The sequence below is a fragment of the Papio anubis genome, chromosome 8 (genome assembly GCF_008728515.1).
Source record: "Papio anubis isolate 15944 chromosome 8, Panubis1.0, whole genome shotgun sequence".
NCBI classification, from domain to species: domain Eukaryota; kingdom Metazoa; phylum Chordata; class Mammalia; order Primates; family Cercopithecidae; genus Papio; species Papio anubis.
This window is the reverse complement of record NC_044983.1, coordinates 81,218,025-81,290,113: the sequence shown is the minus strand read 5'-3', so window position 1 is coordinate 81,290,113 and position 72,089 is coordinate 81,218,025. Positions and strand designations below refer to the sequence as shown.

At 37.7% G+C, this 72,089-nt stretch overlaps 1 pseudogene across 1 annotated transcript; it reads left to right on the top strand.

Annotated features, from left to right (window-relative positions):
• The first annotated feature begins 11,833 nt into the window (after positions 1–11,833).
• LOC116276307 lies at positions 11,834–33,875 on the top strand (annotated as a pseudogene). Its single transcript, XR_004185715.1, has 2 exons — positions 11,834–11,930; positions 32,572–33,875. The product of XR_004185715.1 is annotated as a mitotic checkpoint protein BUB3 pseudogene (transcript).
• The last annotated feature ends 38,214 nt before the right edge of the window (positions 33,876–72,089 follow it).

Sequence of the window (72,089 nt, the reverse complement as noted above, 5' to 3'; positions counted from 1 at the left end):
TACATTTTGCCTAGATTTATTGGTCAGACAGTTTTATATTCATCTCTGATAGATGTTTTAAAGTGTCAAGGTTTGACACAAAGCTTGTAAAACTATGTTAGCCTACAAACAGAATGATCTTGTTTAACATTGTTGATATAATCAAAACAGCTGCATCTTTTGAGGTATTGGGAAAATATTCATTTATTTAACTTTAAGATTTTTATTTAGGTGAACACCTAATAATCATAGGTTATGAAAATGTTTAACAGGAAAACAACTTCAAACAATTACTAGCTTTGTCTAATATCTCAGTTTTCATAAGTAATCTAGGTAAACTGTTTAAAATACAGTAGTTAAATTGAAATGGGATCAACATATATAAATAAACTTTTTATGTAATTTAAAGTCTTAATGTTATGTTAAATAAAGTGATAGATACTCATTAAATATCTAAGTCATTTTTAAATAAGATAAAATACTTGATATGTGAGAGATGGTTTATAACTTTTTGCCACCTAAGTTTTCACTAGAAACTAAGGTTACTAAGAGTTTAACATTTTAATCAATATATAATTCTATATATAAAGTATATCAAAAGATGTGTTTTAATGAGAAAGGCATAAAAATATATTCTTCATTCAGAAAAAAAGATCAATTTTGTCTAAATTCAGAGTTTATTATAGGTTGTCTCAAAAAGTAAATTTAGGGAGGTAATAGAAACAAGATAGAAAGGAACCAGTAAGTAGGAGAGGAAAATGTAAAGACATTTGTAAGTATGGAAATGTATTTTTTGGTAAGAAAGCTTAAAAATACAATAATTTTGTATGAGATAGAAAATTGTGTAGTAAATTTTTGTTCTGGAGTAAAATGACTGGTTATTTAAGAAAAGGAAGTATAGGGCAAAGCAGAAATTCTAAATATGTTACCAAAGGCCTATGCAGGTTGTAAAAGGTCTGTAAAGAATGAATTTATAAAAGAAATTTTTGTGATACAGTTGGCTATTATTACAACGAAATTATTTATAAGCCTTTTTAAAGATTGAGCTTTAATATTAAAAATACATTAATACAAAACTAAAAAATGTAGTCCACTAGGTTAGAACAAGGTTTATTTTGTTTTTTAAAAAAACGTATTTTAAAGATGAGGTCTCACTATGCTGCCGAGGCTGAAGTTGAACTATTGGGGTCAAGCAATCCTCCTGTCTCAGCCTCTCAAGTAGCTGGGACTACATGTGCATACTACTATGCCTGGTTTGTTTCTTTTCTTTCCTTTTTTTTTTTTTTTTTTTTAAATGAAGTATTGATCTGTTCTTAGTAAACAGCTTAAACAGTATTGTTTCTTTTCTCTCCTTTTTTTAATGAAGTATCTATCTGTTCTCAGTAAACATTGCAAGAGGTTTTGATTTTTATTCTGAAATCAATTTCTTTAAATTTTTTATAATCTCCTGAATTGCAGCTTCTTCCTGTTTTACGGGTTCTAGTTCTGTCACGTTGCTTCCTGAGATCCATTTAATTTCTCTAATTTCAGGTTTAAAATGCTCCCTTTTCATTTAGAATGGTAATTTCATTTCTTAAGGTAGAGTTTTCTTATTGAGGCTTCTCAGATTTCTAGCTCAGAAATTCAACTTCTGCTGTGCATAATTTGCAGGTCATACGTTATTGCTTTTTGCTCTTCCTGTTTCTCCCCTTGACAAGGTCTGGAATGGTAAGTCTCTCCTTTCACTTTTTTGTTAGCTCCTGTAACTTTTTTTTCTTATGGCTCTAACTCTACTCTTATGGCCCAATGCTAAAATGTTTATCTTGAACATTTAGAAAAGCAATGATTCCCTCCAATATAACTTGATTCTGTACTCAGCTTTTCTTGATGAGTCTGAATTAGTCCATGTAATCCCTGTCTTGGGTATTAGTTTTCTTGTTTACTTCTTTTATAATACAGTGTATACTCATAAACTTGGAAACATTCTCTTCTTTTGTAAAATTAAATTGAAGTACTTATTCATCAGGCTCAAATTCCAGGTTATCTAAATGGGCTTTCCATAAGAAAAAGGAATCACACTTCAGAAAGTATTGGGTTTTTGTTTGTTTGTTTTTATTGTTCAGGTAGTCAGCATAAGAAACAAAGATTTTGTATTTATCAAGATAATTTTAAGTTGCTTTTATTAGGTTTTTGATTACTTAGGAAAACTGAGCTTTAAAAGAGTTAAGGTTTTTTTTTTTTTTAATATCCATGTAACTTGCTGTGTTGCTTTTGAAGTATTTTGTTTATTACACTGGTTAAATGAATGATTATTATTTCACAGTGACCTGTGATCTGTTTTGATAAAGTGTTTTAAACCTTTTGGCATCTTTGATGGGCTTCCTTAGTGTCAAAATTATAAATTAAATTTTTTGACCTACAATTAACTTTGAGATTTTCTTGTCAAGCCCCTGGAGAACATCAAAAGATGTATCTCCTTTCTTGCAGAGATATTAGATGAGTAAGTATATTTGGCGAGTTAAATGGGAAGCACTGGCCACTGATAAATGATACTAGATCTTCTTTCAGTTACATTTATGGATATGTTTTTTATGTTAGTGTTCAAAAATTATTTATGTAATCCTCCTCATTTTCCTTTAAAAATCTTTGTCTTCCTTTACCTCTTTGGCCATGCACATTGTTTACTATGACGTGTACTCTCACTGTCATGTCCTATTCCCAAATAAATATTATTTTCTTTTAGAGAGCCTTTCCATTTTGTATTTAGGTTGATAAGTTAAAGGAGATTATTCTTGATAAGGTGGGTGAACCTCATCCAATTATTTGAAGGCCCTAAGCACAAAAAGTGAAGTTTATTGGAGAAGAAGGAATTCTGTCTCAATACCATAAAATAGAAATACTGCCTGAGTCTCCAGCCTTCTCTTTCTTGTCCTGCATATTTTAGACTCAAGCTTGCAACAGCAACTCTTGCTTGACTTTCTAGTTTGCTGGCCTGCTTTATCAATTTTGGACTTGCCTGCCTCCATAATCATGTGAGCCAATTCGTGAAAATAAATCTCTCTCTCTCTCTCTCTCTCTCTCTCTCTCTCTCTCTATATATATATATATATATATATATATATATATATATATATATATATTCAGTCATGCATTCATGCATTGCTTAATAATGGGGATGTGTTAAGGGAAATGTGTCATTAGGTGATTTCATTGTTGTGTGAACATCATAGAATGTACTTACACAAACCTAGATAGTATAGCCTTCTACACAGCTGGCCTATAAGGTAGAGCCTATTGCTCCTAAGCTACAAACCTATATAGCATGTTACTGTGTTAAATACTGAGGTAATTGTAATACAATGGTATTAGTATATCAAAATATAGAACAGGCCCGGTAAAATAGGACATACAAGATTAAAAATAGTACTCCCGTATAGGGCACTTACCATGAATGGAGCTTGCAGGGCTGGAAGGTGTTCTGGGTAAGTCAGTGAGTGGTGAGTGAATGTGGAGGCCTAGGACATTACCGTACACTACTGTAGACTTTATAAACACTATACACTTAGGTTACACTAAATTTACAAAACCTTTCTTTCTTCAATAATAAGTTAACCCTAGCTTACTACAGCTTTTTTATGTTTAAACTTTTTAATTGTTTTTAAGTTTTTGATGCTTTTGTAATAACACTTACTTAGCTTAAAACACACAGTATAAAGATGTGGAAAAATTCTTTCTTTGTTTATGTCCTTATTCTACAAGCTTTTTCCTGTTTTTAAATTTTTATTTGTTACTTTTTGAACTTTTCTGTTAAAAACTAAGGCACAAACACATACATTATTCTAGGCCTGCATGGGTTCAGGATCATTAATATCACTTCTTCAATGTCCACATCTTGTCCTCATGGAAGGTCTTCAGAGGCAGTAACAGGCATGTCATCTCCTATAATAGCAATGCCTTCTGGAATACCTCGTGAAGGACCTGCCTGATGCTGTTTCAGAATTAACTTTTTGTTTTGTTTTTGTAATAAGTCAAAGGCATACACTCCAAAATAATGACAAAAAGTGTAGTACAGTAAATACATAAACCACTAACATAGTTATTTATCATCATCATCAGGTATTATGTACTGTGCATAATTATATATGTTATACTTTCAAATGACAGGCAGTGAAGTAGGTTTGTTCATGTCGGTGTCATCACGAACATGTAAGTAATGTATTGCATTATGACAGCTACAACATCACTTGGCAAAAGGAAATTTTCAGCTCCATTATAATCTTATGGGACCACCATCATAGATGAGCTCCATCCTTGACCGAAACATCATTATATAGTACATTACTATATATGTATATCTTATTGGTTTTGTGTCTCTCGAGAACCCTTACCAATACACATGACAAACAGTAACCTCTCATGGGCAATTATGTAGCCTGACTGGTACCATCATCCATCCACCCACTCATTAATTCATTAATTCACTCAAGTTTTTTTAAGTATCTATATATAATGCCTGTGAGATTACACAGAAAAGAAACACCTCAAAGAACTTCCATGCTAGTAAGAGAGACAGCCTGCATATTAAACACATAAATCACCCAGTTAAGGGGCAGTAATGGAGCCATGGAAAAAGTGCAGAAGTAGCAGATAGAGTAACAGCAGCTGGAGATGATGTGTGAATACTTCGTGGAGGAAGTATTGTGAACACAAAACAGCTTTAAACCCCGCCAACATCATTCAGCAAAGATGAAAGTGTTTTGAAGCATTCATTAATCCTTTAAAATCCAATATGTAATATCATCTATGCACACACCCCAGGACTAGATTACAATAATTTTCCTTCTTAAAAAAAGATTGAGCACTTAAGTTTCTTTTTTTCTCAATCTAGAAATATTATTAAAATGCATTTAGCATAAGAAATAAAAATTTGTAACAGTGTCAGGCTTATATGGACATTCATTATATATGTTTTTGAACTTTTATTTTAAGTTCACGGGTATAAGTGCAGGTTTGCTACCTAGGTGAACTGTAATAGTTTTTCCATGTGGGAACAAAAAATAACCACAACAAAAGAAGCATATGTAAGAAATAACAAGATAATATATACAGAGAGGAGGAAAGTTTTGCCATGTTGACCTTTCAATTGTCTTTTAATCTTGTCAGAATAATCCCATTTCCTTTTCTTTTTCTTATATATTCTGATGATCATTTTTTCTGATCTATTTTTACCTAATGCGATCCTGCTCAGGTCACAACTCAACATAAGAAATTAACTTTTCTTTTTCCTGTATGTCTTTTAGGGACTCACAAGTTAATTTTCATCCTTCTATTAAATTATAGGATAAAATTATAAAACAAAAACATAAGATTCTGAACCAAATGAACTATCGATGTATTGAACTGAACGGAGTCATTTAGACCTTTGAGTACGCCCTTGTGCAGTGAGTACAAGAAAGCTACAACTAAGCTTGCTACCGTTTTTTACTGCTTGTCACAAAAATGCCCCAAAGCTGGTCTGTATCAGCCACTCCAGTTTACAAATGAGAAACCTGAGGCACTAGAAGGTAAAGTAATTTTATTCTGTGCATCAGCAGAGCCCTGGAAGGCCATGAGGAAATATGAGCTGCAGGCAGTTTGGGGTAAGATAGTTCTTAAGTCAGTGAGCAACCCTCTGAAGAGGCAGATTTAAAATTAAAAGCTATAATTAACTGTCTAAGCTGAAGCTTTCTACTGTCCTGTTCCTTAGGAAATAATAAAAACAATTTCATATAATTTGAAGAAATAAGTAGAGGAAGGCTGATTAGAAATGGGGAACCTCTGTGGGCTGTGCATGTGTAATGACACAGTGCTAATGACACTGCTGTTGTTGTGGCACGTGTGAGTGTGATCACTGTATTCATGCAGTAGGAGCTAATGTTTGAGTGCACAGGATGAGTAATATAGTACATGCAGGTAATAATGTACTCCTGGATACCGGGGGCTCTGAATCATTCAGAAAAATATTTTAAAAACCACCAGACTCCTCACAATTCACTCCTATAGCTAGTAGGAAGTTAACGCATTATTAAGTGATGGAGTTTGAAGTTTGGACCAAGAATGATAACCCAAGATGGCAGCCCAAGCAGATATAAGAGGCTGAGAAGCTGAGGAAACTGGGAGATTGGAGTGCATGGCTTATAGACTCCGCTATGCCCTGAACTTGCTTCATCTTTCTGGGCAAGTTTTTTCCTGTCTGTTTCTTCATTTGCAATGAAAGAAAGGAGCTGGATTAGGTGATTTCCAGGGTCCCATACACTCTTGCATTCTCTGATAGCATATTGTGTAACCTGTTTCTCCTGGAGTTCCAGGAGAGACCTGCTCTGCAGCCAGCACCTGCAGGGCCACTTCCAGGCAAACATATCAATGAACAGCTGATCATATTCTGTAAACTCAGCACTTCTGCTGTTTTCCCCCTTCCTGTAGTAGTGACCTCTCCTTCCCAAAAGAGGCTACTCCTTAACTGGGAAGACTGCTCTGAGGCTCCTCCCAGGATATGATGGAAACAGCAAGTAATTTCAAGTCTGATTTGAAGAGTAGAGTTCAAATCCTGTTTTCTGTAATTACTGACTGTGTGCTGGTGGTGGTTTCATACTGACTAGCCATGTGACCTGAGGCTCTTTCTAAGCCACAGTTTCTTGATCCATGAAATGAATATAATAATAGTATCTATTTCACAGTTTTATTGCAGGAATTAAAGAAAAAAGATAATAATAAGTGATTCTGCCTAAAAGACTATCTGGTAGATTTCAAAAATGTTAGTTCTGTCCCTGCTCTTTTCACACTCTATGCTTTATTAGTGCTTAAAGATAAAGGACGATACTCCAAAAGTCAAATTTTAGATAACATCCAGTGATGAAGGATAGATTTGGCTTCTCATCCTTGCAACTCCGTTATCTAGGCAGTTACATATTCTACTGAAACAGCAGGTCTAGATCTTAAGTACACCACCAATTCTCTTTTGATTAGACTAGAAACGTGGGCCGTAAGCTAGCAACCCGCTAAAGACTGGGTAAGAGTAAATAGCAGTGTGAAGGCCCTTTATACAAGTCTGACATTCCTTATTTATGCCATACCTGTGGGGCTGAAGAGCTAAAACAGAACATAGAAATCCTTCCAATGTGGTCAATGGGGGAATGTAATGGATGATGATGTAATGCTTTTGTGAGCCAAAAGAAACTGGAGCAACTCAATTGCCCAGAGAAACAAGAGTAAAAAGGCAGGATCATGGCCCAGGAGTGAGGACTAGGATGTGGTAATGCAAGCACTGTTTTATATATATATATATATATAGCCAACTACAGCAAGGAAGAGGTAAGAAATTTACCCACTGAATTCAGACCTCCTATAAATATTATTCCTTCCTACCAAGATCTAAATCTTCTACAAAATGAAATTTCTTTTTAGGAGGACACCAGCAGCTGCTCGTTGGCTAGAGAAATCAAAATTGAATATGTGAAAGTTCCTCACTATCCATTACTCTGAAGAATACAAAGAACACTTAAGACAAGATGTCTATCTGGACAAAGTGTTCTTGGTCCCTTTGCCCCTTTGTAGAATGCAAATACCCTGAGGCCAAATGGTCTTGCTACTGTTTACTGAGTTGGTTGGTTCCCCATCTCCACATCCCCTACCTGCATTTTTTTTTTTTTTTTTTTAATGTCTTGGCTTAAGTTCTAAGAAAATAAACCATGGTAAGAAACATGGCCAAAAAAAAAAAAAGTGCTTTATACTGCACTTATAATGTCTGGGTCCTCATAAGACAGAGAGAGACTAAATTACCTGAAGCTGCACACTAGCAACTATACTAGAACAAGAAACCAAGTTTCTTTCAGAGAATCAAGGATGGTTCTAAATGTGTTGCCAGTTTATTTTAGTTCCAGGCATAAAGCCAGGTTTGGAAGCTGCAAAATGTAAAGAAGGTGTGGTCTCTGATCCTAGGGCACTGTAAAATTAATGAGTGCAACAGACTGTTTCTCCTTTGCTATTGTTAACAGGTTGGAACTCAGCATTGAGAGCTTCTATTTGCAGAGGTAGATGCCCAATAGCAAAGTGGTCAAGGTGACTCAGACAGTGTAAACCTAAGGGCAAAATGGTGCCAACCTTGCCACCACACCCACTGCATGCCTGGTCTTTCCCTTTGTCTTTTCTGAGTCACAGTTTGCAGACTAGCAGCCAAGAATAAGGAATGATCCTGGGACCCATGGACAAGTTTGACACTATGAAGCAGTTTCCAGACATCGTATTCCCATGGGTTTCTTGTTCACACCCTTGGCATTGTGTAAATCTATGCACTGCATCCATTATCTATGTGGTGCATCCATTATCACACTACTTAAGTGTTTCTCTCAACAAAATGCTTAAAATTAAGCTAATGTGTTATCTTCAAAACAAAGGAAATGAAAATGCTGTACTAGTTTTGTTAGTTGTTCTAAAATCTTGAGAAACTGAACACATACAGGACCAATTCCTGCTGTTCTTAGGCAGACATTTTTGCAGTCTCTAAAATGTAGAGATTGCCAATGAAATGTTTTAGATTCCAATTTAAATGAAGCATGGCTCTTAGTTTTCTTGGCATGAATCAAGGTGAGCTTGGATTTTCAAGACAGATATAATGCCTTATGAATTCCTGACTGAAAATAAAGGACAAAATTACTATTTGCAAATGCACAGTGTATATGAACTATAGGGTGTGTCTGGGACTATAAGGTTAAATAATGCCATCTGAATGATTCATTGAAATTATTGGTGTTTCTCAAGCTATTTTTATTTTCTCACATTAGTAATTGTGTGAAAATTACTAACGTAAGTAAAGTTGAGTGAGTGGGTGCTATCACGGGTCAGCCAGGATCCCAGCTTTTATGTTGTACCAGCTTGACCAAATGCTTCTGAAGGAAAGATGGAGGCGTCTGTGGTCAGGCTTTTGCATGCACACAGAATCCATGGAGCCTGACCAGCTCAGCCATATGAGTTTTAAGAGGTTGGCAAGGAAATGGCAAGATCTGTTGTAGAAGACAGTACATACGGGTGTATCTGCTTAAATATGAGATCTTGATCTATTTCCCCTTCATGAAAATGCACATTAGGTTATAGACCTTCCTGAGAAAAACAATTTGAAAGAACCATCCATCCTCATAATCTCATAATATTCTTTTTTAACTCAAGCAAAATAGGTTAATGCAGGGAAAAAGAAGAACAAAGTATGGTTGTATTGTCCATTTTCACACTGCTGATAAAGATACACCTGAGACTGGGCAATTTACAAAAGAAAGAGGTTTAAATGGACTTACAGTTCCACATGGCTGGTGAGGAAATCATAGTGGAAGGTGAAAGGCACGTCTCACATGGTGGCAGACAGGAGAAGAGACCTTGTGCAGGGAAACTCCCCCTTATAAAACCATCAGATCCTATGAGACTTACTCACTATTATGAGAATAGCAAGGGAAAGACTTGACCCCATGATTCAATTACCTCCCACCAGGTCCCTCCCACAACATACGGGAATTCAAGATGAGATCTGGGTGGGGACACAGGCAAACCATATCAGCGGTTAACAGATAAATAAGAACTTTCACTTGAAGGTAAACTTTGAATGTCAAATGCTGAAGGTATTCAGGCTACGCTCACTAACTCAAGAATGAACCAACTGACTCCTAATCACTGAATGCATTTGAGATTCTTTTCAAACTGGCAATGTTTATACAAAATTAGAAAGGAGCAGGCTTTCCCCTATCTATGTGCTATTTCACCCTCATATACTCCCACAAATCTAGTAAACAAGTACACGATGACTTTGTGCAAAGAAGAAGTGACCTTAATGTAGTTTGGAGGAGCTAGAGATGTTGCAGGAGACAATGGCCTACAGTCCTGCACCCCAGTCCAGCCCTCTACTGCTGGAGGCACTGCTCATGTGGTGAAAGTAGACAATGTCCTTACATTAGTAAGCTCCCTTTAAAAATTCCTGCTCTGAAAAAATAAACAAGAGAGCCAGTGAGTTCTGCAGGGGGATGCGGGGGTTGAGTAGTGGAAAACACAAAATTGGATCTATAACTTATACTGAGCTACCTGGATAAATCCCACATGGATCAAAAATTTAGATGTAAAAAAAGGGAAAATAATAAAAGAAGAAGAAAAATGCAAATTTCTTTATAACTAGAAACCAAAATTCATGAAGGAAAAGTTTTTTGTTAGATGAAATAAAATTTTTGTAAAGTTTATTTATGCAAAAAATTGTGAACAAAATAAAAAATAATTGACATATTGGAAAAAAATATTTGCAATTCATATAACAAAAGGTTAGTCTCCCTAATATATAACACTTCCAGAAATTCATTTAAAAAAAACCAACAATCCAAAAGAAAAATGGGCAAGGAATGAACAAATGGTCCACAAAAAAGTAAATAATGACTCTTACACATATGAAGAAACACAACCTCTCCAATAGTAGGATACATCCAAATGGAAACTACATTGAGACACAATTTTCTACCAATCAATAAAAATCCAAAGTAATAGCACTCTGTTGTCCTGACTGCAGAGAAATAGGTGCTGTGATGTATCGCTGGTGGGATGGTAAATTACTATAACTCCTACAGAGAACTATTTGCACTATATATCAAAATTACAACTGCCTATTTAATTTGACCAAGCAATTTCACTTTTTGATGTTTACACAAATTTTTCACTACAGCACTTTTTTATAATAGTACAAATCAGTGAGAGAAGTTAAATAAGTTGATACATTTGTATGATAGAATTCTATATAGCAGTTTACCCAAAAAAGAGGAAATGAAATATCTACTGATATGGAATAATTCTATGATTCATTGATAAGAAAGAAATGGTGCATTCTAGTATGTACAACATGCCCATTTGGGGGAGTGGGAAATTGATCAGGAACCTGTATGCACATTCACTGGCATATTCAAGAAGTAACTCTGGAAGGTCATCTAAGATATTGCTAACAGTGCCTGCCTGGATGGTGAACGGATGGAGCCTGAAGGTAGGAAGAAGAATTCCAGTTCTTCAAAAGAATGAGTTTCCAGAAGTACAGCTTTCTGGGATTAGAAGTACAGTCTAGGATCATAGAACTGACCGGGCTTCGTGGCCTACCAGGGATCAGACACATGATTTTGGCTTCATTTTCCCAGAGTTCATGCCAACAGCACTGGCCAGCTCGCAGGCTATAGGAGCACAGCCCATTCCAGAATCAAAGATTAAAGTTAGAAGCTACATTAAGGAGCCTTTGAAATAAGATTTGAGCTCAAGGCTTCTAAGTCCTTCTTTTATTCTACTTATCTTCAATTAGACCAACAGTTCTCAACTGCGGAAAATTTTGTCCCCAGGGCACAATTTTGATGGTCGTTACTGGGAAAGGAGGGAGTATGCTACTAGTGTTTTGTGGCTAGAAGCCAAGGAAGCTGCTAAACATCCTACAATGCATAGGAGCAAAAAATAAAATAAAATAAAATAAATTTAGCCTAAAATAGTAAAATTGAGATTGAGAACCTTGCCCTAGATAAGATGCCAAAGGAAAGATGAAACTTGTGAGGCCAAGCGAAAACAAATTAAGGAATTGTGTACCATAAATAACCTTTCAATCCACCCCTGTGTCTGAGGTAGCTTAATTAGAGTCCTGTGTAGGGGCAAGAGAAGGATGATTTTTCTATACGCTGGTGTGACAAACACTGTAAAACTTAATCTTTTATCAAACACGAGCTAGATCTTAAAGTACAGTGCCATAGTCAAAGAATAACAATTCCTTAAATTTCTACATGTGCTGGAAATTGTTTTCCAGTGTTGGCACCTGTCTTTACTGCCCATTTCACTCACAGTCACAATGAGGCTTGATTTACGGAAGACCCGCTATTTAGAAACCCTGCAGAGAATCAGTAAAATCCGCGCTCCCACTGCAGAAAGGCTGCTGTCTCTGGGAGGTAGCTGAGCAGCTGCTAAGGAGTCTCCCTTTACTGCCCGCGGCAAAGAGAAAGAAGAAAGAAGCGCTGACTCACTCACTGCCAGACAAATGGGGCAGGGGTGCAGGGGAAAGGGGAGAGAGACGTCTGGAAGAGATGAGAGAATCACTCGGGGAATCATTTCCGATGGCAGAAACACAACAAAACTGCATTCTGATGCCAGGGAAAACATAATCAGAAAGAATGATTCCAAGTAGTAAAGAATAGATAATCAGCAGAGTGGAATACAGTGCTGGCATTCTCCTCAAATGAGCACCACTGTTCCCAAGCAGCTAATCGTATTTCCACGGGAGCTACGTGGTGAGGACCAGATCAGGACCTGGGACATTCCGAGAGTGGCCACGCGGCTTCCCTTAGGATGCCTGGTATTTATCCCGTGCCTGTGGGAAACAGCCACTTTCTCACTTTTGCAGGAATTGGCGGGGGGGGGAAGGCCGGACATGGTGGTTCATGCCTGGAATAACAGCACTTTGGGAGGCCGAGGCGGGCGGATCATCTGAGGTCAGGAGTTCGAGACCAGCCTGACCAACATGAAGAAACCCTTCTCTACTAAAAATACAAATTTAGCCAGTAATCCCAGCTACTCGGGAGGCTGAGGCAGGAGAATCGCTTGAAGCCAGGAGGTGGAGATTGTGGTGAGCCGAGATCATGCCATTGCACTCCAGCCTGGGCAACAAGAGCAAAACTCCATCTCAAAAAAAAAAAAAAAAAAGAGGTGTGGCGCCCCTCTGCACTGCAGAACTCTGCCTGGAGATTTGGCTTCATGGAGCTTTTCCTGACTTCCTTATGGAGCCAGTTCAGCATTCTCAATGAATGAAACGGTGACCTTCACAGCACTTCCACACTCCTCCATTCTCCTTCAACTGATTGTCACTGAGTCATCATGTTGCAATCTCTTCTTAAACTGTTCTTTCTTCTGCTAGTTTCAATTATTCCCTCCTGGCAAGATTGTGAAACTCTGGCTGGTGCTGAATAAGAGGTGGAACTCAGGCACTTAGAGATACAGTACTAGTGAACTCCGTGGGGAGGCAGGGAGGCAGTCAGACTCCTAGGTTAAAGCAACTCAAACAATACTGACTAATTATCATTGTCTACCAGTTTATGCCCTTGTGGGAAAGTACTAGCCATGAAAAATCCCTGAAAAATGACAGAAAACAGCATGCTCCTCAAGAAATGAATAAGAATCTACCTCCGATCTTTTTCTCCTTTGAAGGCTCACTGGGAAAACTATTCCATGCAGAGACGAAGATTCGGGATTAGCCACTATAATTGTCTAGCTACTGAGCCAGGTTTGGCATTTCCTTGGAATGATACTAAAAATCTGAAGAACTGCAGTTTGCATGACTTTTAGTGCCGTATTTGAGGCACTTGCCACATACCTTATCTTATTCAATCCTTGCAACACCCCTGGGAAATTGTTGTAGTATTTCCCATTCTGAAGATCAAGAAACCAAAGCCAGAAAGATGACTGTAAATTGCTTAAAATCACCCAGCCCATAACATAGATGTTTCTTCAATGCTAAGATCACAGAGCCCACAACATAGATGACTTCTCTACACCCTGGTGCTACAAACACTTTGTAGCAACCAGAAAGAATTTGAGAGAACAGAAGCAAAGAAGATTTCTTTAGCATTCACTATGTGTCAAGCACTGTGTTAAGTGTTTGCAGTCGTTACTTTCTTTTTAATCCTGATCACAATCCTGTAATGTGGGTTCCATCATTTTCAACACTGACTAACGGAAGATTATCTAGAACAAGATAGATATATATGGCAGGAGAGTGGGATCTCATTAACAAAAATTGAGAGGTACAACCTGCTTCACCAGCTGAAAATATTGTCAAATCTCCTATTTTTTCTGTTAACAATTTAGGAATTCACATACACTCATACTAGAAAGTCTGAGATCTCATACTAGGGTATCAACACCGTATACATGTTCTCTCACTGAAACTGTTCAAGAATCCCACGATCTTACTCAGTTCAAAAGAATTAATTCTCTTTCCAAATGCCAGGCAGACAGTAAACTAGCATCTGGCTGGTCCCCTCATGTCACTGATTCTGTTCCTTTTGCCTCAGCATCTATTATTGCCACACAGTGTCTCACAGAACACTTTGGTGTTTCCAAAGCCCCAAGGTCTATAGGATAATCACTGTCTCTGTCGGTAAAGCCTCTACTTGTCCTGATTATAGCAGAGGCTCCTGGAAAACCCGCCTATTTGAGCTGTTTACTTTGTACACACATATTCAACCATTGATACCAAAACAGGACTGGCATGCCTGAGTAGAGTGGGTCCACAGGGTTCTCAGCCTTATCTGCCTGCAGTATCAGAGTCAGCCCTGTGCCAGGGGTCTCTAGGCCCTAGCTACAATACACGCTCCCTTTTCATTCATTGCAACCTTCCCTCCAAGACCTGTGATGTTCTTTCCTACCAGGGGACATCTTTCATTGACATTCCAACACAGTAGAAAGGTTTTTCTAACACCAAAACCCATGAAGAAAACAAAACAACCTTTATTTCTTTACTTCCAAGCAGTTACTTGGTGCCTGGGTAAATTTTCCCACTTTCTTTTCAGGACCATTTTCTAATCCAAATGACATTGGAAGGGTCACTTACAGGGGCCCGTGTATGGTCTATTATTTCTCCTCCCCCCACCGCCAGGACAATAGGTATATGTTGGCCTTACCTCACCATAACTGATGCAGGCCCCTCAAGTAATTTCTCCTATAATAATAATAAATTTTTTTAAAGTGCCTCAAGGTGATTCAGCCTCTAGGCATAGAATAACTTGACACAATTTTCAGAGTTCAACATCACTAGACACTCTTAACTTTGTGTGTGAATCCATCAATTGGACAACATTGTTAATTCTACCAGTGCTATCTGTTCCCCCTAAATATGCCCAAACAGTTTATATTGAGATCTAAGCTACATATTTTCTCAAACTACTGGCATAAAACAGAAACAAACATCTAAATAATTCAAAAACATCTTAATAACTAACCCATCACTGTGGAAGTCACAGCTCATAAATACCTTTGGTTCTATCAACATACAGTTATATGATGTTAGACTTGGTGCTGCAGATGGTATGTTTCCTTGTGACACATTATAAGGAAGATAAAATGCATAAATGTCCCTAAAACAAGAACAAAAGAGAGAAACAAAATCCTAACCACAGGAAGCAGGCTAGAATCTTATTTTGTGAAGCCATGAGGCATTTCAAATAATGAAAAAAAACTTCCTTTACCCCTTTACCCTGGGAGGAATGTTGAACATTTAAAGGAATGTTACCTCATCAGATAGATAGCGTTAAACACATGTGCTTTCTTCTTTTGTTCTCTTCCAGCTCCTCATTAAAACAAAAGACAATAAACTTTGCCTTAAAGGTATAAACCATAGGGGCAAAAAAATGGGAGAGGGCATGGCAGCATCAAAAATCTTGAAAACAGGAGATGAAAAAAGCAGCCCTAGGTGTAATGGCTCACATCTGGAATCCCAGCACTTTGGGAGACTGAATCAAGCAGATTGCTTGTACTCAGAACTTTGAGACCAGTCTGGGCAACATGGCAAAATTTCATCTCTACCCGGGAGACGGAAGTGGGAGGATTTCTTGAGCCCAGGAGGTTGAGCTTGCAGTGAGCTGAGATCACACTACTACACTCCAGCCTGGGCAACAGAGTGAGACTTTATCTCCAAAAAAAGGAAAAGAAGGGAATGGAAGGGGAAGGGGAAGGGAAGGGGAAGGAGAAGGGGAAGGAGAAAGGCAGGGGAAAGGGAAAGGCAGGGGAAGGGGAAAGAGAAGGGGAAGGGGAAGGAAGGGAAGGGGAGGGGAGGGAAAGGGGAGGGGAGGGAAAGGAAAAAAGAGAAGAAAAAGACAGCAGGCCTGTGGAAAGTGAATCCAAAACTAGTGGTAAGGAAAGCTGAAAAGCAATCCAGTTTGTGCCATGAAAGACCAAAGTTCTGAAGCTGACAGCACCACATAACTCTTGAAGGGGGTTGTGAGTAGAGATGGGCTGGCTAAAATAGGGAGAATGAGTTGAAACTATAAGAGGTTGCTCAATCCCCAGACCCCTTTCCTCACTCACTCCACTAGCTGGATGGCTGAGCCTTCCCACTCCGGTAGCAGATTGGAAATTTACTCTGCATAGAGGGTAAAACAGTCTTCAAACTGGAACATTAACCACAGTTAAGGGTGGAGGTACTCTTTGGCAGTAAATGTTTTAGTAGAACTCCCGCCTTCTCTATAACCTGCCATTTCCACTTCTAGGAATATGCACAACAGGCAGGTGTGCACGGCCCACCAAAATACAGGTTCAAAGATGTTCACAGAATTATTTGTAAAAGTCAAAAACTGGAAACAGTGCAAAGGTTCATCAACAATAGAACGGCCAAATAAATTGTGGCATGTTCTTCCAATGGAAACTCACAAACACAATATTGAATGTAAGACGTCTGACGAAAAGGTTATTTATAAGTTTCCAGTTATAAAAAAGTTCACAAAAGAGGAAAACCTAATCCTATGGTATCAAAAGTCAGGGTAATGTTTAATTTAAGAGAAGTAGGAGGATATAAAGCCTGAGGGGGGACATTAAGGGAGCCTTTGGGATGCTTCTATTGCTTGAGATGGGTGTGGTTATGTGGGCGTGTTCACTCTGTGATCATTTGTTGAGCTGAACACTTATGATTAGGTCACTTTTTATATGAATGTCATACTTCAATAATAAAGTTAATTTTTAAAAAGCGAGTCAACTAACATATCTGTAGATTGCATATCAAGTCCGGAAGTCTTAAAGAACCCCTGTGTTCAGTGTAGGGTGGGTTTCTTTGTAAAACTTGCCATCAGTGGAAAGGAAGTAGGGGAGGTTGATGAAGGGGGGCTCTTTTAACCAGGAATCTCTGCAGAGAGGCCACCTGCACCTAGGCCATGACTTCATCACTTACAGTTACTAGACACAAGCAGCTCATTCGCCGTGCACTGGATATTCAGCATAAAAAAGTTTTCTTCATTTCTCCCCAGACCATTTTGGTGGGCAGAATCCTAAAACATTCCCAAGATTTAGGGACCCTGGTGTACTCACACCTTCTCGCAATTATTCAATTAAACACCAATTCACATGCTGAAGTGAAGGGATTTCTCGGATGTAATTAAGATGCCAAATCAGCTGATCTTAAGAAAAGGAGACTGTCCTGGGAGAGCCTGACCTGCAATGAGACCTTTAAAGGCAGAGTTTTTCTGGATGGCCAGAGTAGAAGAGATCAGAGAGATATACTCAGGCCGGCCTGGAAAAATGTCAACCTCCATGCATGTGGAGGCCTATGGGGGCCAGAGGCAAGGACCTCTGGCATCTTCTAGAAGCCTGGAATGGCCTCTGGGTAAAAGCCAGCAAGAAAATGGTGAGTGCACGTGATACTGAGAAAAAAATGAACTTTTCCAACAACCAGTGAGCTTGAAAGTGCTCCATTTCAAAACCACACCCCTGTTGACACCTTCATTGAAGCCAGATCAGCCCCGGACCAGAGAGCCCAGCCCTGCCCTTCCTGAACTTCCAACCTACAGAAACTGTTAGATGATATATTTGTGTCATTTGAAGCCACTGAGTTTGTGGTAACTTTTTATGCTGCAATAGAACACTAATGCAACCACTTTCTCCCAATATTTCTCTCATCCACCATCTCATTTTCCTGTATTGAAAAGGTGCTAATTACTAGTAACAGTTGCCCTCTTCAGACTTTCTGAGATTATCTAATACAAGAGGTTTCTTTCACTCCTCTTAGCAGTGGATCAATGGAGTCCATATTAATGCCTTGCTAGCATTTAGAACTCATGGGCCTATAACCTCAAAGACTAAAAATAGGTCAAAATTGTAATCTAGAAGATGAAGAATAGTGTGAAAAATGGAGCACCTATTTGTTGACCAAAAGCATTAGCATGAATGAGTAATCTCTGAGAGATGAGTAAGGCCAAAAAAAAAAAATTAAATAATATGTAAGAAATTAACCATAGAATTTGTTTCAACTGGGGTATAGAGATAATTTAATAGATATTTAAAAGCTTTAACCCAATCTGTGTGTTACAGAAACAATAAGTGGGGAAGCAGAGAACAATGGTCTGGTGCCAAAAGAGCCCCAGAGGCCAGTCCAGAGGTTCTTTCAGCAGGAGATCCTTGTCTTGGATGCAGGGGTGGAGCCATGTCACAGATCCTTTGTCTCTGTTGCACCGATTGCATAATTAGTCCACTTAACTCTCCATGCCTTTGCTGGGTCCTCATCCTTCTGCCACCACCTATGGAGGCTGCTTTGCATTTCTTCATCATTGTTATGTTCAACATGAGGCCACTGTTCAAAAACATTATAAATAGGATTTGATAACAAACTTTCTAACTGCGATGAAAATAACCTCCAGGGTTTCAAGCACACGTATCCTCTATATTAAAATGAGGTCTGAGTTGAGAAAAGCTGTATTTTGTGAGGGATTGCCCTCACAGGTGCTGGCTGAATGCTTGAGGATTTATAGAAGTAGAAAATTCTGCAGACCTTTGTGGGCTGTGCCAGCGGGGGTCAGGAAAGTTCTGAGAAATGACCTGATTAAATCAGCACATAATAGAAGAAAAGTGCCTCACAGGCCTAAAGACACAATGAGTCTTTGACCAGATGCAGACTTTCACTGCATTTAAAGAAAGTGCAGCTAAAGAAAGAAGTGGTCAGCAGGAAAGACAGCAAATGATATCCAGACCCTCACTGTGTACACAGCACTTGTTACATGACAGAAAATGTATCTGAGTGGCGAGAGTACTCTCAGTGAGGAGATGAAATTTCATGGGTGGCAGAGTCATTTCATCAAGATTTTCTGGACTTCAGAGAAGCTATTTCCCCAAACTAATATCCCTTTCCTGATTTTTTATGAGGAAGGTATTATGGATAAATAACTGGAGCATTGCAAGTTTTTGTTTCTTTGTGTGTTTGTTTGGGTTTTGTTTTTGAGACAGGGTCTCACTCTGTCACCCAGGCTGGAGTGCAGTGGAACAAGCTCGGCTCACCGCAGCCTCAAACTCCTGGGCTCAAGCGATCCTCCCATCTCAGTCTTCGAGTAGTCCAGACTACAGGCAAGCACCACCATACTCAGCTAATTTTAAAAAATTGTAAATACAGATGAGGTCTTACTTGTTGCCCAGGCTGGTCTCAAACTACTGGGCTCAAACTATCTTCCTGTCTCAGCCTCCCAAAGTGTTGGTATCACAGGTATGAGCCACTGGGCCCAGCCAAGCATTGTAAGGTTTATGCTTTGTTGTGACTTTGGTTGTCAACGGTGCTTTAAATATTTTACCTCTGCAAATTTACAAAACTTTAAAGCCACTGTGTTAGCTTTGTGATAACTTCGCTTTAGTAGATGAGGTAGATTCTACTATTGGCCCATTTAACTAATGAGAAAACTGAGACACGGGAGTTAACTTACCCATCTTTACCCAGCTAGTCAGGCAATGACTACAAGAGCAGGAGGAGGGTCATGGTGAGACTCCGACTTTACTGGAAAGGTCCAGATATCCATTATTATTGGAAATCCCTTTATTGGAGACTTGAAAATTAGTTCCCAGCTTCCTTCTTTCTCTCTCTTTTTTCTTAACTATTTTCTTTCTTTTAAAAATTCATTTATTGACCAGCCTGACCAACATGGAGAAACCCCTTCTCTACCAAAAATACAAAATTAGCCTGGCGTGGTGGCGCATGCTTGTAATCCCAGCTACTCTGGAGGCTGAGGCAGGAGAATCACTTGAAACCAGGAGGTGGAGACTGCGGTGAGCCGAGATCGCGTCATTGCACTACAGCCTGGGCAGCAAGAGCAAAACTCTGTCTCAAAACAAAACAAAAAAAATTTTTTTTATTTAGTTCTTTTTAAATTTTCTTTCTTTTATACCTAAGATCTTCTGGCATTTAATTTAAAAGGTTGATTTTATAATGTGTTTACCAAAATAGATAGTTCCCATTCTTCTACTTGAGGAAATAACTTTCAACTCAGTTTTTTAGTTCTTTTACTCTTTATCTCCATATGACTAAATAATTTGCTTATATTGCTACTTACTATTTTTTTAGTTTTGGGATTTTTCTATTGGCGTCCCACTAGGAATATAAGGATATACTTTTATTTTATGTCTTCACCCTGTTCCACCTCTGTTGTGATAAAATGTTTGTCTTAATTTAACTAGATCAATATTAGTATTTAAATTATTATGAATATTTTGTTATAAACATGCAAATGCTACTTACAATTGAGCCATCTACCATCTAGAATAATTTTTCTTTCCTCCACAAGTTTTAATTTTCACTGGAATTGTGTAGTTTATTCATTTGCTTGTCATTTTGTATAATTATCACAAATTTAACCACAACTCTGCCAGGGTCTAAATCACCTCTCAAAATGATGAGACGTGTCTGTTACAGTATCAGAAGTATGACAGTTCCTACTGTTCTACATTATTGTCAACACTTGATATCATAATTTAAACTTTTTAATCATTCTGGAAGGCATTTCTATGGATATTTCCTACACTTGTTTTATTCTGCATTTTTTTGATGACTAATGAAATTGTGCACTTTGCTATTTCTTTATTAGACATGTAGCTATCTTCTTTTATGATAGAATTGTTTCATCCTTTTCCCCATTTTTAATTGGATTGTACTTTTTCTTAATGATTTGTAAAAATTCTTTATTCTGGATACTAGCCTTGAGGTTAGATGTATTATAAATTTATTCTCCCACTTTCTGTGTCTTTTTACTCTCTTAATAAGGTTGTTTGATGAATGTACGTTCCTAATTTTAATGTAGGACAATTTATCTATTCTGTACAGGACCAGCTACATAATTTGCAGGGCTTAGGACAAAATCAAAATGTAGGATCCTATATTCAAAAATTAGTAAAAATTTCAAGATGAGGACATAGAACATTAAACCAAGCATGAAGCCCTGTGTAGCCATGTGAGTCACATGGCAATGAAAGCGGCCCGGATTTCATTTTTTGTGTAGTGTTTTTTGAGGCCTCATTTAGAGAATTTTTGGCTACTCCAAGGTCAGGGAGATATTTTCTTACATTATTTCCTAGAAGTTTTTATGTTTTACCGTTTACTTTTTTTTTTTTTTTTTTGAGATCAAGTGTATTTCTATACATTTTAGAGTCCACATGTCAATTACTACTAAAAAGGACGTGCTGAGATTTGCTAATGAGATTGCATTGAGTTTATAGATTAATTTGAGAGGAATCAAACCTTCATAATATTGAGTCTTCTAATCCATGAATGTGGTATATTTCTTTGTTTATTCTGACTTCTTTAACTTCTTAATCATGTGTTATAGGTTTCTTTGTAGAAGCTTCACACATCTTTAATTCATACGTATTTATGGGATTTTATTTTTGCATTTGTAATTTTTAAATTTTTAATGTCTAATTGATCATTGTTATGTAAACATACAGTTGCTTTTATAGAAAGAGCTTATATCCAGCAAACTTGCTGTATTCCTTTATTAATTCTTTGATCTGTAGGTAGATGTGCTTGTGTTTTCTGTGTACACAAATGTGTCATCTTGATAAAAAAAAGTTTATTCTCTTTAAATTTCATATCCTTTATTTCTTCCTCTTGCCTTATTACACAGCCTAGGACCTTACAATGTTGACTACTGGGCATTCTCATCTGATTCCTCTTCTCACCATTTAGTTTGCTGAAAGATTTTTACAGATATCTTCACCAAGTTAAGGAAGTCTTCTGATAGGTTTCTCAGCTAATCATTCTTTATTATGAGTAAGTGTTATATTTTAACAAAAGCAGTTACGCACCTATCGAGATCATCATGTGATTATTTTCCTCTATTCTGTTAATGTATTAAGTTACATTGATTGAGTTCAAAGATAAATTTGAGACCTAGAAATGCTGGAATAAACCCAACTTGGTCATGAAGTATTATTCCTTTTATATATAACTAGATTTGGTTTGCTAATACTTGGTTTTATATTGTTACATTTATGATTATGAGCGATTTCTTGTCATTTTTCTTTCTTGTAATGTCTTTGTTAGCTGTCAGTATTGAATTTTTTTGTTTGTTTGTTTGTTTGTTTTGAGACAGAGTCTCGCTCTGTCGCCCAGGCTGGAGTGCAGTGGTGCAATCTCGGCTCACTGCAAGCTCTGCCTCCCGTGCTCACGCCATTCTCCTGCCTCAGCTTCCTGAGTAGCTGGAACTACAGGTGCCCAACACCACGCCCAGCTAATTTTTTGTATTTTTAGTAGAGACAGGGTTTCACAGTGTTAACCAGGATGGTCTCGATGTTTTGACCTTGTGATCCACCTGCCTCTGCCTCCCAAAGCATTGGGATTACAGGCATGAGCCACCATGCCTGGCCTGTATTGAAATTTTAATAGTTTCTTAAAAGTAGTTAGTAATTATTCTCTCTTTCTCTATTTGTTGAAGGCTTTGTGAGAGATTGACACTACTTCTTCCTTGTTTGGAAAAATTTACTGATGAAACGTTCATGACCTAGAATATTCTTTTTGACAGAAGTGAATTTATTATCATGCTATTTTACCTAGTGTCCTCACACAAAGGTATAGGACCAGAGGTTGTCTTGCACTGTAGTCTTATCCTATTGCACTCAGCGTCAAATGGTGACAAAATACAGAATTCAGAATTAATATGTGGAAAATTCTTCTATTATATAGATGAATAGATTGTCAGCAGAGGATTTGGTTCTTCTCAGTGAATAGTCAAAATAAGTCTCCTCTCCTGTCAGGAATACACTTGATAATACCCTGACATTTTATAGTTTACATATGAAAGAAACTTGATAGAGGTATCTCTCAAATTTGAAAATCTTAATTTATGTAACATTTCAATAATGACTTATGAATCTCAGCTCACTGCAACCTCCACCTCCTGGGTTCAAGCAATTCTCCTGTCTCAGTCTCCGGAGTACCTGGGATTAAAAGCGTGCACCACCACGCCTGGCTAATTTTTGTATTTTTAGTAGAGACAGGGTTTCAGTATGTTGGCCATGCTGGTCTTGAATTGCTGACCTCAGGTGATCCACTCACCTTGGACTCCCAAAGTGCTGGGATTACAGGTGTGGGCCACCGTGCCCAGCCTGAAAATATATCCACAATGTTTTTTTGTTTTGTTTTTTAACTGAAGAACAAACCAACAATGGTGGTAAGTGGCTTGCCAAAACTCATACGGCAGGTTAAGTGACGGGCCAGAAAGAGAAAAACATGAATTCTGAAAGCAGATGCAACCCAGCTTTAATCAACAACCTCCAACTTGCTAGCTTCATGCTTATGGGCAAACTATTTACCCACTGTCATTGCCAGTTTCATCAGCTGTGAAATGGATAATTCACAAGGATAAAGTCTGTTCAGGGGCCACTGGGAAAATCAGTGATTATATATATGTCAGTACCTAACACAAGGCAACACTCAAGAAATGAAAGCATTATTCTTCCCAAACACTCTAGAGCCATCCCCATCATCCTGGGAAACTTCTTTTAATGTTTTCATTTCACACGTATGCTGACATCTTGTCAAAGCCATGCTTGAATTTGTGCCAAACCAGAAATGACTCCCCCAAAGACTTACTACTTATATCACTCATTACCTATATCCTTCCCTGTTCATCCCTAACTACCTGTAACAAGTATATATATATATACACACACACATAAATATATATGCACATAACAAATATATATACACATAACAAATATATATATACACACACACAACAAATATATATATTTGTTACAAGCAGTTAGGCATGAACAGGGTAGGAGAGGACTCTTTCCCATCCACTAGGAGTATCAGGTGCCGTTTTGGCAATTACCACATTGCCTCTCTAAAAGTGATAAATTGGCATCTGGTGCCAGGGAGAGGCCGTTTCCTGATGCTCCACACTTGTTGCAAAAGTGTTAATTGAATGTAGGCACCAGGGAGAAGCAACTTCCCGGGCATGCACATTAAGAGACAAAATGGCGGAGTGTGATCTTCCAAAGGCACACACCAGAAAAGGAGAATAGCCTCAGACGGGCATACATACAACTTCCTAACCCTTTTATGCCTGAGGTTACAATTTTTTGAATTTTTGCAATCAGACCTTGGCAATGACCTTGAGCAGTAGAATATAAATAATTCCCACATGCTTAGCGTTCCAGTAATGGAACACTAGGCATAAATGGGATTTGTTAAAGACACTGTACCTGCTTGCCTCCCAAGGCTAAGGAGGGCACTGCACATGTGGGCAGCCCATGCTAAGGGAAGAATCATGTAGAAACGAGCCAACCTATAAATTCCTACGATCATGGTTAAATACTGCATTTGACCTCAGTGCCCATTTGGGTCTCTTCCAACCATACTTTCCTTTCCTTTTTTCCTGTTCCAAAGCCTTTTAAATAAACTTCCACTCCTGATCTGAAACTTGCCTTCATCTCCTTTTCTGTCTTATGCCCCTCAGTCGAATTCTTTCTTCTGAAGAGGCAAAGATTGAGGTTGCTTCAGACCCATGTGAATTCACCACCTGTAATTCAGACACCTTCCACCAGTAACATATTTGGTGTCATGATACTTGGATATTTGACACTACTAACATATTCATTCAATATTCTATTATGACTTATTTTCTCATTCAAAGAAATACTCATTTTCATGTGTAATATTGTATTTGTACACATATGTATTTTTTTCTTTCTTACACAGGATCTTCAAAGATGTGTACAAGAGCCCACAAAGCTAGTTTTGTCCCTGATTTGTGGGAATTTTAAAAACGATGAACTAATTTATAATTATACAATGCTTCAGGTTGGTTTTGATAAGTCCTTGCTAGGAAATTGTTCATTTCATCTAAACATTTTTAAATCAAATTTGTTGTAATATTCTCATTTTATCTTTTTATATATGCATGTATGCTATTGATTCTGTTTCTCTGGAGAACCCCAACTATACACCCCCCTTCCCTAGCTCTATTCCATCCTGCCCATGGTTTAACTTAAAAAGGTGACTTTTCTGCCTGTACTGCCACTGGTTTGTACACACTTCTCATTCTCCCTTATTTATTTAATAAACATTTGTTGAATACCTGCCATGCTAATCACCATGTTAAATGCAGAAGATATCTTGTTTAAAAAGAATGGGCTGGTCCCTATCCTCATAAAGTTTGATGAAGACCCATACTAAACTAGAAATGTAGTAAGATGATCCTCTTAGCTTGCCTTATGAAAGTTATTTTCCTACTTATAGAAACTTTTTCTTTCTTCTGCAATTCAAGACCTACCCTTCACATGAGGCCTACCTCAAGCTTTATCTGCGTTGTCCAAGCTAATATTTCCAAAGTACATGAGAATTACCTTCAATATTTTCCTGTGTGTGTATGCATGTACGTGCTATTTCTTTTGTTTTTCATAGAGATAAGAGTATACAGAATTAAGCACATGTAAATGAATGAGCAAATGAGCATATATTGATTGCCTTTGTCTATAGGATATGATAGATGGTCATATCATAAGCTAAGCCATACCTTTGTTTATTATTCCCTACTGCAGACAAACTTCAGAGACTGTGAGCTCTCCTTGTGTACAAAATTGGACACCACTATTTATCTTATGGCTTCATAGTGGTAACCACAAAACATTTTATCCAGTTCTGACTGTTATAGCAGGTAGCTAGTCAGGCATGAGGAGCCCTCTCCTCCCCACCCACCACACACACACCAGGAATGTGAGACAACCATTAGGTGATGGTCAGACAGTTGTTAACTATTTATCCAAAATAATGATTAGTCACAGCCAGCACCAGGGAAAGGTAGTCTCCAACAAACAGAAACACATGAAACTGGTAACGAGCAGCTTCCTGATAAGGAGCTTATCTGGAAGCTCCTCATCTGAGGAGTTGGGCGAGTGGGCTCAAGTATGTGCATTAAAAGGCAAAATGGCAGATTTTAGCTGGTATTTGATCTCTTAGGGACATTTGACTGGTAAGGGAAGAAAGTCTCAAGTCAGCATGCATGTAATTCCAGTAAACACACTGTGCATGCTGCCCTCCCAAGTGCTAGCAGGCCACTGTGCATGCAGACAGCCCACCCTAAGGGAAGAATCAGGGGAAAGGGAACACAAGACCCCAGAAGCATGCCAACTTATAAAACCCCAATTCAAAGGTTCAAACAGTGCACTTGTCTTTCAAGTACTCACTTGGCCCTCTTCCAAGTGTACTTTCCTTCCTTTTGTTCCTACTCTAAAACTTTGTAATAAACTTTCACTCCTGCTCTAAAACTTGCCTCGGTCTCTCCTTCTGCTATATGCCCCTCGGTCGAATTCTTTCTTCTGAGGAGGCAGAAATTGAGGTTGCTGCATTGTTTTGTTTGCTTTTTAATTCATGAACTTCTGTGATACTCAGAGATCCTATGTGATATGTATTATTACTAATGCAATTTTACAAAGGCTGAAACTGAGACTTAGAGATTAAATAGCTCACCCAATGTCACAGAGCTTGCCAGACCCAAATCCAGGCAGTCTGGGTCCAGTGTTAACCTTGTTAGCCTTTGGGTGATACTTCTAACCAAAGAGGTATTCAACAAATACTAGATAGCATTAAACTATGAAAGCTAACCAATTTAATGAATTTTTGCTATATCAACATAATAAAAGTCATTGGTTTTTACATAGTTGTTAACTGTAATTCCAGATTTCACGAGCATGGTGTTTTGATTTGACTTTAACATGTGAAACAGTAATAAAAAATGAGATTAAAGAAACACAATTTAAAATACTTAAATGGCTGGGTTTATCCTGTAGCATTAGAACAATAAAAAAGGTGAGTATCTGTAGAATTAAAATTATTTTTCAGATGAAACATGAAAAATATTTTACCGTGACTCATTTATTGACGCTATACATTGTATCTTTGTTGTTTCCATTTTCCTTGCAAAAGATATTTGCACCAAAGCTGTCCTTCCCCTGTAGGAGCACAAGTGTGAGCAGATCATTTCAGAAGTCATAAGCTTATGCATTATTTCTGGAAAATTAGGAGCATTACTATTCACACTGTGATTAAGTGTCATTCTGTAATGAGGAAACTATAATCAAAATCTGAAATGAGAAAGGACAAGATAATCTTAATCATAAAGCACAGGCTGAAAACAAATATCCTTAAAATTAAATTATTTCAGGAAATGAAGTCATCATAATAATTTTTCTAAGTATTCTAGGTATAGCCATGAAGGATAATGTAGTTTGAATACTCACAAACTAAAGACTCAGAGGGTTTTTTTTAAAAATGTCATTTCATAAGTTATAAAACACTTGCATGTTTCTTTTAATTTTTTAATCAACTCAGGATTCACTACTGTCTGAAAATACATGTTTCTTTTAGACAACCTTGAAAACATAAGAGCAACAAAGAAGAATTTTAAATTCTTAATTTGGTTGCTAAACACAACTCCCTGCCCCCCACCCCTCCCCCACCTTGGCTCCCAAGAGAAGCAGCAAGTGTTTATGGCTCATTCAGGGAGAAAACAAAGGGTTGGAGGCATTCAGCAATGAGGAGCATTTTCCCTGGTTATCCTACCCACTTCATCACTTTGTCTGCAGAAGAACAGAAGATCAAGCAGGCAGAAATTGTGCACATCAGACTCCTGACGTAACATTATGCAGATTTTGAGGCAGGAAAGTGTCTGCCTCATGCAATGACTAAGAATTCCCCTTAAAGGTGTAGAAAAGACAATGTAACGCTTTTCATGACTAGTTATCTGGGTGAGCAAACAACTTAATCCCACTGAGTTTGTTGTTTTCCATCTTTTAAGAAGAAGATAATAGATACTCTCCCTATCTTCCTAATTTTGTTGTAAAGCTGAAACTTCGTGTGTGTATAACATAGCACACATATAATATATATTATATATAAAAGTGTTTTGGAAAAGGAGGAAGTATTATAAAAGTTTTGGTAATTTTAGATATAAAAGCAGACTTTTAAAGTTCTATTATATGAAGAGAGAGGCAAGAATTATAAATTCTTCAAACTTTCATTATGTGTTTATTTAGAAAAATTGCCCTGTTTTTATTTATTTACACGAAAGAATAATAAGGACAGCTACCATTTAATAGAGCCCTGGCAGTGCAAAGTATTCCACACGCATTACCTCATTTAATTCCCTCAATAACTGTTACTGATAAACAACTCAAAGTTGGGACGAGGGTGAAGCAAAGGAGGCATTTATTTCAGGTACAAAATTTAACAGGGCACCAAAAAACTCAGCTATTAAATAAATAACATTCTAATATTGTATTTAAAAATCAAAAGTAATCCAAATAAATCTACAATAAACAAAATATCCACATTTTAACTAAAGACAGGGCAGTTATCTTGTGTAACCTTGAGTAAATAACTTCTTTGTGCCTCTGCTTCTTTATTTAAAATGGGATAATAATAGTAGTACCTGCTCCTTAGGGTCGTAGTGAGGACCTAATGATTTAATGTAAGTGATTAGAACAATGCCTGGCATATTTTAAATGCTTCAAACATGTTGGTTAAAATCATCTAGTATTGTCTTTACTGGTTCTGCAAGTTTAAATATAAGAAAACTGAGGCTCAAACGGTTTAAAAAGCTTGACCAAGTTTACAAAGCCAGTTGCAGGATTCACACTCAGAAAGTTTTCCTCCAGAGCCCTTTTCTTAATCACTCCACTATACTGTTTCTCACGGGGATGTTAAGAAATCTGTGTGTTCACAGAGCACATTAAGTGTGAATATGTGTGCACCTCACTGGTAGATCATACAATGAAAGCTTTTTAAAAATCTCTTGAAATGCTACCAAGTGTTAGTGTATTGACTTAGATGAGTTTTATTAGATTGGCATTGCTTAGCAAAGGAGCACAAAAGAAACGGAAGAAATACCCTACAGTCAGAGTGTGAGATTAAGAGAGCAGGGCCTTCACTTCGCCCAAGAGGTTAAGACAGATTATATAACCAGTCCCTTTAGATAAGAGGGCAATCCATCTTCTTGAGGAGATATATCAATGGTTAGGATTCAGTTAAGATATATCAATGGTTAAAATTTAGTTTTTAAACTTGTTCAACTTGTTCATTTGAACTTAGCTATAGATTTTTTTTTCTTAATGAGAATAAACAGAGCTATCTGTTAACAGGGTAAGTGGGAAACAGCACATGTGGTTTTATACAATTGTATCCACAAAAGGCAGTGCAAGGCACAGAACAAAAAAGCACTCTTATTTATAGAGCTTCTGACTTCAATTACACCTCTTGGTAAAGCAAGCAAAGAATTATTTATACAGGTTTCTAGGTTGGTCACAATGACGCTTTTTAAGAATGATGCTTAGTTGTTTAAACGTGTGACTCAGTATTCTCTAACCTTCCTGAATCTGTGTTATTTCCTCTTAACTGTTGTCTGTCATTCATGTTTTGGAAGACAATTTAATTTCCTTTGTGAATGAATAGGGGCAAATTAAAGGATGTATTTCTATGTGTTTCTTTTGAATATTTTCCTCACTGACTACTGGGGTGATATAAACTGCAAAACCTGTAGTCAGAAGTGTAATCCTATGTAGTGAAGTTATATAAGAGCAAGCAGTTCCTCAGAGTCAAGCAGTTCAGCAAGAGCCACACACACATGCGCGCGCACACACACACACACACACAGATGCACAACAGTGATGAAACATGCATGAATAGATTTCTATAATAATCAACAAGAGGACGTCTTTTTACAAAATGCTGAAATTTGCATGATGATTTTTTCACAACGTGTGTATATTTCACAATTTCACAACATATTTATAAGCAATTGGTTCAACTAATAGAAAACATGCCATTTACTTCCCTTATCTTTGGGATCTGGCACTAACTCTGCACCTTACTGTTTCTGTACCCCATTTTCTTACCTAAAAAGAGGTTAATATGACTCATCTCATAAACTTGTTGTGAAGAATGAATAAGACAAAGCGTGTAGAGTCTTAAGAAGAAGACATGGCATTTAGTAACTGATCAAATATGTCACCTCTCTCAATATCATTATTACCTTAGAAAAAGCCTTGAAATTTGCCACAGTAATCGCATCACCTTTAACAATGAGTGCGGAAATGTACCTTCTTGGTTTCAGAGATCCTTATTTCATCCAGGTTTCTAAGGCATCCATTACATCATAGTAAAATAGCTAACACTCCTTTTTCCTTGCTATTTGTCAACAGCTGCTATGACCTTAATTATCTGTAGAAGGCCTTTAGAATAAGATTTTTGACAATATGCACTACAAGTAAAATTATTCTATAATTATATTCTGTTGTAGTGATTATTGACCATCTTGTTTCTTGCCTTGTCATAAAAAGAAAAAATACAGGTATCATTAAAGTATGTCCACTGAGATAGCGAAGGCTCTATTTCCTGTTTCCTATTCCATTAGTGCCCAAATGACTGCCCTCTTTAGAGCTGCTCTGTAAGCTCCCTGACATACAACAGCACAGCTGGGCCTTGCCTTCCTACAACATATAGGATAACATGAAACAGGTCAGTATGTGTAGAGAATGCATGGTGCATATTGAATTTGAAGAGCAAACAAATCTGGTGTACAATCATTACGATCACAGTGACATTTATCTCAAAAAATTAATTTTAGCCCAAGGATTTTTCTAATCAAATATGAAACTTGTCACATGGCACAATGACATGATGATTTTGATGAACAATTACCTGAGGAAAGGTTAACACTTTTGCCCATCATGCCTAATTAAATAGAACAAAATGGATGACTTTCAATGTGGGGGAAAAATCAGATTTAAGCAAACTTTAAAAAACTGCCATAAATATTTCTCTTTTTTGGCAGTATTATATATCACTTAAGTGGAAACCTACAGAGTTCTACTGCGTGATTGATTTTTGAAGGCTATAAAATTGAGTAACTTGTCATATCTTGGTACTCTCTATGCAAACACTTGTATATATATTTTTTCTGAAGAACTTTTTTTGAGATAGGGTCTTGCTCTGTTGCCCAGGCTCGGGTATAGTGGTGCAATTGTAGCTCACTGCAGCCTCGAAATCCTGGGCTCAAGCAATCCTCTCGCCTCAGCCTCCTGAGTAGCTGGGACTATAGGCACGCACCACCAGGCCCGGCCAATTTTTAACATTTTTGTGTTAAGAGTCAAGGTCTCACTATGTTGCCCAATCTGTTTTTTTTTTTTTTTTTTTTGAAGTTTTACAGCAGATAGAAAGATTAGAAAATCTGTTTCACTGAGAGAGAGAGAGCTGACATCCAAGATTGAGGAAAATGGTGAATGCTGTTACTTTTTTTAGTAGAGAACATTCCCAATTAAAAAAATTTTTAAAAAGTACGCTGGGCACGTTGGCTCTGGCCTGTAATCCCAGTGCTTTGGAAGGTCGGTCGAGACAGGCGGATCACGAGGTCAGGAGATGGAGACCATCCTGGTCAACATGGTGAAATCCCATCTCTACTAAAACACAAAAAAATTAGCGGGGCGTGCTGGCGCCCGCCTGTAGTCCCAGCTACTCGGGGGACTGAGGTAGGAGAATTACTTGACCCGGGAGGCAGAGGTTGCGGTGAGCTGAGATCACGCCACTGCACTCCAGCCTGGCGACAGAGCAAGACTCTGTCTCAAAAAAAAAAAAAAAAAAAGTAAAAAACGTGTTTACCTTCAAACTATTTAAGATAGAAAACTAAGTAACATACAGAACACATAATTATATCTGCAATTAAATGTAAAATTCTCAACATTTTATTTTTCATTTCTCTACGTTAACTTTGTTTCAAAATACAAATATATTTTAACATTGCTGGCTCTGAACAACATTAAATTGATTTTAGAACGTGAAAGATAAGAGCCTTAATCAACCATCTCCGCTCAGGAGATCTGGGAGTTTGGAGAGAGATGTAAAGCACCATGGTTCGGCTGAAGGGGTTGTTCTCCATTGGCACCTGAAAGGCAGGATTGGGGAGTGGCTTCCTCGTGCCTGAGCCAGTGTGCTTTGTTCTGTTCCTGAGACGCAGACAATGCACCTAAGCTTGTCGCTCAGATCCTTTTTTCTAGATCTAAATGGAAACAACAAATGCGTACTTGATCAGCACAAATTCCCTCCAATTGCTAGATAAAACAGCTGACTGCACATGCCCTAGCAAGGCCTGGCCTATGGCTTTTTTTAATTCTGTGAGAAGCACGGTGTTTGTTTTCAGTAGAGATTACATCAAATCCTGGTGATTTCGCCTCCTGTAAGTTTCTCGACTTACCCACTTTTTCCTTCTCCACTACTATGTCTCTACTCCAAAGTACTATATTCTCTCACCTACCTGGGAATAACTTCCTAGAATGCATCCTCCTTTCTCCATACTGTATCTCCTCCCACCCAATTGCTTTTTCTATAGTTAGCATTGACCTCGTAGAATGCACACCTGCTCTCATCCATGTCCATCAATGCTGCTGCCCTCCCGTCCGCCACTGCCACCTCAATGGCCTCTCATCTCTCTGATGAAAGAAAAACTTCAGAGTGCTCTGAGGGAAGCAAGGAGGCGGCGGAGGCGGCAGAGAGCGGCAAGTAGTGGAAACGTTGCTTCTGAGGGGAGCCCAAGACGACCAGTTCTAACGAGTTCAAGCTGAACCAGCCACCCGAGGATGGCATCTCCTCGGTGAAGTTTAGCCCCAGCACCTCCCATTTCCTGCTTGTCTCCTCCTGGGACACGTCCGTGCGCCTCTACGGTGTGCCGGCCAACTCCGTGCGGCTCAAGTACCAGCGCACCGGCGCCGCCCTGGACTGCGCCTTCTACCATCCAATGCATGCCTGGAGTGGAGGACTAGACCATCAATTGAAAATGCATGATTTGAACATTGATCAAGAAAATCTTGTTGGGACCCATGATGCCCCTATCAGATGTGTTGCATACTGTCCAGAAGTGAATGTGGTGGTCACTGGAAATTGGGATCAGACAGTTTAATTGTGGGATTCCAGAACTCCTTGTAATGCCGGGACCTTCTCTCAGCCTGAAAAGGTATATACCCTCTCAGTGTCTGGAGACCGGCTGATTGTGGGAACAGCAGGCCGCAGTGTTGGTGTGAGACTTACAGAACATGGGTTACGTGCAGCAGCGCAGGGAGTCCAGCCTGAAATACCAGACTCGTTGCATACGAGCCTTTCCAAACAAGCAGGCTTATGTATTAAGTTCTATTGAAGGCCGAGTGGCCGTTGAGTATTTGGACCCAAGCCCTGAGGTACAGAAGAAGAAGTGTGCCTTCAAATGTCACAGACTAAAAGAAAATAATATTCAGCAGATTTACCCAGTCAATGCCATTTCTTTTCACAATATCCACAATACATTTGCCACAAGTAGTTCTGATGGCTTTGGAAGTATTTGCGATCCATTTAACAAAAAGCGACTGTGCCAGTTCCATCGGTACCCCACGAGCATCGCATCACTTGCCTTCAGTAATGATGGGACTATGCTTGCAATAACATCATCATATATGTATGAAATGGATGACAGGGAACACCCTGAAGATGGTATCTTCATTCGCCAAGTGACAGATGCAGAAACAAAACCCAAGTCACCATGTACTTGACAAGATTTCATTTGCTTAAGTGCCATGTTGATGATAATAAAACAATTTGTGCTCCCCAATGGTGGATTTGTTAATATTAAAGAAACCAGGGAAAATATTAATTTTAATATTATAACAACCTGAAAATAATGGAAAAGAGGTTTTTGAATTTTTTAAAAAATAAACAGTTTCTTAAGTGCATGAGATGGTTTGATGGTTTGCTGCATTAAAGGTATTTGGGCAAACAAAATTGGAGGGCAGTGACTGCAGTTTTGAGAATCAGTTTTGACCTTGATGATTTTTTGTTTCCACTGTGGAAATGAATGTTTGTAGATAAATGTAATAAAAATCCCTTTGCATTCTTTCTGGATCTTAAATGGTAGAGGAAAACGCTCATGAGCCATTTGTTTCTTTTTCTGGTTATAGTTGCTAATTCTAAAGCTGCTTCAGACTGCTTCATGAGGAGGTTAATCTACAATTAAACAGTATTTCCTCTTGGCCGTCCATTATTTTCTGACGCAGATGGTTCATCATTTCCTGGGCTGTTAAACAAAGCGAGGTTAAGGTTAGATTCTTGGGAATCAGCCAGTTTTCCATCGTATTAGGGTGCAGTAGGAAAACTAATAAGAAAACCTCCTAATATCATTTTGTGACTGTAAACGATTATTTATTAGCAAACAATTGATCCCAGAAGGGCAAATTGTTTGAGTCAGTAATGAGCTGAGAAAAGACAGAACGTATCTGTGTATTTGGAAAGATAATTGTAACGTAATTGCACTGCATTTAGACAGGCATCTATTTGGACCTCTTTCTATCTCTAAATGAATTTTTGGAAACATTAATGAGGTTTACATATTTCTCTGACATTTATATAGTTCTCATGTCCATTTCAGTTGACCAGCAGCTGGTGATTAAGGTTAAGAAGAAAAAAATTATAGTGAGAATGAGATTCATTTCAATGTAATACACTAAAACAGAACACGAACTTAGCTTGGCCTATTCTAGGTAGTTCCAAACAGTATTTTTGTTGTCAAACTTTAAAATTTACATTAATTTGCAAACGTATGTCTCTGAACAGGACCTCGACCTTTCCTGAGATTTATTTTATCTGTGATGTATTTTTTAAAAATTCTTTTGATACAGAGAAGGGTCTTTTTTTTAAAACATTTTAGTGAAAACTTGGTGTAAGTCTGAACCCATCTTTTGAACTGTATTTTCTTCATTGCAGGTCCACCTAATCATCCTGTGAAAGTGGTTTCTCTATGGAAAGTTATGTTTGCTTCCTACAAATACATGCTTATTCCTTAAGGAATGTGTTAGAGTTACTGTGGATTTCTCTGTTTTCTGTCTTACAAGAAACTTCTCTATGTACCTTAATACTTTGTTTAGGATGAGGAGTCTTTGTGTCCCTGTATAGTAGTCTGAAGAATTCCCCCTTCTGTGCCCTAGCAAGCCCAGTTGCTGTATTTGAACAGTTTGAGCTCTTTTTGTAATATAATCTAAACCCATTATTTCTGTGCTGTCTAATAAAGAAGATTCAGAACACTTGAAAAAAAAAAAGGAAAAGTTCAGCCGAATTAAACTTAAAGGAGCTTAAATGAGCAACAAACAGTTCACAAATTGGGCAGCCCCCAGAATCACAGCAGATTCACAGAGACTCCAGTGCAGCCACGTGGTGGAAGAATATTTATAGACAAAAAAGGTAAATAACGTACAGAAATTGGGAAGTGAGGTACAGAGCAGCTGAATTGGTTACAGGCTGGCGTTTGTCTTATTTGAACACAGTTTGAACACTCAGCAGTGTATGACTGGTTGAAGTCCAGCGCTGGGATTGGCCAAGACCCAGCTATTGTTACAGGTGCATACTCCTAAGTTAGGTTTTCAATTTTGTCTACCTATTAAGCTAGGTTGCAATTTGTCCACAAGGACTCAAATATAGAAGTACAGAGTCCTTCTCGGGTCACATTTAGTTCACTTTTAACAGCTCGCAAGGTGAAATAGAATACTGTTAACGTGTTTACATGTAGATCTGAGCCGTCCTACCTCTCTGGCCTTATCTTGAAGCAACTTCCTTCTCCTTTTCTTTGTTCTATGCTCAAAAGCCTCTTTCAGTCCCTTTTATTTGTGGTGCTCCCTCCCCCAACAGGGCATGTTCCCCTGCTGCTTTCTGCACCCAGAAGGCATCTTACCATCCTTTCCTCCTTCTTCCTAGGGCTTCACACCTCACACTTCCACAGCCTCAGAGCAGGCTTCTCTTACTTTGGAGGGTAGGCCACTCATCACAGCACTTGCCAGAGTGGTGGTTCTACACTTTTTGTGTGATAATTTGATTAATGAAGCACACAGATGGGCTGTCTCAAACTTAATGAAGCAGGCTTAGGTAAACATAAAGACCTGATTCTGAGCTAAAAATAAATAACCACAGCCCTTGTCAAAAAACAGCAAGTGCCGAATGTCACCTAAATAAATTTAAATTGTTTAAATTCTTTTAAATTCTATTTTTGGAAAGACATTTGTTGAATTTAAAAAGTCAGAGAAGCGATTTTATTAACTTTGATTTCTTACTTTTCTATATTGAACACAGTTGACTTACCTCAAAAATTATCTTGAGATTTTTAAGTTCTAATCAGTCTTTTTGCTGCATTTCTATATGGATCAACTTTATTTTCTTCATTTTTATATGTTTTAATTGTATGTTCTTCAGTTTCTGACCATAGTTATTTTGCCAATGTGATATGCAAAGATGTGTTGTAAGATGCTAATTTTACAGGAATGAAGAGTTGACGGACAACGGCAGCTGATAAAAGGGCTGGAGTTGAACCAGTGGTGTGCTGGCAAATGTTTAATAACTTGCTTTCAGAAAAAAATGTACATGTCTATGTATATGCACATTATAAATGTTAGTGATATAAAGGATGTATCAAACAAAACTTACAAATAATAAACTACAAAGCACTTTTTATTGTAAATTACATGTAGCCAATTGACCCTCATGGGATGCTTTCACTGATATTTGCCAAAACACATCCGTACATAGTAAATCTACATTTGCAATTTACGAATAAATATAGTTTTAAAATAAGTGCTGGTTTATATTTTCATCTATGTTAATAAGTAAGACTAAAGTAAAACAACGAATATATATGTCAAAACTTCACTTGTTTGTCAATAATATGAGTAGCTTCTTTGCTAAACCAGATAACAGTCTTTAAATACTGGAAGATTATTTATCTGTGTGTGTGTGTGTCTGTGTGTGTGTACGCAGTATTCACAATGTAATGAGTAAAGGAAAAACATACTTTTAAGTTTAATCTGTATTGCTAACGTTTTTCTCCATCATCACTTTTTAAAGTCTAGGCCACTGTCCAATAGAAATATTATGTGAGCCATGTATGTATAAATTTCTAGTATCTATTTTAAAAATAAACAGATTAAAATTAACTTTGATAATATATCTTATTTGAACAAATATATTCAAAATAGTATAATCTCAAGCTGTAGGAGATATACAAATTAGTAGAGATATTTTACTGCTTTTCTCCATATTGCCTTCAAAATCCAATGTATATTTTATACTTCTAACACATCTTAATTTGTATTAGTCATATTTCAAGTGCTTGATAGCCACATGTGCCTTGGTGCTACCATCTAGGAAGGTACACGTATAGACAATCAACAAAACAATAAATCAAGCTGTGATCTGTGAAGTTTGCATTTGTGTGTGTGTGTGTGGTATAAATACCCCCACCATGGTCAATTTCAAGTTATCAATGTTATGGAAAGAGATGTGTTGAGCACATTTTTATATAGCATTTCTACCAATTATATAGCATTTCTACCAAACAGCCACAATGGACGTAAAAAACCCTCAAGCACGTAGGGACGAGTAAAATAATTAGGAATTGATGAGTTTGAAGCAATTATTGTTTGTTTTTAATATAAAATTTAATTGTAGGTTTATATAGCTTAATTTTGAGTTAAGGGTGTGTTTATCAACTGGCTCAGAAAATTCCTGGAAATATTACAACTGGTTCTCAGGAGCCAGGATGAGATTGCTCCAGAACACCACTGAATTGAGTCATCAAAATGGATAAATGTCACAGAAGTGTTCTGGTAAAGGGAAAACCTGGCTAAGGAGATCACAAAGCATTGCAAATCTTATCTTCCTTCAGATCCAAATAGTGCATGCCAAATTGATCAGTTTGTGGGAATTCAGAAAGCTAAATGGCAGAAAAATATCACTGGCTGAAAATAAGTTTTCTACAACATTAGAAATGTTGAAGTAAAAATAACAGAGGAATTAAGATCATAGGCCTTGGAGTCAGACAGCTCAACGTTTGATTCCTAACTGTGTTATTTCACTACTTGAACAACTGAATAAGGATCTTAATCATTTTGAAATTATCCATATATCTATAAGTGAGGATACTGACTGACATCTACCTTCCTGGTTTCCTGTAATGAAAAATGGACACAAGGTTGCCATTGCCAAAGTGTATTCCACAAAAAGACTGGTTTTGTGAAATGTCAATACGTATCAATTTGGGGGAAATTCTGGTTAAGTAGGCTAGGAAATTGGAATTTTTCAGCATACTTAAGTAGCTAAGAAATGAATATAATAAGGAACACCCTTGAAATGTATTTGTACATTGATCTCAGTTTTTGTAACAAGTATCTTCATGGCCTATTTATTGTATTCCAAGGAAAACACGGACAAATATTTACAAAGTAGTCGGCACAGGTCTGGCATGTGATAATGTGCTCAAGAAAGGGGAACAACAATAATGTAATTTCTAATAATATGATAAAATATGACTTGTATGTAACCAAGGTATGGTGTGTAGTCCAATGGGGAAAATAAAGGCTTCATGCACAAGCAGGTAGTCAATTCATGCACAAAGACATATTTTACTTTTTATTTTTTTTACATGGGTTTTCACTCTGTTGCCCTGGCTGGAGTGTACTGGTGCAATCATGGCTCATTGTATCTTTGACCTCCTAGACTCAAGGGATCCCCCTGCCTTGACTTCCCAGAATACGGGGATTACAGGTGGTGTAAGCCACCTCACCCTGTCCACAAGGAAATTAAAGTAAAATTACATGACTCCTTCAACCAATTTTTATAGTTCTGGACAGAATGAAATAAAAATGAATTAAAAGACTAGGTCAATTAGCCAGAAAAACACTAGAAGCAGAAGCCAAAGCTAAAAGAAATCCAGGATGAATCAAGGGAAGATTCCTTTTAAAATACATTACAAAGGAAAAGAGCCTTGATTTATAATGAAGAACAAATGAAAGATTCCTGTCTTCTTAGGATTTCCCAGCCAAATTATTAAGAAAGACAAATGAAAAAAAATGAATAGTTACCTGAGACTAAAAAGTATGGATCAAGCTAGGAAAAGCCCCAGAGTCCTAGGAAGTTTCAGCAGCATGATAAACAGCATTAGTGGGCTGGGACCAACCTTAAGAGACAGAGACAGAAAGCAGAGCAAAAGCAGCGTGGAAAGAAGAAAACTTGTTTGAAGGAAAGCAGTTTGGTATAAACTGCTTTGCTCCCAGTGAATTAACAAACAAACACATGAATGAATGGGATTACAATTACAAGGGGAGAGACCTTCTGCAAAAACTGATCAAAAGAAGGGGACAATTTGAAGAGGGGCTGGTTATGACCTTTGTGTGGGAGAAACACTTCAATGTTCTGGTACGCAGAGAGATCACAATTGGAGTCTGCAGCTTGGGCTCTCAAATGGAGGCCTATCAAAAAAGACTTGACTTTTCCAGAACCAGGGGCAAGAAATAAACAATTGCCTGGTGTTTATGCAGTTTAGACATGCAAAATTCAGACTTCAGACTTATGTGTTAAGACCTGCCAGGTGATCTGAGGCTTATCTTTGGCAGTACATGAAATATAACCTGTTCCAGGACAATACTTACTGTAAAGAAGCATTGAAAATAATAATTTTTAAAAAGCTGATTAGGCATGTATATGATATGGTGATGACCAATTCTGAAGAAGTCAGTGTACAAACTAGGAGTATGGGCAATAATTGAGTTTAACTTCCACCATCTGGAATTGCCCTTGGAACTGTATCAGCAGATCCTGGCCAATACTAAATCTAGGAAGGCTCTGATTGAGGATATCAGATTACATCTTTCACCCTTCACCTAGATTCAAGAAACTATATAATAATCATCCCAATTCCTTAGCAAAACCTTAAGGAACAAACAAACAAAAAAGCAATGCTTTTTTAGAATGTATCACCATTAATTCACAGTTCTGGAAATGTGAATTAATGAATTCTGGAAATGATTCTGCTAACCCAAGAATCAAAATTATTCTCTCTTATCCTTCTGAGGCATTCATTTAATCTGTAGTTCAGGATTTCCTTCTGACCTTGTCACTTAAATTGAAATGTAAGACATTTTGATGCTTAGATAATCTTTCCAAATAAAGATCTAGTGAGCACTGACCTTTATGGAGTACGCACCATCAGCACTACAGTGCCCAGGCTAAAATGCTTTGAAAGAAGGGCCGAGGTGGCCGATTATTCTTATTTAAGTTGATCAAGGACATTTGTGGTATCTCCTCAATTCAGTCTTTTGACATTTAAGAGTTCACAACACAATTGCTTCTAAAGTAAGAATTACTTCATTACACATCCTCTTAGTCCTTTAGGCATGCATTCTTTTTAAAACCTCTCTGCCTCATGGCCTTGCTCCTGCCAAGGACACCATCTTGCCCCTGGCATTCAGCGCTGACCCAGTCTGACAGAAGCAGGGCAGGCTGAAAATAGCAGCAACAAAGGCAGCCAGGCTTGCCTGCTGCTCTAGGGATGCTTTTGCATGTTTTTTTCTTTTTTTAAAATGGTGCAATGAAGCTTTATTACAAGTCTAAAGAGTGAACTTCTGATACAGTTAAGCAGATATACTATATATGAAATACATGCACACACAATTGTATATATGATTGATACTAAACAATATAAATGCATTTATTTTTCTAGTTCCATATCCTGAATGCTCAGCACATATTTTGCACTTAGGCCAGGAATAACTAGTTGCCCATCTGCTCTGCTGCAATTGTTCTTTCCTCAGACCACTTTGCACCTCAAGTGACTGGCATATGGCGATAATTCAATAAATGTTTACTAAATACCATAATTAGTATATATTGTCAGGACAGCCAACTACACTGCTATAGCAAGTGACTCCAGTGTTTATTTCTTGCTTGTGCTTTATGCCCTTCAGGGTCAGCTTCAGCTGTGGTTCTTTTCATGTCACCTCTTTCATTGGCCAGAGAAAGTCACATGTATGAGCCTGACATCAATAGGTTGGGAATGTATAATCTGCTTCCAGGGAAGGATAGCGCATATTACAAATACTTCTCTTCAGTGCCCGCATACAGAACACACCTACCTATCCCTATAGGAGATAACCCTATTATTCATGGCACCAAGCTCAATGAAGAGTGGGAGTTTATGACAGTCTTTACGTTGGTCTAGAGACCTATGAATAAGTTTTAGTGTTAGGTTGTTCTTGCATTGCTATTAAAAAATGCCTGAGACTGGGTAATTTGCAAGAAAAGATGTTTAGTTGGTCCCGGTTCTACAGGCTGTACAGGAAGCACAGCGGCATCTGCTTCAGGGAGGCCTCAGGAAGCTTCCAGTCATGGCAGAAGGCAAAGGGGGCGCAGTCACATCACCTGGCAAAAGCAGGAGCAAGAGAGGCGGGGGAGGTGCCACACATTTTTAAACAGCCAAATCTCACAAGAACTCACTCCCTGTCATGAGAACGGCACCAAGGAGATGGTATTAAGCTATTCATGATAAATTCACCCCCATGATCCAATCACTTCCCACCAGGCCCCACCTCCAACACTGAGGATTACAATTCAACATGAGATTTCAGTGGGGATACAGATGCAAACTATATCATTTATTGACCCCATGCACATCCAATATACAGTGACTGAGCAGGCTCAGGATAAACGCAATAAGTATTGGCATTTGGAAGAGGGAAGACCAGGAGATACAATAGTCGTGGTCTGTAAAAGTTTGAAATCCCACTGGGAAGTTGTTAGCAACCCCTATTTCCCTGAGGGTGGGGGATGTTCCTTGATAATTCCCTGAACCCACCCCCAGGAATGCCTCTACAGTTCATTGTTCTCCATAGGGCTTAGCTTTGCCCTCTAGGAAGTCTTCCTTTTCCATTTTCCTCTTTGGCTACATCTGAAAAGAATGTTGGAGGTCATGGTCTCATTGGGAGCCAAGGTGCAGTCCCAGCCTGCTTTTCACTCAGGAAAGTTTAGAGGCCCAAGCCTCAAGAAGCCGCAGTCTCTTTTGGTCCCTGTTGTGTTTTATCAATATAATCACTCACTCAGAAACACACTTGGCTTCTTATCTATTTGATTCCATCAATTCTTTTTGCCAATAGATATGTCTTTCTCTTTGCAACTAATGAGGGTCCGTTACTCCTTACAACTAATGTATTAACTAGAAAGTGTTTGAATATAACTGCCCCTTAACAAACAGAAAAATTGAAATACAGAAAACAAAAGAAGTGCACAAAGTATTTCAGGAAATCAATTGCAGGACCTCGTCTACACTTGCACCATTTAGAGCTCGATTTTACATTTAACCCACTCTTTTTCCATCATGCTTTTGCATGGGTACATTTACTACATAATAAACCTAGGGAGAGATGTTTCTGTCGCAATTGGAATTATATTACAGAACCAGAGTATACAATATACAGCAAGACCCTTAATTCACTATGCACATCCAGAACCTGAATTTAATGAGTGACAGTTGGTGAACAATTAGAATTAGAACTGAAGATAACAGTATCCATAAAACAGTCCTCAGTGTTTACTTGAAACATTGGTTTGTTGTTGTGATCAACTAGTATTTTAATTCATTTATTTGCTTTTTATTTTTTTTCTACTGGCAATCACAATTTAAGAAATTACATACATAATGTATCAGTCAGGGTTCTCTAGAGGGAGAGAACTAATAGGATAAATATATATATAAAGGGGAGTTTATTAAGAAGTATTAACTCACATGATCACAAGGTCCCACAATAGGCTGTCTGCAAGCAGAGGAGCAAGGAAGCCAGTCAGAGTCCCAAAGCTGAAGAACTTGGAGTTTGATGTTCAATGGCAGGAAGCATCCAGCATTGGGGAAAGATATAGGCGGAAGGCTAAGCCAGTCTAGTCTTTTCACGTTCTTCTGCCTGCTTTTTATTCTGGCTGCACTAGCAGCTGATTAGATTGTACCCACCCAGATTAAGGGTGGGTGTGCCTTTCCCAGCCCACTGACTTGAATGTTAATCTCTTCATAGACACACCCAGGATCAACACTTTGCATCCTTCAATCCAATCAAGTTGACACTCAGTATTAACCACCACAAATATGTATACTGAACATGGAGTTTAGAGAGATCTTATGAATTTTGAGCACAAGGTTTACAAGGAAGCCAAAATTGGTTCAAAAAATAACAACACATGTGGCTCACCCACTTTCAATTTTGTGCTACCAGTTGTTAGAAGCAACTGGGATCAAATAGGAAAGAAGCTATTTCTCCAGATAATTTGTCTTATGTAGGTTGACCCAGCCAAAAATAAAAGCATACGGTATAACAATAATTGGAGAGGGAGATTTTTTTATGTATAACATTTCAAAAATCTCATATTTTTGTTATTTTCAGATTCTACTTGGTGTGAAGAGTACAGAATATCTAAAGAGTAGGGAGTGTATTTAATAAAAGGCCAGGCACTGTGGCTCACAAGGATTACACACAAAGTAATCCTTGCACTTTGGGAGACTGAGGCAGACAGATCACCTGCGGTCAGGAGTTTGAGACCCACCTGGCTAATATGGTGAACCCTCTTCTCTACTAAAAATACAAAAAAAAAAAAAAAAAAAAAAAAAATTAGCTGGGGGTGGTGGTAGACATCTATAATCTCAGCTACTTGGGAGGCTGAGGCAGGAGTATCACCTCAACCCAGGAGGCAGAGTTTGCAATGAGCTGAGGTTGTACCACTGCACTCCAGCCTCGGCGACAAGAGCAAAATTCTTATCTCAAAAAAATAAATAAATAAATAAATAAATAAATAAATGACCACTGAAATTTAGAGTGCATTTGAAGAATTTTTCACAAAATGTTTTCTTTTTGCTAGAATGAAACTAAACTTCAACCTTTGCATGCTAATGCTTTTCTGTTATTATTCTAATTTAACTGATTTTAATATTCAAATTATCCCTGATTCATTCAGTCATCAAAATTTAGGAGGCACCCACTATGTGAAAGTCTCAAATAGACATTCTGTAAATATTTTAATTTTAACAATAAGAAGATAATAATTCGTAAATAATGATTCCCCCAAAATAGTTTTTCATAAGAGTGAAGACTTAAGACTTAATTTTTTTTCTGGAAACATGTCACATTCATAGGAAGACTTGATTTTTAACAGTCAAATTAGTTGTTTATTTAATGAACTAGGGAAAAATTGATAACTTCAATTTTTTTTTTTTTAAACAGACTCTTGTTCTATTGTCCAGGCTGGAGTGCAGTAGCGTGATCTCAGCTCACTGCAACCTCTGCCTCCCAGGTTCAAGTGATTCTCCTGCCTCAGCCTCCCAATGAACTGAGATTACAGGTGTCCACCACTATGCCTAGCTAATGTTTTGTATTATTAGTAGAGACAGGGTTTCACCATGTTTACCAGGTTGGTCTCGAACTCCTGACCTTCAGTGATCCACCTGTCTCAGCCTCACAAAGTGCTGGGATTACAGGTGTGAGCCACTGCATCAGGCAAATTTGGTTAATATTAAACTGACAAGGTAATATTTAATCCTAACTTCAGGTAAAGTAGGCTTAAAATCTTATTGGAAGTATTTTATAATGTGTTTCCATGTAAGCCACCATGAATGTCTCAAAAATGCCAAATACTGCAAAAATTATAATTCAGATGGCTGCTCTGTTCGTGTTTTTATAGTCAAATTTTCTTGTGTAATTTGGTATTGAGTGCTGGCATGATTCTTGCCTGCCGCCCCTCATTACCAAGAATAACTCAACATTCTCTCATATTTGGCCTTCTACATCAAGACTTTCTTTTCTCAAATTTGATAGAAAATACTGAAAATATTTTATCTTTACAAAAGCAAGATTTTTTAATGGGTCTTCTTTTTCTTTCTGGAGTAAAGAACAGATATGTTTTAAACAAGCTTAGTTTTCTGCATTTATTTTCACGTAACTGATTCTGTTGCATAGTAATTCTAGATTTCCTCCCATCACTTGTCCCAGTAGATACTTTTATCATGACTTATTCCTACTGGGTTCTATTTCTCAATCTCCTTCAACGAGGCCTGTCTAAAGTGGGGCTGATAAACTACGCTAAATTTAGGATCTGAAAAGCAGGAAATCATCTTAGGTCTTAAACACATCTGTTAAATATGCACCTGTACTCTTAATTTATATAGTACTTGGTTTTGAGTTGTTATAGAAAAGGTATTTCCCCTAGCCAACATGGTAAAATCTCGTCTCTACTAAAAATACAAAAAATTAGCCATGCATGGTGGTGCATACCTGTAATCCCAGCTACTTGGAGGCTGAGGCAGGAGAACTGCTTGAAACTGGGAGGTGGAGGTTGCAGTGAGCCGGGAGGCAGAGGTTGCAGTGAGCCGAAATCATGCCATTGCACTCCAGCCTGGGTGACACAGCATGACTTCATCTCAAAAAAAAAAAAAAAGTATTTGTGTCATTTTATTGGTTTTTATTGCTAAAATTGTACCTTGCAGTAAAAAAACAAGACCAAATCTATATATTGTACAAAAAAGGGAGAATACAAAGTCCATTGACTCTGTTCAATTTGTAATTTGAAATTACCTATGTGTCTCACATTTGTGGCTTACATTGTATTTCTACTGGACAGCACAGCTTTGGAAAGTGGTGTAAATTTCTTACTCAGTATGTCTCATGTTACCTTTTATTTATTTTACTTTTACTCATTTTTCTTTTTTTTTTTTTTTTTTTTTTTTTTTTTTTTTTTTTTTTTTGAGACAGACTCTTGCTCTGTCGCCCAGGCTGGAGTATAGGTGTGATCTCAGCTCACTGCCACCTCCACCTCCTGGGTTCAAGTGATTGTCTCATTTCAGCCTCCCAAGTAGCTGGGAATTCTTGACGTTTTCTTTATTTCTTTATACAAAAATCCTTCCACAGTCTCTGTGAAGAGAAACCAGGATTACAAAGCAATGCTCCCTGCTCTCACATTAATTTTCACAAAACTTACATATTGCCTAACACTTCTAGATCTGTGTGAACCTCTCTTCCAAATACTGTCTAACAGATACATTCATCATTAGTAAGTAAGACAATGTAGTAGTGGAGAAAGCCTCATATTATCTTGAAACACAAAGAAAGAATACATAAACAGAATCTACAAAAAAGCAAATGTGAAACAAAGTTCTGGTTGTTTATCTTTAAAATCATAATTCAGAAGTTTGGTAAATTTTAAAGATCTCCTTCTACATTTGAATGCATAAAATTTCTGCCTTAAAAGGAAATCACCTGGCCGGGCATGGTGGCTCACGCCTGTAATCCCAGCACTTTCAGAGGCTGAAGTGGGTGGATCACGAGGTCAGGAGATCGAGACCATCCTGGCTAAGACGGTGAAACCCCATCCCTACTAAAAATACAAAAAATTAGCCGGGCATGGTGGCACACGCCTGTAGTCACAGCTACTTTCAAGATTGAGGCAAGAGAATTGCTTGAACCCAGGAGGCGGATGTTGCAGTGCACTCCAGCCTGGGCGACAGAGTGAGACTCCGTCAAAAAAAAAAGAAAGAAGGAAGGAAGGAAGGAAAGAAAGAAATCACCTGTGATTCATATATCAGAATATGATTAAATATAGCTACAGTTATTGAGAGCCAACTATATAGCTAATGCTTTGTGAATGTTATTTTTAACCTGCATGAAATTCTACAAAGGAAACATTATTATTATTTTATGGATATGAAAACTGAGACTCAGAGGATAAGTAATTTGACAAGGTGAAGCAGCACAAATATTCAAGCCAGGTATCCATTCTCACATCTGCTTAACACAAACCCAGCGCCTTGTCCATTGTTCCAGGCCCTGTACTTTCACCATAACATGATAGGACTGCAGTGTCCAGCAGGGTAGTGACTAGCCACACGTGCCTATTGACTTGAAATGTGGGCAGGCCAAATCGAGACTAAAACACACACTGGATTTGGAAGACTTAATACCAAAAAAAAAGAATGTGAAATATCATATTAATAATTTTTACGTTGACTATATGCTGAAATAGTTGAAAATATCTTGAATAAATATTTCTAATAATATTTTGAATACCTTGGATTAAATATGTTATTAAACTAATTTTCCTTATTTCTTTTTCACTTTTTAAAATGTGGCTACTAGAAAATATGAAATTACGTACGTGTCTCACATTCGTGGGTTATGTTGTATTTCTACTGGACAGCACAGCTTTGGAAAGTGGTATAAATTTCTTACTCAGTATATCTCATGTTACCTTTTATTTATTTTTCTTTTACTCATTTTTTTTTTTTTTTTTAAGACAGACTCTTGCTCTGTCACCCAGGCTGGAGTACAGGTGTGATCTCAGCTCACTGCAACCTCCGCCTCCTGGGTTCAAGTGATTCTCCCACCTCAGCCTCCCGAGTAGCTGGGACCACAGGAACACACCACCATACTCGGCTAATTTTTGTTTTTTTAGTAGAGACGGGGTTTCGCCTTGTTGGCCAGGCTGGTCTGGAACTCCTGGCCTCAAGCGATCTGCCTGCCTCGGCCTTCCAAAGTGCTGGGATTACAGGCATGAACCATCGTGCCGGGCCTCTTTTATTTTTTTTTTAAAGACTGTAAAGCTACATGAATGCGGTCATTATCTAGCTGCAGAAAACTTTTATTGGACTTATTAGCAAAGTCTTTCTCCCTGAAGACTTGGATCAGAGGATTTGTAACTTGCTGAGTGCTTGAAAGGCTTTTGGCTACTGCAGCATTTGATTGCTGCATGAATAGAATTTAAGTGCTTTCAAACAAGGGCCAATTCTTGCTTTCTGTTTTGTATTATTTCCACAGTTGTCAATTGTATTGGGAGATAGTTAATGAGCATATTATTGCCTTTAAAATCAATTGGTACAGATGGGTTGAGTAGGACGGGAGCTGAAGGCTTAAAGCAAAACACTATCCCATCTCCTTTTCAATGCCAAAAGAGACATTGCAAATTATTGTCATTAAATCTCAGATTCACCAAAATAATTTTTATTCCAGAAAAATGTTTATTGATACCGCCCTCCTGCTTATCTCCAACACACTCTCTCTATGCCCCTTGACTTCTGAGGGTGTCATTATCTCCACACTGAAGAGACACAGGTATCTGGCTAAACTCATTCAGAATCTCCCTACCTTCCCCCTTAGTCCCAACCACTTAGAGAAACAATCTTATCAGAGTAACATTTTTAAAAGGGAAAAGAAAGGAGAAGCAAAACATATTCAGCCTAATTTAGCTTCTCTGATTTCTAGATTAGAATATACAGATGCCCCTAGACTTAAGATGGGATTATATCCCAAAAAACCCATCATAGATTGAAAATATTGTAAGTCAAAAATGCATTTAATACACTTAACCTACTGAACACCATAGCTTAGCCCAGCCTACCTTAATTATGCTCAGAATATTTACATTAGCCTACAGATGGGCAAAATCATCTAACACAAAATCTATTTTATAATAAAGTGCTGGCCAGGCACTGTGGCTCACACCTGTAATCCCCGCACTGTAAGAGACTGAGGGAGGAGGATCACTTGAAACCAGGAGTTCGAGGCCAGCCTAGGCAACATAGTGAGATCCCATCTCTACAAAAAACTAAAAAATTAGTCAAGTGTGCTAGTGTGCTGGTGCACACCTATACTAGAATCTAAGGACAATTTCTTAATCCCAAGAGTTCTAGGCTGCAGAGAGCTGTGATGACACCACTGCATTCTAGCCTGGGTGACAGAGTAAGACCCTGTCTCAAAAAAATTAAAAAAAAAAACAAAAACAAAAAAAACAGTATTCAGTATCTTATGAAATTTATTGAATACTGTACTGAAAGTGAAAAACAGAATAGTTATATGGATACTTGATGTATGATTTCTACTAAATGCATGTTGCTTTTGTACCATCATAAAGTTGAAAAATCATGTGGAACCATTGTAAATCCAGATCATCTGTAATCAACACACATTTCTATCAATGAAGACGCTTTAAGTTGAAAATGATAGAATATAAATTGAGTACATAACAACATCACAATAAATCTTTTTACATTTTAGGATAATACATAGACTCTTTCCTGAGAAAATCCATTCCCGGCTATTTAATTAGGGCCAATCCTGCATCCAATACCAAGTTATAGGGTCTGGATTTAGCCAGACATGACCAATCAAATTATCTCTTATTTCTGGTCACAGTAATTGGTTCTGTAATAACATCTGAAACAAGCTGAGCCAATTAGATCCTTCCTAGGATGTTTTATAAAAACTACTGGGAAAGACCATTTCTTTCTGTGAATAGGATGTGCGTCTAGGAATGCTGGGGGCTATCTTTCCCACCACACAAAGAGGGCTTATCTGGAATTACAGAGGTAGCAACTTGAAAATATCATTTGATTCCCTGAATTTAACTGTGCCCAAAACCACACATGCCCTATTACATATATCCACGTTCTCTTTTCTTTTTAAATAGGTATGAAGTGGATTCTGTTATTTTATCCCAAAAGAGTCCTGGTTGACACAAAATTGATATTCAGAGTGTAATGTCATAGGTGACAAACACCAAACCATGAAATAAACTCAACTGAGTTGCAATTGCAACGAAGCACAAAGAAGATCTTTTATCATCATTTTGGAAGATAGCAAGTCTTATTAGGGTGTGTTTATGTCAGCTGACTGTCAGCCAAAGTAGCAAATGTAAGAAACCATGTTTGCTTGTTTCTCTTGCCAGCGTAGTTTCATAAAGCCTCTGACTCTGACAACCTACAGCTCTTCAGAAGGATGCTTTGAAGACAAAACAGGATAGAGCATATGGCCCCCACATCTCTTGCCTGAGTCATTATAATCCTTAAAAGATAAACGACCCTAGTTCTTGCCTTTTCCTATGCATAAGATAACATCTGACAGGCATAGTGACTATGCCTCCGTAACCAGATGTACTCTTATACCCAAACTTCGCTATGATTTTGAACATACTGAACCCCCAATACCTGTGTATAAGCTGTGAGCTAAAGCACCATTTTGGAGGAGTCTGACAAAACCTCTGTGATGAATTCCTCCTGGGCTGTAGTCTTCAGTTAACAGTCCTCAGCAAGACTTCTGAATGAAACTAATTTTTTGAGAGCTTGATTTTTTTTTAAATTTAGTCAACAAACTAATTTAACAGTCATTTGTATCTTATAACATAGATCATATTATCACTGAAGTTAGAGCATTAGGAGACAGGAAAAATATTAGGATGTTGGAGTGTGTTCATCATTTTTTTGCAGCCATTAGTAAAGTTCTAAAAAAGGTAAATATCTAAAAACAGACCCATCTGGAAACAGAACAGCCTGCAGCCACGCTAAGGAAGTCCTTGTTGCTTACAGGCCAGACTTCAAAATCGCTGAGAGCCAGATAATCATGGACCCTGGGGGATTTAAGAAGCTGAATTTTCTGGTTCATGTTGTTTAAAGTTAATATTAGCAAAGACAGGGAAGCAGGAAGCACAGAGAAAAATAAGTTTTGGACACAGGAAGGACCAAAGAGGTAGTTGAATTCTGTTTACTGAGGGCCGCCAAACTGCTGAATATTCTCGGCTCCCACAAAAGAATAATTATCTCCAATATAAGGCACTATCCCATGTAATGAAGCCTGGGAACAGGATGTAGCAGAGCCCAGCCTCATTAGTGTAACCCATGGGTTCATATTAGCAGGCCAAGGTGAATGTTAGGCTAAAGGTAAGTATAGTGGCCAGGTGAGAATTGACAGATACAAAGTAGAGTCCAGATTCAAGTGTCACATCTTGGCCTTAATTTCTAACCTCCACAGTCTCAATAATTCAATTTAGTCATCAGTACAAAGAGACATTAAGGAGGTTGGGAGATCCAAGGAAACCCAAGGCTGGTAACCAGGCTGTTCAAACCTGAGGCCAACTCCAAGTTCCTGAACCTACAATGATAGGAATTGTTAAAACAGAATGTTCCCCAGAAGAGGAAGCTCTCAAATGTGCCTTGCATAAGAAGCTGTGACAGATAATAGAAAAAGGAACTCCTCTCAGTGAGTGAAACTGGATGCAACCAGATTAGCTGGCCAAGAAACTCATTCCTTTGCCAGGGCCGGGAGTCTCTGCTTTCACTATCCAATGGGATACAGTACATGCCACAGACGGAGACCTCTGCATGTTGTTTAGCCTTCTCCTCTTTTCTAAATGGGAACTGTGGTTAGAATTTTGCTGGATGGGCTTATCAGTAAACTAAAGTTTTTAAATTTTCATTTGGACTAGCCAAAATCAAATGTGTATCATTCAGAGATCTTGGAATTGGATGCAATAATTAGATGGACTTTGGGTTGCTTCAACTTGCAGCATGGATGAATGCCCTTTGAATTTCATACAGGTCAAATGCAGGAATCTCTGAAATTGCATGCATTGAGAAAAAGATATATATATATATATAAATGCCATACAGCTAAGAGTTAGAATGTAGTCAACATCTGTTATTTCTACCTGCCCAGTGCCCATTCTCACTTCTGTTGATAATATAATCTCTTCCTTGAGGAACTGTAATAGAATTAGTGGGCTTTTATCACAGAATATTTGTCTAGATCATGACCTCTATAAAAACAGTTGTTTAACACTACAGATAAATAAATTTGACTTGTAAATATGAACTATTTCTGACACAGCTGAAAAAGGCATAAGTTCTGATGCGGCAGGAGTTTCTGAGTCTTCTTCAGGTATTCTGATTTTACTATACCTCTATACTGATGACTACAAAGATTAGTAAATGACTTATATTAACAATTTATGAAGGAGATATTTTGTTTGAAACTAACACCTGAACAAGTACACATCCTTTACAGGTACCTATTTCAGATGATTCAGGTGGATATGGCCCACAGTTTCCCAGCCTCAGACATGAGTGTGTGACTTGACCTAGCCACTTAAAGTGTCCCATAATCCAGAGACATTCAGAGATTAGCTTTAACCAAAACTATGCTAAGTTGACTCCTCCTACCACTTTTCTGCCAAAACAATAAGAAAAGACATTCATTGTCTTTCCAGAAGGTTAAGCTGTAAGAAATGCATCTAGGGTTGCTGGCAGCAATCTTTTCTGATGTATGGAGAAAGCTTTGTTTATTGAGCACCTATTAGGTGTTAAACATTGTGCTACATCTATTCTATGGAAATAGAATTGTAAAAAACTGAATCTAGTCTGTGCAAAGAACCAATAGTCTGGAATATTAGTAATAAGCTCTGTATCAGCCAGATATAAATATTGAATGAATGTGTCCATCAGTGTTCAGTTGTAGAGAACTGAATTCACACTAGCTGGTTTAAGCAGAACAGAATATTGACAATGGATTTTATAATTACCAAAAGAAGAAACTCACCACAAGAAAGAGTCTTGTCTGGGCTGATAACCTGGCTCCATTGCCAAGGCCCTGGGTGTCAGAGAAAAGGACTGAAAGGGCAGTGTAGCTGTGCTGGGCTCAGTTTGCCTTGAATAAAATGACCCTGTTTGGAATTCAGGAGCTGAGCACTGAAAGCAATCCCAGTTGGGAATATCAACCCACTTTGGCATAGAATATCACAGTTCAAGTGTTCCATTAGGGATAGAAGATCTCTGTGTACTTTGAAAAAGTATTGCAACATAAGAAGCAGACCTTGGCTAGTGGACTGATCATATTTCCTTGTTTCTTGTCCTTTGAAACTTTTGGGTCCATTCACCTAAGTAAGCACTTTGGGAAGAGAAATGTATTCCTCAAAAGAGATGCCTGAGTCATACTCTAGACCACTTAAGTCCAATCCTCAAAAGGCATAGATGAAAACTCATTATCTTTTCAAAATGCAGCCAAGGTTAAAAACAACTGGGTTAAATAATCACAAACTAAAACCACATCATATGCTTTCCTTCCTTGTCCTTCTCTATAAGCCTCAAATCCTTCTCAGGTGCTAAAATGGGGATTTTGTCAATGAATTTGTACTAAGAATGTAGCTTCTTTCAATTATGCTTATATTCATTTATTCTTTTGTTCAGCATTCTATAAACAATATGAATGCTTATCCTACTTCCTAACTAGATGCTTCAAATAGAGTGGCAACCAAAATATAGTCTGTAGCTCTCCAGGAACCCAAGAGTTTTCTTCCGCCTACCTCCATGCTAGATGGAACTGCATGCTCATTCATGTCTCTCAAACAGACCTCATCAGCTCTATAAAAAATAAAATCCATTGATATAAAGTTTATTCCTAAGTGTTTTTTTCTTCAAGAAATACAACTAATTTCTCATGAGATTTCCAGCATTTCCTGTGTATGCTGAGTTTGGAATAACTTGAACTCAGATGATCCTTGTATCCCAATGTATTTTCTTTTTGTCTGTCAAGTTCAGAACAATCAGAAAGACAAACAAAAAATCATGCTTATTCACATTTGTTCCACATTTTTAATATTTCTAAGGAAATATTAAGGCTAAATTTCTTTATTCAAAAGCAGTTCACTTTTCTTTGTTAGGTAACTGAATTACGTTTAGGATTCTAAAAAAAGATAAAAACCAAAAACTATTTCTAGAGCCTTTGATTTGGAGGCTATTGTTTGCAGGTGATTTTAAAATGTATTTTTTAAAGCCCCATTACGTTTCACTGAGGACAGTTTCCCTGGTTTCCATAGTGATATTCAAAATGAGTGTAGGTGCAATCAAAGAGAATGATGGCATTAATAATTGGTTTAGCATTTCTGTTGAATATGAAGTTTGCCCAATATTTTGAAATAATTGAGCTATTTTTTAAGTCCTCATTCCATAATGGATACATTTGCCAGAAACACTAATCCACCTATTAATGCAATCAGATGTCTCCTTTATGAAATGAGCAACAAAGCTCACTTTGCTTGAAACTTAAAAGAGTTTCAAAGATACTGAAAGTTATTCTGGTTATATCTTGCATTTTTTAAAGATTCTGTGAGGAATTATGTCAGGCAATTGCTCAGAAAGCACTTTTTAAACAACTGTGTTCAACGATGTAATAAGAGGGGTGGGGATGAGATGTGTGAGCAGATACAAACTGAGTACAGGGCTTACATCATCTTCAGTCTATTGATGGAACCCAGCCAATGGTTCTATCTGAAAGTTAATTTCCACTATGGTAACCACCAAAGTCAACATATGTAATACAAGAAGTAAAAAAATCATTGAAATAGCTCACAAATCCCTCAGGATGCTCTTTTCTTCCATCTATGCACTATGTGGGATTGACTCAATTACAGATCAGATACCTGTTGGATCTAATCAATTATTACTGAGTCATTTTAGGAGCAACTATAATCAACAAGATGTCTTATGGCACTTACTCAGTAAACAATGGTTTTCCCCAGCTGCTGTCCTAAAATTCTCATGAATTAAATGAACAACAGTCCTTAGGAGAAATTAAAAAAAAAAAAAAATGAAACAAGATTTTAAAAACTCCAACTGCACTAGCCAACTGAGAGAAAAATAAACAGTGGCAGATTAGCAGAAGGATGTAATTCAACTTTAGAGGTAAGTACCTTCAAACTCCAGAGGGATAATGAAAATAGCCCTTTACTGTAATTGAATGTATTTCTTTGAATTTACTATTATTTTATGCATTACCCCTTTCTTTCAATGATCATTTTTTTATCAGAACACCTGAAACTGTAAAATAAGGTAGTCCAGACTTCCATCCGTTATTTACCACATTTTTATATTTACCTGTGGTGATGAGTTTGAGATATGTACATTTAACACTCTGACAGTTTTACATCAGCATAGGCCTTGCACACTGGTTAATTATCAAATAAATACATGCTATGGGCTGAGTTTGGAGAGAAGAACCTCCAAAGTGTATTGCTTGTATGTTGATCACTCCTTTTAGTTACTTAGATATTGATGACACTCTTCCAGTGTTGTAGGTTGAGTATTTAGTTATAAAGTGTGCCCAAGGTGGATTAAGACTGGAGCATAAACATTGTTCTCAAAGGGTTAAGGGGTCTCTGCGTCCTTTTAAAGATCTGAGATCAATCAATCAATGTATCATCTATCTATCCATCCATCCATCCATCCAGTGGGATATTTATTGAGTATATATTGTGTGCGTTCACTGTGCTTGGCATTATGAAGAGGAAAATAGACCCGGTCTCTATTTCCCTCTTGTGTAGTGATAGACCTAAATCGAACAGCCCTAATCATTGAAAAAGTGTGTTACAAAGAGGGAATAGGTATTAACAGTGGTGATGAGTCTGTATAAGGGAAGAATTTAACTCGACAGGATGTCAGGGAAGACTCAGAAGAAGGGAAGCATGAGATGAGAGCTGAAGGAGGAGGAGTTAATAGAAAGATGGCCAGTTTCTCCAAGGAGAAATAGAGATAAAAGTGAAGAGAGAAGTAGACGTAAAACCACATAAGTGCTTGTAGTCCATATTAAAACATTCTATCACTATCTCAAGAGCTATCAATATTATTAAGGCCATTGAAAAATCTGCTGAGATGTAGGTGGACATTGCCAGATTTTTGTGTTATTATTAGTAAATGTTTCCTTTTATCTCTAGTAATACTCCTAATCTTGAAGTCTAATTTGTTAGATATTACAGCCACTCAGCTTTCTCTTAATTGGTGTTTACATAATACATACATTTGCTATTATTTTGCTTTTAAACTGTCAATATATATAGTTTGTAAACAGCATGGGGTTGGGTCTTATTTTATAATGTAGTGTGACAATTTCTACCTTTTGATTAGAGAGTTTAGTATTACTGACACAAACAGGGTTAAGGCTGTGGTCTTGTCATTTGTTTTCTATTTGTTCTATCTGTTTTTCATTTATTGTTTTGTTTTTTCCCTCGCTTTTTGGATTAATTATTTTTTACACCTCTATTTTAGCTCATTTATTGGCTTTTCAGTTTTTCTTTTATGCGTTTACACTAGGAATTATAAAATGTATCCTTTATGTATTATGGTCTATTATATATTGATACTATATGATTTCATATTTAAATATAAGAACTTTACAATAATATATTTCCATTTACTGTTTCTCATGCTTTGTGCTATTTGCTTTCATTTTGTAATAAATCTCACAATGCATTGTTATTATCTTCACTATAAGCAATCAATTATATTTTAAAGAAATTAAGACAGGAAAAAATCTATATTGCCTACATATTTACCATTTCTTTCTTCATTCTGTTGTATAGATCTGGTTGTGTAAAGGGTTTCATTTTCTTTCAGACTGAAGATTTTTCTTAAAACTATTTCAAAATGTATGAAGCAAAAACTTACAAAATGGAATACAGGAATAGAAATTCACAACTATAGTTGAAAGATTTACTTTTCAACCTTACTTTTTCAATAACAGAAAATGGTAACCAAAAATGGGTAAGGGTGTGAAAGATTTGAGCAACACTGTCAACCAATTTGACTCATTAACATTTATAGAAAATATACTCAACAATACAGAATACCCATTCTATTCAAGGGCATGTGAAACAATCGCTGAGAAGATAATATGTTAAGGCATAAAACAAATGCCAATAATATTAAAATATGAAAATTATACAGAGTATATTATTTTACCGTAACAGAATTAAATTATAAATTAATAACAAAAAGATACTCGAAAAGTAGTAAATATTTGGAAATCAAATAATCTATGGGTCAAAGAAGAAATCACAATAGAGTTAGAAAATATTTTGAACTAAGTGACGATAAAAATAAAACATATCAAAAGCATGTGAGATACAGCTAAAGCGGTGGTTAGGGGACATTTATAGCTTTAAATGCTTATATTAGAAAAAAAGTCTAAAATCAGTAATCTATGCTTCTATCTTAAGAATCACAAAAAAGTCAAGAACAAATCAAACCCAAAATAAGTAAGAAGATAGAAACAAGAAAGATGAAAGTAGAAATTAATGAAATACAAAATGGACAAGCTAACAAAGTCTTAAAAATAATTTTTGAAAAGACTGATAACATTGAAAACATTGTGATACCATTTTCATATCTGGTTTTCAAATTTTTCAGGTATTTTAAATTTTATGTAATTTAAAGTTCACAACCACATTTTCCTCATATCAGTGTTTCGTAATTTGTTACTGATAAAAAAATTACCAAAATTGTAAATTACCTTTTAATAATTAGAGCTTATTCGAATTTATTCCTACAATGTTATTCTTACCAAATTCCATTAGTACATGCTTTTCTGAAAGAGAAGAAAAGAATGACATCGTAAGGTGTACTTTGCGGGTTGTATATAACCGTAGATATTCCCATGAGAATGTCTCAAATTTGAATATCACTTGGCATGCTTGATAGAAGGGGGAAAAAAAAGTTAAGAATCATTTAAGTAGCTCAGCTAATAAAGTCTCTCTATTAGAACATGAATATTTGTCCAAAAGTTACACGGAATAAAATCACAGAAAAATGATCACGGAACATGATAAAAGGGTTGAAATAAACCAAGAGTCAAGGTGTTTTAGGCCATTCTTGCATTGCTATAAAGAAACACCTGAGACTGGGTAATTTACAAGAAAAGAGGTTTAGTTGGCTCATGGTTATGCAGGCTGTACAGGAAGCATAGTGGCATCTGCTCCCAGGGTGGCCTCAGGGAGTTTTACTCATGGCAGAAGGTGAAGCAAGAGCAGGCAGTTCACACGGTGAAAGCAAGAGCAAGAGAGATAGTGGTGCTGGTGGCGGGTGGGGGCCGGGTGGGCGTGGGGAGCACTATGCACTTTTAAACAACCGAATCTCATGTGAACTCAGGGGAAGAGCTCACTTATCACCAAGGAAATGGCCCAAACCATTCATTCATGAGGGATCCACCCCCATCATCCAAACACCTCCCACCAGGCTTCACCTTCAGCACTGGGGATTACATTTCAACATAAGATTAGGGCAGAGACAAATATACAAACTGTATCACAAAGTCTGTTGGCACTTACAACTGTTTCTTTGAGAGAATCCATTAGATCCTATTCCCAAGCTTGGAAAAGAGTTATTTCTAAAAATAAACTCTACCCTTTAAGTTGAGAAATAAATGTTTTGTTTTACGGGGATCTTTCTAAAACTTCAGATAGCAAATTTCTAAGCAGTGTCAGAATCTTTCAGGATAACATAAATTAAACAGAATTATATTTCTTAAATAAATGTTTCCATTGCTTCATTCCTAAGCATTACACACACACACATATATATATGTGTGTGTGTGTGTATATATATATATATATTTTTTTTTTTTTTCTAAGTGCTGCGTTTGAATGAAGGAAGACTATGACTATTTTACCTACCCAATGCAGAAGTATGGAAGTAAAATTAGTACTATGTCTAGGCAAAGATTTGGTAAAAACATGTTTGTAGAATAAATTGTGAATCCTTCTAACTCCCTAGCTATTTTCTGGAACATGTGTGTCTTCTATTTATTTGACAAAAAATGTAGAGAGTGGCTGCTATGCTACAGACACTGTGCTAAGTGCTTGGGATGCATCACTGATGAAACAGATTTCTCTCCTTATGGAATTTGAGATTAATTTTCCCAATGAAAAGTTCTAGTCATTATATAACTCCATTTAAAAACTTTCAGTAGGCCAGGCACGGCGGTTCATGCCTGTAATCCCAGCACTTTGGGAGGCCAAGGCAGGTGGATTACCTGAGATCAGGAGTTCGAGACCAGCCTGATCAACATGGAGAAACCCCGTCTCTACTAAAAATACAAAATTAGCCATCCGTGGTGGCGCATGCCCGTAATCCCAGCTACTTGGGAGTCTGAGGCAGGAGAATTACTTGAACCCGGGAGGCGGAGGTTGCAGTGAGCCAAGATCGTGCCATTGCACTCTAGCCTGGTCAACAAGAGCAAAACTCCATAACAAAACAAACAAACATAAAAACACAACTTTCAGTAGTTCCCCAGTTTCTGCTAAGTTAAAAACAAGCTCCTTAGTCTTTCATTAAGACACAATCTGGCCCAAACTTCCTTCTCATGTTTGCCTCCTGTGTTTTATTTTCTTTGGGATGATCTTATACTCTAGTGAAACTGGGAGATTCCTACCCTTAGGTTTTCACCTACCCAGAATGTTCCAGAGCCTGTCTTTATTATCATCTTTCTTTCTCCTTTCAGTCTGTCTTATGTTTCCCCTCCATCTTTCCCTTTCTCCCTCCCTGCCTCCCTCCCTTCTGATCCTCTGTCCCTTCCTACCTATCCACTTATTTCCTCAACAAACGTTGACTGAGTGTCTACAGTGTGCCAGGCACTGTGCTAGATGCTGAGGAGGTAAAGGCAGTTTTCTCCTTTCTTCCACTTATTGAAATATAAGCAAGCAAGGCTTGAATTTGAGCACTAAATCTAACTAACACTCTTGAGTGTGGGGCAAGACATGTCACTCAAATATCTGTCAGCCCTGTTACTGGCCATTGACATCCTATAAGCTCCAAGAGGCCAGGGGCCATGTGTGTTGTTCACTTTTTAATCTCCATTGCTTGGCACATATCCTGGTTATATGGCTGATGTTTATGAGTAATTTTTGAATGAGTGAATGAATGAGAACAAACAATAAGATAGTATAATAACTTTAGAAGAATAGTAGCAGAAGACAAAATTATTGAACTGTCCAAAATCCTTGAAGAGGCTGAGCATAATGGCTCATGCCTGCAATCCCAGCACTTTGGGAGGACAAGGAGGGAAAATCACTTGAGCCCAGGAGTTCAGGACCAGCCTGGGAAACAGAGAGAGACCTCATTTCTACAAAAAATTTAAAAATTAGCCAGCAGCGGTGGTGTACTCCTGTAGTCCCAGCTATTAGAGATGCTGAGGTGGGAGGACTGCTTGAGTCTGTGAGGTCAAGGCAGCAATGAGTGGTGCTCATGCTACTCACTGCACTCCAGTCTGGGTGACACAAAGAGCAAGGCCTTGTCTAAAACAAAAAAAAAGAAAAAGAAAAGGAAAGGAAAAAAGAAATGCATAAGGAGAGAAAACTACTTGGAAGCCTTGGAGTTGCAATGATAAAATCAGTTGAGAGTTGAGTTTCAACTCAGTGTTCTAGGTATATGAAAACCTGAGGATAGGAATCTCCCTGTTTGACTGGAGTATAAAAGATCATCACAAAGAAAATAAAGCACAGGAGGCAAACATGGGAAGGTAGTTTGGGCCAGACTATGGACTGTTTTAATGAAAGACTGAGGAGTTTGCTCTTAATTTAGTAGAAACCAGGGAATTACTGAAAGTTTTTAAATGGAGTTACAAAATGGCCAGAAATTGGACTGTTACCCGTCTCTGAACTATCCCCAAGCCCAGCAAGTAATGAAAAAGAAAACTTAGAAAACATATTTATTTTAGAGATGTATTTCTTGAATCTAAGGCAAAAAAAATGTATATTTTCAGTTGCACTTCCTTTGATTAGGCAATGAAAATCTCTTTTTTACTTATTTGCCAAGAAACTCAGCTGAATAGTGCTCAACTCTCAACTCCAGCTAAGCCTCAACTGTAAATGCAGGTGCTATGATTTCTCTCATCAGGGCACAGTAAAGACAAAGTGTGATAATTTAAAACATGAGAACTACACAGGTCCAGTTACACAGGAAGAGATCAATGAGTATAGCCCAGGAACCCTTTATACTCCTGGTGTCTTGAGATAGGACCAACTTGTTATGAATCCTGAATCCTAGTGATGTGATCATAATGTATCAAGCAATAGTAAGTGGCTAGGAACTCTGAAACCAGACTGTCAGGATTTTAATCCTGTCTTTTTCCATTTTTAAGTAGATTTGCACACCAATTAACATATCTCTGTTTATTTTCTTATCTATAAAATAACTATAATATTACTATTTGCCTCAGAGCATTGTAAAAAATAAGTTAACAGATATAAAAGGCTTGGTAAAAAAAATAAAAAATAATAGATATAAAAGGCTTGGTAAAAAAAATAAAAAATAATAGATAAAAAAGGCTTGGTAGGTCAGGCGCGGTAGCTCACGCCTGTAATCCCAGCACTTTGGGAGGCCAAGGTGGGTGGATCACCTGACCTGAGGTCAGGAGTTTGAGACCAGCCTGACCAATGTGATGAAAACTCGTCTCTACTAAAAATACAAAAATAGCCACACATGGTGGCATGTTCCTGTAATCCCAGCTACTCGAGAGGTTGAGATAGGAGAATTGCTTGAACCCCGGAGGTGGAGGCTGCAGTGAGCCGAGATTGCACCATTGCCCTCCAGCCTGGGCAACAAGAGCGAAACTCTGTCTTAATCAATCAATCAATCAATCAGTGGCTTGGTATACATTCCCAGCACATAGAAAGCGTATGATAAACATTAGCTTTTACAAGATTCTTGGTTATAATCAACAGTCTTCAAAGTGGGAACATCATAGTGATTGAGAGCAAGACCCCTCGGGTAAAACTGCCTGGATGCACATTATAGGTCTACCACTTCCTAACTTCCTTTGTGAACTCAAGCAAATTAATGCCTCTGAGTTTAAATTTCCTCCTCTCTAAAATGAGAATACTAATAGTTCCCATTTCATAAGGTTTTGTGAGTTTTAAATCCAATAACTGATCTTACACTTAAAATAGAATCTGGCATATAAGTGTCACTTAGTAAATATTAGCCCTTCTTACAATGAAAAAAAATGCATGCCCTCAACGTGCTCATAGTCTTGTAAGAGAGAGAAAATGAAACATGTAACAAATAATTACAACATACAGTGGTCAGGGCTGGTGGGCCTATGCTTAATGAGAGTATGAGACAGACTCCTTTATGTGGAACTTCAGGGAAATAATCACCTAATTGATAGTTAACCAAATATATTTACTGGGTATACTACAAGCACTTAATTACCTGATTGGAATAACAAATATTGACGAAGAAGAGAAAACCCCTCTAGAGAAAATAAGCATTTTCTTAGTGGGACATTTTTGTTTTGATCATTAACGACTTAGCTACATTTCATTTATTCTAGGTTTCCTAAAAGATTGTTCAACTGTGCTAGTAACAGCGAATTGGCTCTTGCTTCATAAGAACAGAAAATATGCTTAATTAAGAATGCAAATCACAACAGTACCCCCCCCCCCCCCCCCCGTAACTATGCTATTTTCACAGCTTGCTTCATACCTCTTCTACCAGCACCTGGTAGTTCTTTGTGTATTTTTGCACTCCAGGGGAAATCATGGTTATTGTCTAGGCTGTGTCTAAATAGGTTGCATGTACCCAAGAGTTTGTGCTATTTCTTTACACTCATCAACTTCATCTTTCTACTTTGTTCCTTTTGTTCGTTCTATTTTTTCCCCCTATGACTATGCTGAGAAAGATCAAAGAGCAGATTCCTACTTTGTGTGAGTATACTGTTGGGGAGATTGAATGTAAGTCAGAAAGGTTTTAACCAAAGCCATCAGAGCCCAGGTAAGCCCGAATGGAGGGGGTTTGCAGTGATGGCTCAGGGTTGTCATTAGATAAAGTGACAATGACTGTACTTGGTTCCATGGATGTGCTGATTAGTAGAAACTTCTAGTTAATGGAATTGACCGTCTGAAAATATAAAAGACTATGCTTGGTTTTTCTATGGTTCTGCTTGTTACTTAACTTTCTTGCTATTTTTCAGTTTAGATTTGGTTTGCAATATAATTTTCTTACCCTTTCTTTACCCTTAGAGAGGAATGTAACAGTTTATATAGTTGCTGTCCATGTGAGTGACAAAAAAGAAATCCAAGAAAGTCACACAGAAACTTCCATCTCCATAAGAGACCAGTCTGAAGATTTTGTGTCCCAGAAACATCTTGCCATAAATGTATTCCTACTGGGAATAAAAACCTGAACCTCGAGGAAGAAAATACTTTATTAATACTTTCTTAAAGATTTTAATGTTAGTCAGTTTTGGATCATTTATGAAGAGCGGCCTTGAGAACATGCTAGTAAGCTTAAGTAACACTCAATTAAAAAGTCAAAAAGTACTAATTTTGTAGAAACTGCATTGGTTGGGGTCTTTTTCCATCCCCTTGCCCTGCTTTTCTCTCCAGGCTTCAATCTTAAGAGTCCATGTAGTAATAAGACATCTGACAGCAGCTGCAGCCCTCTATCCACCCACGTACAAAGGCAGTAGCATTTCAGTCTCCTCATTGACCTGAGTTGAGTTATGTTGTTAGGTGCCACTTGACTTAGGCATATAAAACATGCCTTTCCCCAAGCCTTAGGACTGAACTGTTGGGGAAGGATGGTTTCTATGGGAAATTTAGGGTGTTCTTAACAAGCACAAAGTGAGAAATGGGATAGTAGGCACTTAGAATACAACAAATACATTATATTAAAAAGGGCTAGGAAGTCATTTAACTATCAGTAAACATGGATTATATGAGGGAGGCACTTAGCTGTTGGACAAGTAATGCTCTATTAGTATATTGGCTCTCAACAGAAAATAATTTCCCATATTTCCATGTGTTACAATAACAAATAGTGTGAAATAGAGTTTTGGTTTTTTCCTTCCACCCTTAATTCAGACCTTTGACACAAAAATCAGAATTATAGAATATTAGAGCTGGAAAGAATCTGGAGTTTCATTATGGAGCTAGGTACCATTTAATTCAACATAGGGCAGGATTTGCCAAAACATTTTGATCAAGGCCTTCTATAAATAGGAACTTTTTTTTTTTTTGAGACGAAGTGTTCCTCGGTCGCCCAGGCTGGAGTGCAGTGGTGTGATCTCGGCTCACTGCATGCTCCACCTCCTGGGTTCACACCATTCTTCTGCCTCAGCCTCCCGAGTAGCTGGGACTACAGGCATCCGTCACCATGCCCGGCTAATTTTTTTTTTTTTTTTTTTTTGGTATTTTCAGTAGAGACAGGGTTTCACCATGTTAGCCAGGATGGTCTTGATCTCCTGACCTCGTGATCCACCCGCCTTGGCCTCCCAAAGTGCTGGAATTACAGGCGTGATGAATAGGAACTCAGTGAATATGTATATTTATTACTAATAAACTATATTCCTCTACTATCCTACTAATATGCTGTCTATATTATAAATGTACATCAAGAAAAGAAATTGCAAAAAAATTTAAAGATGAGATACATGATATCTTATAATACCTTCCTAATCATGATGGTTTCATGTTTTCATTTGCACAACATTTACTTCCTGAAATTCGTAACTAACTATGATGGACGAAAATCCAAAGTCCAGATAGTCTCTTGATCATTTCAAATATTTGGGCCGACTCATTTCTAGTACTGGTTAAACTGATTTTTGAAAAAATCCTGTAGTATTGCTGATAAAAGATGGCAATAAGTTTAAGGAAAGGGTCAAGTCTACTGTTTTCTTTCTTGTTTGAATCTGAATTAGTAGTATTTGCTTCATTTTGATTTTTATTTTGTTCTGTTTTTTATCAGAAATCTTTTTAAACCGCATGTCCATTCTATAAGTATTATTTTATCTAAAACAAAAAATAGTAAATCCATAAAGCTCCTTGACTGGACACTCATCATCTGCCATAAGAGTAATAACCCTCTGTTGAGAGCCACCTGCTCTGTCCTCAGGATGCTTCTCACATCTTAAGTGCTCACAGTCCAATGAAGGACAAACATCAATCTATGTATTCAATACTTTTAAAGCCGATTACTTTCTCATTTCTAAGATAAAGATAAAAATAAGTGCTGTTTTCTCCCCACAACCTGGGACCTGCACCGAACATTCTCTAGATTAGACCAATTCACGCTGGAGATCAAAGACTAGTGGCACAGGACGTGTACAGGCCAACAAGGTCGTTCCTCCTGGAAGCCAACTGTGCAGCTTGGCTCTATTTGCCCATCAGTAAAAACAGGATTATAAAGTGATTCTCACAGAGTTTTTGCAAGGATTAAGTGAGATAATTATTTTCAGTGCTGAGCAACCTTTTCTGAAGGCACAATAAGATGTCTTCATTAGGATCTTGTGTGGCCTGAAGTCAGTACCTATGCTCAAAGGCTAAGTATCAAGTCTGCTAATGATGTGGCCTTGGGCAAATTACTTACACTCTTCAAAGCTCGGTCTCTTCACGTGTTAAATGGGACAGTAATTCGTTAGTGGCACAATCTTTTGAGGATTAAGTGAAATAACATTTGTAAAGCTCTTCCCACAGAGCTTGATATAAGGGAGTACTTTATAAGTATTAAATATTGTTTTATTATTATTTTCAGGATGAGTTACAAAAAATGTTTACTAAGCTATTTTCATAATGGATATAACTATATAACCCTTTATAATTATATAGAAAATCTTCTTCAATTTAGACTAACTATATCATATAGAACAGCAGTTATAAAGTGGAGTCTGGAATTCCTTGGGTTTTCTGAAACTCTTTCAAAAGCTCTGGTAGGTCTAAAGCATTTTTGTAATGATACTAAGAAGTTGTATTCTTTTATCATTCTCATTCTTTCATGAGTTTACAGTGGAGTTTTCTGAAGGCTACATATGTGATGTTGCAACAGACCCGTTCAGTTGGACACTAAAGAATTTGTCAAAATTTCCTTTACATTCTCTTACTAGATTGTTTTTTGTTTATAACGTATATTTATTTTTCATAAAGATACATTATATATGTAATGGTTTGTTATTGTTTTAAGCAAATAAGTAAGTTTTAAGTTTTTCTCAGAGTGATTTCAAGGAAGACAAATCTTGACAACTATAACCCACATAAATAAAAATCTATGGGATTCTTAGTAATTTTTTTAGTAAACAAGTTTCTAAAACCAAAACATTTGAGAATTGATATAGAAGATTGTCTGTGAAGAAAATGGCAATGTTTTTAGCCACGAAAATTAGCCACACAGTCTATACTTTCAGCCTGAAGGTAGAGCCCAGCTGGGCAGATGTGGTTAAGCTGGATGCACGAGCCTTCTCCAGGAAGTGATTCTGTGATGCTGGTGTGAAGCACTGACCATCCTACCTGGTGAAAAGTGGGGACTGTAGACTGGGCATGGTGGTTTACACCTGTAATCCCAGCACTTTGGGAGGCAGAGGCAGGCAGATGACTTGAGCTCAGGAGTTGGAGACTAGCCTGGGCAATATAGTGTGACCCTGTCTCTACTAAAAATACAAAAAAATAAAATAAAAATAGCCAGGCATGGTAGTGCATGCCTGTGGTCCCAGCTACTCCAGAGGCTCAGGAGGGAGGATTGCTTCAGCCTGGTGTGTGGAGGTTGCAGTGGGCCAAGATGGTGCCACTGTAGTCGGGGGTGACAGAGGACCCTGTCTCAAAAAAAAAAAAAAAAAGGAGGGTTTGTAGCACAGGATCATGGTGGTTGAAAAGGGCCCCAGAAATGTTGAATGTCTTTCCTAAGGTCCCAGTCTATTAGTGACAAAGCGAGAATACCTAATGGAGTATTTATTCCTTCTGCAAATTTTTATCTGAAGGTGAAATTTCAAATATAAAGATTCCAGAGATTCTCACGATTCTCTTTCTGTCTCACAATCTCTTGGAAATATTGTAGAAATAAAATAATAAAACATTGTGATCATTATGAAACATTCATTCATTAAATTGTAATTCCATCTGAATCTTATTGTGACTTTCATCTTACCATTGCCCATTTTAGCTAGACCTTGTAAGATCTACAAATAGAGACATGTTACTATTTTCTAGTTGTCAACAAAGTATACAACTTAAGGACATTTGTCACATTTTGTAGGTCTCTTTAGAGAACTGTTCAACCTAGAATCTGCATTTTCTTCACAAAATGTTTCATACAAATGTCCCATTGCTCTATTCCTTCACTATCTAGTGCTATTTAGGTATTTCTTGTTTGTTCCTCCTTTCCTCCTTCCCTCCCTGTCTCCCTCTCTGCCCTTCCTTCCTCCCTCCTTGCCCTTCATCCCTCCCTCCCTGACCTTTCTCCCTCCCTCCCTGTCCTTCCTCCCTCCCTCCCTCCCTGTCCTCCCTCCCTGTCCCCCCCTCCCTCCCCCCTCCCTCCCCCCCTCCCTCCCTTCCTTCCTTCCTTCCTTCATTCCACTTTAAAATAAATCCTATAGAGACAATGGCATATTTCTTCCCTTCTTCATCTCTCATTCTCACATATTAAAGGCCAACTATAACCCATCAACTAGCAAAAAATTGTCCTTCTAGAAAGAAAAGAAATCTCCCTTCTGGTTGTACTCTCTAGATGTTTACAAATGCAAGCAGAGAACTAGTCAGTCAATTCTGTTTGAAATCAGCTTTTCAAGGTGACATGTGGCCTTTTTGTGCTTCAAGATGGTGATGGGATAGAATAGTTTGCTTCTTTTGGTAGATTTTTCTTTAATGGTAATAGAAACCAAGTTTGAGGTTTCATTGTTCCCCTATCAAACTCTTATAAATTCTAAGGATATTTAAATGGTAACAGCTGTGAGACTGCCATAGGAAATTTTGAGGCAGCTTAATCTTTTGCCACAAACAGGCAGTTCCAAAGCGGTAATAATTTAATAATGTTGTTTTGTTTTGCAACAATGATCTGTGGGCTTAATTTTCTTGCAGTCACAAAGTTTACTGAATGCATTTGCTTGTCCCCTGTAGTTTTCTTCCAAGTTATAATTACAGTAATGATTTATATAAAATATTCTTTAAGATGTAGGTTCTGGCTGCCATGCATTATGCAGAAAGTCTCAGAGGCAAAAGTAACTGTGAAGTCCGCAGTTTAGCATTATGGTTAGGAGTTGTTATCAGGCACATCTGAGTTATTATTGTTTCGCCAGACCCTGTTCCATCTTGGGCAGGTCACTTGACGGCCCTCAAACTGTAAACTATAAATTAGGCTTGTAAATAGTTCCTACATGCTGTTGCTATGCAGATCAAATAAGGCTAGTTTAGTACAATTTCAATGCCTAATTAGCAATACAGACATATTTGCCATTTTTATTATTTCATAGGATATGGGAGCTAAAGGCAGAGAGAGGGAGAGAGTGGAAAAGACTGAATAAACAGAAACACAGAAAGTTTTAGGGCCAGGTGCAGTGGCTCATGCCTGTAATCCCAGCACTATGGGAGGCTGAGGTGGGTGGATCACCTGAGGTCAGGGGTTCGAGACCATCCTGATCAACATGGAGAAATCTCTCTCTACTAAAAATACAAAATTAGCGGGTCGTGGTGGCACATGCCTGTAATCCCAGCTACTCGGAAGGCTGAGGCAGGAGAATTGCTTGAACCCGGGAGGCAGAGGTTGCGGTGAGCCGAGATTGCCCCATTGCACTCCAACCTGGACAACAAAAGCAAAACTATGTCTGGGAAACAACAACAACAAAAAACTCCCGCCGGGCACCTGCATATTAATTAGCAATAGAAGTTAGAAAAATTCACAAGAATGTATGACCAGGCGCGGTGACTCATGCCTGTAATCCTAGCACTTTGGGAGGCTGAGGCGGGTGAATCACTTGAGGTCAGGAGTTTGAGACCAGCCTGGTCAATGTGGTGAAACCCCTTCTCTACTAAAAATACACAAAAATTAGTTGGGCGTGGTGGTGCGTGCCTGTAATCTCAGATACTCGGGAGACTGAGGCAGGAGAATCGCTTGAACCCCAGAGGCGGAGGTTGCAGTGAGCCGAGATCAAGCCACTGCACTCCAGCCTGGGCGACAGAGCGAGACTCTGTCACACACACAAAAAAAAAAAAAAAAAAAAAAAAAGAAAGAAAGAAAGAAAGAAAGAAAAAGAAAGTTTAACAAAAGAGAAAGTAGTAAAAGAAGTTGTTTAAGAGGTAGCTTTATAAACAAAGGAATAGAAAAAAGGGACATTTGCTTATGGAGACTGAGAAAAAATGGAATGAAAAAGAAAGATAAACCAATTGCTGAAACATACAGTAGGTTTAGAACTCATGCCAGAGATTTGTTTTTCAAACAGTACTGTTTGAGCAAGTACAGATGATATTATTTAGAACTAATTTTTTATAAGGTTTAGCATCATCATTTGCTTCTGGAGATTCGGGTTTCTCTGGAGGCTGGGAAGCAGGAGCAGCTTCTGGAATCTCCCTTGAGGCTTGGCCTCTTGAAAGTTTGTCTACTTTGTGACGATGTCCCAAATGCAGACACTTTCAGAGACAACAAAGGTCTTTTACCAATATAGTAATGAAGTTGTAACTGATCAGTGACCCTGCCTTCTGCCCAGAAAAGAATATAATTTTCAGAAGCTTCAGTGAACTGTCTTGGCCTAAAGTCATCTCCTTTCTGTCACCACCTCCCAAGCATTTATCTTATATTTAAGATGTTTTTCAGAATCCTCATAAATGCCAGGACATTTTTTGTTCCTTTGAAGGAAAGAAAAAGACAATTGTTCACATGTATTATTTTGTATTTCAGTCTTGAATGGCTTGGGAGAATGAATGCAATACAGAAGTTTGGATTATTTGGATTAAATTCTTTGGGCTTTATATATTCTGCCAGTAAAATCTAAAAGAAAAACAAAAAAGGCCGGACGCAGTGGCTCACGCCTGTAATCCCAGTACTTTGGGAGGCTGAGGCGGGCAGATCAGCTGAGGTCAGGAGTTTGAGACCAACCTGGCCAACATGGTGAAACTCCATCTCTATTAAAATTCAAAAAGTAGCTGGGCATAGTGGCAGGCACCTGTAGTCCCAGCTATTTCAGAGGCTGAGGCAGGAGAATCACTTGAAACCAGGAGACGGAGGTTGCAGTGAGCCGAGATCACACCATTGCACTCTAACCTGGTTGACAGGAATGAGACTCTGTCTCAAAAAAAAAAAAAAAAAAAAAAGAAAGAAAGAAAGAAAGAAAGAAAAGACAAAAAGAAAGAAAGAAAGAAAGAAAGAAAAACAAAAACAAAAAATGCCCAAAACCCAAAACAGACCTGTCTGACTGTCTTACCTTGGAATATTGGAAAACTGAAAGGGCTTGCTCTTGCATTTGAGGTTAATGTTAAATTCTAATTTAGCACCTAAAATAAGTCTTTCTGAAATAATTCTTACATATTGCTCCCTATTGATATTCCAGGTCAGTGTGCCGTGGACCTTTTCCATATTTAAATTATTTATTATAAAATGGCTTTAGTCTTATTTTCTTTCCCCTCTGTTAAATAATACATTCAGTTGGGAATTTTACTGGCCAGCTGCTTACAGCTATGAGTTAAATTACCATTGAGAATGAGAGCTGTGTAAAATCAGATAAGACGACTTCTCACTGTCTTAACAGATAAAACAAGGAAGGCTGTATGTGAGCTTAGAAAACCCTCCAGGAAAACGTGTTTTATCTGGAAAAGAATAGTAAAGGGTACCAAAATGCCACCTACGGAAATCTGAGGTAAATGAGCAGACAGACATTTTCCATTGATGTGTAAACTATGATTCCTTCATGTCACCTCAGCCATTTTCTAACAAGGGTAGGTCAAAAAACACTCACCTCCTGCTTTTTCATGAACCATTGACTTATACTCCTTGACTCAAACTCAAAAAGAGTAATTTAATTTAAAAAAATATGGTAAACATGCCAACTCTAGCTATGGAATCACCAGTAGCATGTTAATACTTATAGTGTAACGTGTCTCTCCTCCCAGAGTCAACTGTGCTGCCAATGGGCATTTACATGGGCTAACTCCCTTCTGATGTAGACTTAATAGGGCTTTTAAAATCCCTTCAAATCTGACTACATAGCATCCACTCACTCATTCAACAGGTATTTATCAAGTGCCTACTCTGTGCCCAATGCTGTTCTCAACATGTTTAATGCTGGATCCCGATATATTACTGACACAACCCACGAATGAGACCAAGCTGAGTTTCTTGAGTTTATTGATACGGGACAATGGCAGCTCTACCAAGTAGCGGTTGTGTCTCTGATTACACAGGCAAGGTCAGATTTGTTGAGAATTAAAAGTTTGGTTGAAAGAGGGTCTTTCAATGTTAGGGAGAGGAGAAGACTAGATTAGAATTGGGTAAGGATCATGATATAACAGTTTAGAATAATCAAGTTATGTGCCTGGGCAAGAGTCTCCTGGAGTGACAAAGTTATGCTAATGAAGACAGTGGACTAGTCAAGTCATGTTAATATTTCCAGTAAACTGTGTGTGGCAGTGCAGGTGGGGATAGGTAGTTCCCATTCTCAGGCACTTAGGATCCACCAGTAGACAAACGGGAGGAAAACCTTTGCATTTGTGTGGTTTACACTCTGGCAATTTCAATCAACCTCAAATTGTGAACAAAAATGACTCGTTTAAATTATGTGTCAGTCACTGTTGTTTTCCTTCACAGTTCAAATTTAGAATTAGCCAGACATTTGTATTTATTCATTAGGCTATTCGACCAGGCTTTCTGGACTACTCCAAATGCCTAGCCATTGAGTTAGCTGTGATGGTGATACTCTAGAAATTTTGCTGTTTAGTATATGACACCTCCTTGCAAAGAGATACCTCTTTATACAAGGTAGTAAGTGACTTCTAAGAAACAGTTTTTTATCTGATAAAATTAGTATTTGTTCTAACACAGTGTTCTATTTAGAAAAGTACTTACTTTATAATCACAATGCATGAAAAGGGAAAGTGAGTTAAGTGGAAAGGTGAATTTACAGACTTATATAACCTGATCTAAGATTGTTATATCTGTTTCAAAGTGACTGTGTGTTTGAATAAGACCCAAGATCATTGCATTTACTTGTTCTTATGACTAAGCATGAAGAAACTGGCAGTGTGTCTCCTCCCCAGGGTGGGAATCCCACTTTGTTACTCTACAGGTGGTTTAAACACTTGCTAAGGAGTTATGAAACCAGACAGACACAGTAACCTGTGAAGTGTTTTGCTGTAGGTGAGAACTGAGCTCAACCTGAGGGTATGGGGGGACAGAGTACGTGCTCTGCCTAAGGGTATTCACATTGCCCCAGGGGAAAAGAAGGTACAGACCGAAGGAAGACCTGTAGACATGATTCAGCTTGCCTCTGGCCTTCTTATTAGCCCTGATTAAAACAAGGAAATTCCATAAACTAGGGTTTCACCTTCAGTGTATTGGATCTCCTGGTAGATCTAGAAGCTCATCGGTAAATAGAAAGAAAGCTGCTGTTCACTTCCCTGCTTCATCAGGGAAGTGAACCTCCTTCCTTAATAGAAATTCCACTATACAACCTTCACCCATACAGGGAGAATCAAAATATAAGGCAAGTGAAGGTGTTACAGGCTTTGATTTTACATATGTAAAATAGTAATAAAAAGGTAACATAGTAATAAAAGGTAGCATAGCAATCATTTCAGCAGCAACAATGGCAATGTTAATTTGGAGAAAAAAGATAAATATAAGTAAATCTCTGGGTTAAAGTGTGGTCACTATATTATAATTAAGACA